Source organism: Triticum urartu, chromosome 3A (genome assembly GCF_056163025.1).
Source record: "Triticum urartu cultivar PI428250 chromosome 3A, HENAU_Tu73, whole genome shotgun sequence".
Lineage (NCBI taxonomy): Eukaryota > Viridiplantae > Streptophyta > Magnoliopsida > Poales > Poaceae > Triticum > Triticum urartu.
Window position 1 is genome coordinate 133,900,831 of NC_141875.1, and position 71,655 is coordinate 133,972,485.

Consider the following 71,655-nt stretch of genomic DNA (forward strand, 5'->3'; position numbering starts at 1 on the left):
TAGAAAATAATCTGGGCAATTATGATATGGAAGATTCTAGAACAAAGAAGAAGTGCTTGTGTTTTGAGGTTTGTGCATTGTGCTTAAGTTCAACCATGGAGTCTTCTAGATTGTACATGTGGCAAAATCTGGTGGAATGTAGATGATATCCAACAGCCAGTAGTGCTCGAATTTGCCATCTCTGCACCATTGGATTAGCTTCATCCAACGACCATCTTTCAAAGTTAAAGTTATCCGCACACTATATAAAAAATTATAAAATGTAATATATGGGTATAGATATAGATATGCGATGCGAAAGCCACCCATCATCTCCAATTAGAATAGTGTGTCCATGCACGGATACAATGTGGCCAAACGATGTCTGCCATCGGTATCTCAAATTCAAATCAGTCTGACCTTGTTCAATGTGTGTACAGTATAGCATGCTCGTTTCCAAACCACACCGCGCATATCTCAGTTATATTCATGCATGCATGGGTTTCAAACATCATGATCTCTTATTCAAATATTTGAATTCAAGTTTACATTGATTATGACCTCACCTAGTCTTTTACACCCACACAGTCGTCTTCTCTTTATAATTGTACCACTAACTTCCTCTCGTGCATGCATGCACACACACTACCACGCGGCATTATCCATCGCACACATGCAATCTTTTTCTTCAGGTCAGTCTCCCATGCATGCACACACACACCTCCCCCTCTTCATCATATCAGGCATTCTTTATCTCTCACGTGCATGTGCAACGATCGGTGTTCCTCTATGTGTGTGTATATATAGCTAGGTCTTTCCTGGTTTTCCACACAAACCGATCAATCTATTTATCTAGTGCTCACCTTCTTTCCCACATACACATCGATAAATCTATACCTCTCTATATAGGATTACATAGCTAATACACCCACATTAATTATATATCCAACGTCCCCCTCTCATCATCCATGCCTTCCGCTTTATCTCTCAGACGCGCGCACAGTGGCGAAGACAGGGGGTAGCAAGGGCCCAGCCCCCCTAACATCACTATATATTGAGGCTAATATGAATGTGATCATTAGATCAATTTCTAGTAAAACGGTTTAAGTTGATGAGTTGGCCCTCCTTGTAAAGGATTAGCAATGCTTGGCCCCCTAGCTCATTTTTTTCATGGCTCTGCCACTGCGTGCAATAGCGCACGTTCTCGCCCCCTCTCTTTAAATATCGATCTCGCACTTGTGCACTCCTTCATAGTCTCCCTCCACCTGCCCCTCGCACCATCTTCTAGCCCCCACCGAATTTTTTCACATGTACAATCTAGCAGACTCCATGGTTGAACTTAAGCATAATGCACAAACCTCAATACACAAGTGCTTCTCCATTGTTCTAGAATCTTCCGTATCATAACTGCCCCAACTTTTTTTCTAGTTGAATTGCCATTATTTGTCTTTATTTTATGCTTTACAACACACAGTTCCATGAATCATAAAATAGATTAAGGGCTTCTTTGATTCAAAGGAATTTTGGAGGATTCTAGTACTTAGGAATTTTTCCTATCTTATTTGTTTGTTTTGTAGGATTGTAAACCATAGGAATTTTTCCATAGGATTCATTTGCACTAGATTTCATAGCAAACTTTCCATCCACTCAAACCTCTTTGAAAGAATCCTACGTTTTTTCTATGCACAATCAAACACTCGTACAATCCTGTAGGATTCAAGACGACATTCCACTCTAATCCCATTTTTTTCCTATCCCCGCGTTTTGGAAATCCTATGAATCAAAGAGGCCCTAAATTTTTTATAAAAACTAATTGATTTTGAATGAGGTGAACTATAAGAATTAAACAAACGTCTACATCATGCACATATGACTCAAAGCTTACATGCTATAGTGTGGTATTTATTCATAATTTGGTTGCCAAATCTGATGTGTGCAATGCACGTGTACCTTACTAGTACTTCGAGTATGTGAAAAACACATAAATTAGAATTCCAATGGCACACTACACAGTGTCTCTCTTCAGTTCATGAAGCCACGTGGCACATGTGGAGGCCGAAAGGATCGAGAAGAGGTGTCTAGAGGGGCGTGAATAGACTCCTAACAAAGAAAAGTTGCAGTTTTTATTTTCTTCAAGTTAAGGTAGAGTTTTAGCACAAGTTTAAACATCCACAATACATTCAAGCAAGCATGGCAAGAGTATATGAGCAGCGGAAAGTAAAGCATGCAATTTGCAAGAAAGTAAAGGGATGGGATTGGAGTGTGCAAATGCAATTGGAGACACGGAGAATTTTTGCATTGTTCCGATAGGTGGTGCTATCATACATCCACGTTGATGGAGACTTCAACCCACGATGGGTAACGGTTGCGCGAGTCCACGGAGGGCTCCACCCACGAAGGGTCCACGAAGAAGCAACCTTGTCTATCCCACCATGGCCATCGCCCACGAAGGACTTGCCTCACTATGGTAGATCATCACGAAGTAGGCGATCTCCTTGCCCGTACAAACTCCTTGGTTCAACTCCACAATCTTGACGGAGGCTCCCAAGTGATACCTAAACAATCTAGGAGACACCACTCTCCAAAAGGTAATAAATGGCGTGTTGATGATGAAATCCTTGCTCTTGTGCTTCAAATGATAGTCTCCCCAACACTCAACTCTCTCTCACCGATTAGGATTTGGTGGAAAGAAGATTTGAGTGGAAAGCAACTTGGAGAAGGCTAGAGATCAAGATTCATATGGTTGGAATGGAATATCTTGGTCTCAACACATGAGTAGGTGGTTCTCTCTCAGAAAATGAATGTTGGAAGTGTAGGCATGTTCTGATGGCTCTCGCGTCAAATGAAGAGTGGGTGGAGGGGTATATATAGCCTCCACACAAAATCTAACCGTTACACACAAATCACTAAACTCGGTGGGACCGAATTAGAAAACTCGGTGGGACCGATTTAGTTCATAATGTGACCGTTAGGCATTTCGGTGGGACCGATATGATCAACTCAGTGGGAGCGATGTGCTAGGGTTAGGGTAAAACCTCATCTCGGTTTGACCGATTACACAAACTTGGTGGGACCGATTTTGGTAATAACCGAAACAGCGACTTGGTCAAGCAAACTCGGTGGGACCGATTGCATATCTCGGTGAGACCGAAATTATTGCAATAGGTAACAGAGAGTTTGCAAGCCCATCTCGGTGAGACCGAGATCCCATCGGTGAGACCGAAATGATTAGGGTTTCTGGCAGTGGCTATGTCAAGTGAACTCGATGGCGTCGGATGGAAAGTTTCGATGGGGACAAGTTTGACTTTTGGTTTGGGACATATGTGGACATGAGAAAGTGTTGGAGGGCTTTGGAGCATATCACTAAGCATTTTGAGAAAGCAACCCATTAAGCAACACCTCATCCCCTTTTAATAGTATTGGCTTTTCCTGTGGACTCAATGTGATCTTGGATCACTAAAAGTAAAATGCAGAGTCTTGAGCTTTTGAGCTTGAGCCAATTCTTTGTCCTTAGCATCTTGAAGGGGTTCCACATCCTCTTGTCCACGCCACTCCATCTGTCGAACTTATCTGAAATATACTAGATAAAAACATTAGTCCAACAAGAGATATGTTGACATTAATTACCAAAACCACCCATGGAGCACTTGTGCTTTCAATCTCCCCCTTTTTGGTAATTGATGACAACATACATCAAAGCTTTAGATAGAGATATAGAGAATAGCAGGTAAAGCTTTGGAAAGACATATAACATGCATAGGCTCCCCCTACATGTATGCAATCATGTCAATATGGAAAGTAAGAGCATGTGAATGCATAAACATGACAGAGCAAGCAATGTGTTACATGTGTCTTGGCTATATGCATCAGAGCAAATGATGTGAATATGTGAAGTGTAACTTCATGTTCATGATTCCTCCTTGCAAACAATATGTACATTTGCAAGAAATCTCCATGTGCATGAGTGTGATGCATATACTTACCTTGTGGTCTTGAGATGGCTTAGGAAGAGATGAACCTGAGTAAACAAGGTTAGATAACACAGGCACAACTACTAGACAGAGCAAACCAAAGAGTCACAAGAGTACCAAGACTAGGATGACATGTAGAGAATAAGTACTAGGTACTCCCATTGGATATAGAAATGTCCCCAAAGGTAAAGATATGCAATGAATTCAGGATTTCCTTCCCTTATATGTCTTTCTCCCTCTGAATCTTATATTTGATAATGGAAGAATATAGGGAACCGAAAATCAGAGCAAAACAAATCAGAGCACAGAAACATAAGACAAACATGTATTTCCCCTCTTAAAGACATGTGACTTCTCTCCTCTTGAACACCAAGCATGGGGACTTTGATGTGATTATCTCTCTCCCTGTTGAAGTACTCTCTCCCCCTTTTTAAGTGATTAAGCTTTGATGTGATCTCTCTCTCCCCCTTTGACATCAATTTCCATGAAGGGATCTTCTGGAGTATGAGTCAAAATAGGTTTGGTCCTTGAGTCACAGAGCAAAGCAGCATATAGAATATGATGCTGGTAGAGGACAAGAATCATCGAGTGGAGCTGGAACAAAAGTGCAGGAACAAGTGGCAAATTGTTTTCTCTGCAGTGAAATCGATGACACCGAGTTATATTTTTCGGTTGCACCGAAATGGTTTGGCTTGACCGAAAGAGACGAATCAGTATGACCGAGTTCAAGACAGAGAGAACATTTGTCACCTCGGCTCACTAGGCAAAAAGGATCTCACAAAGATTTGCAAGGAATTAACTAAAGGATTTGCAATGAATTGGATGCTGGGAATGCAGAACAAAAACAAAGAAAAAGGAAAGAAATCTAGAGAAGTTCATCTAGAATTGGTCGGCGACAGAGTCACCTATGTTAGAGTATATTGACTGGGGAGTCAAGTGAGAACACTTGATCGTAGGTCATACTCATCTTTTAAGCTCAAAATGGGGTTACCATTTTTCGTTTAAGCATTTGATGTATTCGCATCTTGTTGAGTTGCTTTGACCCATGACTTGGGGTAAAGCTTATCTACGATGAAATAACATACCTTGGGTGGTGGTGTTGAACTTGATCATGTAGTTGAACTTGTGTGGGATGCTCAAGGTTGATGTAGCTCATCAAAGATTTGGAGCACCACTTGTAGTTTGAGCTCATCTACCTACATGGGTTAGTCTTGCAAGGAAGAGCACTTGTGTATCCAATTTGACAATCATGAATTTGATACCAAATGAAATTTGATATATAGAAGTGGTCAAAGGATATGTTGAAAGGTTTCATGCTTCCTTGTCTTCAACCACCATATTGTAGAGACTTGGTGATGTAGAGATTGCTCAAGATGTGAGTGATTGGCAATCTCATAGATTTTGGTTCATCCAAGTATCTACAAGGGTTAGATGGCATGCAAGCGTGCAAATATATCCAAGACATATGATCATCATCATAAGAGAAACATCAAGGATTAGTCAAAGTCTCATGCCTTGCATGTATCCGAATGGAGTTTCTACTCCAAGTTTGAAGCATCAATGATGTTCAATTCACCTCTAAAACGGCAAAATACTTTCTCATCAAGCGGTTTGGTGAATATATCTGCCAATTGCTTATTGGCACGAACATGCTTAAGATCAATATCACCTTTAGCAACATGATCTCGAATGAAATGATGACGAACTTCAATATGCTTGGTTCAAGAATGTTGCACGGGATTATGAGCAATCTTAATAGCACTTTCATTATCACAAAGCAATGGAACATGTTTCACATAGATCCCATAATCTTTAAGAGTTTGGGTCATCCAAAGTAATTGAGCACAACATGAACCAGCGGCAATGTATTCCGCTTCAGCAGTGGATAAGGATACCGAGTTTTGTTTCTTGGAGGACCAAGACACAAGAGATCTACCAAGATATTGGCAGGTACCCGAAGTGGACTTTCTATCAACCTTGTGTCCGGCATAGTCCGAATCGGAGTAGCCAACAAGATCAAAAGAAGACCCCTTAGGATACCAAATGCCAAAATTTGGTGTATGTATTAGGTATCTAACTATCCTTTTCACAGCCTTAAGATGACATTCTTTGGGGGCGCTTGATATCGTGCACACATGCACACACTGAGCATGATATCAGGACGGGAGGCACATAGATATAATAATGAACCAATCATAGAGCAATAAACCTTTTGGTCAACCGGTTTGCCATCCTTGGTCAAGTCAAGATGTCCACTAGTAGGCATGGGAGTTTTCATACCTTTGCTTTCTTGCATGTTGAACTTTTTGAATAAGTCCTTGGTATACTTTGTTTGAGAAACAAAGGTGCCTTCCTTAGTTTGCTTGATTTGCAAACCAAGGAAGAACTTGATTTCACTCATAATTGACATCTCAAACTTCTCTGACATTAGCTTTCCAAACTTTTCACTAAAATGAGGGTTAGTTGAACCAAATATGATATCATCGACATAAATTTGGCACACAAATAATTCACCATTAACCCTTTTAGTAAAAAGAGTAGAATCAATCTTCCCAATCTCAAAGCCTTTTTCAATAAGGAACTTGGTCAAGCATTTATACCATGCTCTAGGAGCTTGTTTAAGACCATAAAGAGCTTTGTGAAGTTTGTAAACATGGTCGGTTTCTTAGGATTAACAAAGCCGGGAGGTTCTTTAACATAAACTTCCTCCTCAATTTCACCATTTAGGAAAGCACTTTTAATGTACATTTGGTACAAGGCGATATCATGGTGATTAGCATAGGCAAGTAAGATGCAGATGGACTCAAATCTAGCAACGGGGGCATATGTCTCACCGTAGTCCATACCTTCAACTTGAGTGTAGCCTTGGGCGACAAGACATGCTTTGTTGCGGACGACTTGACCATCTTCGTCTTGCTTGTTGCGAAACACCCATTTGGTACCGATGATGTTGTGGTTGTTGTCGGGCTTCTCGACCAATGTCCACACTTGGTTTCTCTCAAAGTTGTGTAGCTCTTCATGCATGACATTTATCCAATCCGGATCTTCTGATGCTTCTTCAACCTTCATAGGTTCAATGCTAGAGATGAATGAATAATGTTCACAAAAATTAGCCAAACGAGTTTTAGAGCGAGTGATTCTCCCGGTTTGAATATTGTTGAAGATTTATTCAATGGGATGGTCTCGTGAAACTCTTGCTCAAACTCGTGGGAGCTTTTGTTTGGGTCGGGGTGGAGCATCTTCTTCATCATCTCATTCTTCTTCTTGGACTTCTTCATTGTTGACGTTGTTGTTCTCTCGTCGTGGTGGAGAAGGAGGTTGATGAGGTTCATCTTGGTGTACTTCCTCGTTTTCTTCATCTTGGCGTGTCCCACTTGTGGATGCTTCCATGTCAACTCTTGGTTCACCTTGTCGTGAGATAGAAGCTTCTACTTGGACGGACGAGGTACTCTCCTTCACCTCCATTGGACGAATCTTGCCAATAGACAAGTCTTGGATTGCTTCCTAAGGATCTTTGTCTCCTACATCAATTGGCAATTGCTCTACTTGCGAGCTGTTAGATTCATCAAACTTCACATCTACCGTCTCTTCAACCTTTCGAGTGAAATTGTTGTAGACACGGTAAGTGTGTGAGTTTGAGCCATAACCGAGTAGGAAACCCTCATGAGATTTAGGAGTAAATTTAGAATGATGATGTTTATCGAGAATGTAACACTTTGAGCCAAACACCCGAAAGTATCCAACTTGGGGTTTGTTACCGGTGAGAAGCTCATATGCCGTCTTGCCGAGTAGTTTGTGAAGATACAAGCGATTTGTTGCATGGCAGGCTGTCTCAACCACTTCCGCCCAAAAGTGTTTTGGTGTCTTGTACTCATCAAGCATCATTCTTGCCATCTCAATAAGAGTTCGGTTCTTCCTCTCAACAACTCCATTTTGTTGAGGTGTGTACATAGCCGAGAACTCATGTGAAATCCCTTCTTCGTCAAGAAAGGTATCCACATTTGCGTTCTTGAACTCCGTTTCGTTGTCGCTGCGAACCTTCTTGATCTTCACTTCGAATTGATTTTGGGCCTTCCTAGCGAAGTTCTTGAAGATCTTTTGGACCTGTGATTTATCATCAAGAAAGAACACCCACGTAAATCTTGAAAAATCATCGACTATAACTAGACCAAATGAGTTTCCACCGAGACTTTTGTAGGCATTGGGACCAAAGAGATCCATATAAAGTAGCTCGAGCGGTCTTCTCGTGGTCATGATGTTTTTCACGGGATGACTTCTTCCGACTTGTTTTCCTGCTGGACAAGCACTGCACAATCTATCCTTGTCAAATATAATATCTTTCACTCCAAGGATGTGATCACCTTTAATAAGCTTATCAAGATTTCGCATGCTCACATGACCTAATCTTCTATGCCACAACCAACCTTTAGAAGATTTAGCAATTAAGCAAGTTCTAGGTTGAGCCTTTTTAGTGAAATCAACAATATATATATCACCTCTACGTATACCGGTAAAGAGCATTTTATGATTATCTCTATGAAACACTTGGCAATCTACTTCAGTAAATAGGACATTGAAACCAAAGTCAGCAAGTCTAGATACGGTAATTAAATTGTAGCCAAGAGATTCAACGAGCATAACATTTTGTATGGAGCTATCATGTGAGATGGCCACCTTACCAAGGCGAACCACCTTACCCTTTGAGTTATCACCAAAAGTGACGTACTTCCGAGGGCCGTCGTTTTCAGCAAGCTCACGAAACATATCCTTGTCTCCGGTCATGTGATCGATACACCCACTATCAAGGACCCATTCCTTTCCTCCAGCCATGTAGCTGCGAAGGTTTGCCATAAGACCAAAGTGTCTCATAGACTCGTCAAGATCAAGGTCACTATCATCATCCTCATCATAGTACCCATGTTCAGCATCGTCTTGTGATGGATCGATTCCTGGAGAGAGTAATTCATTAGATAAATAGTCATCACAATAGTCATCTTTATGAATTCTAATGGCTTCAGAGATGATATTGCTAATGATTCCAACATCTCATTTGGCACTCGTAAGATTAGTGAGCTCAAATAGACAATCACCAAATTTGGGATTATTGGAACTCATCTTACTCAAGGCAATAGACTTATGAAGGATCTCATATAAGTTTTCAAGGAATAGTTTGGAAATCGTTCCTCAAGAAATCTCCATATGGTGTAGGCACAATCAAGAGCAGGCAAGCTAGCAAGCAAGTTTCTAGGCAATCCTCTAGTGATTAAATTGAAAGTTCTAAGATTACGGATCATGTCGATAAACTCATCAAGGGTAGGATGCAAAGGATCATCATGAGGTGCACAAGGGCTAGTAATATACTTGTTCAAATGATATTCATTGAAAATATCAAGCATCTCAATTTCCCACTCATGAAAGAACTCTCCATCAAGTATATGCACTCTACGTCTAAGACTCCCCGACGTAGACTCATCCATCTTCCTCCAAAGGTGTTTAAACCAAAGCAATGGAGACCAATGCTCTGATACCAATTGAAAGGATCAAGAAGAGGTGTCTAGAGGGGGTGAATAGACTCCTAACAAAGAAAAGTTGCAGTTTTTATTTGGGCCAACTCCAGTTGTGCCCCTAACTCGAACCCACTACTCAGTTTTGCCCCTAATTTTTAGGCATGCTTAGTTTTGCCCCTCCACCGTTAGTGTCACATATAGAAATGCCCTTTTGCGTCTTTACCATCCGGTCAAAGGACTTTGACCATCCAGAAAAAATAGGAAAAAAATCAAAAAAATCTAAAATTTTGTGGGATCTAAGATAGTCATGTCCGCAAGGCGCGTGCAAATTTTGGTGTTGGTTGGACACTCCGAGGGCTCGTGGCAAAGGAAAACAAAAATAATTTATGCCCATGAATAGTAAATTTGAAAAAATAGAAACAAAATTCAAAAAATTTTAATCTTTTTATCTTCAAAGAGGCTTGAGTGCAGAAGGTGCTTGCAAGTTTTGGTGATCAAATGTTGTACGAGGTGATCTAGAGAAAAAAACAAAATAGTGCATTTTTTCAAAGTTTTTTTGAGCTAAATTTCGAGTTTTCTCTCCACGAGCTCCTACGATGTCCAAACACAACAAAAATATGCACACATCTTGCGCACCTGAGTATATTCAGTCCCACAAAATTCATATTTTTTGATTTATTTCTCTATTTTTTTTGAATTTACTGTTCACATATGTACAAAATTTATGTTTTCCTTTGCCACGAGCTCCCAGGATGTCCGAACGGCATGAAAATTTGTACACACCTTGCAGACATGAGTATCTTCGATCCCACAAAGTTTCAATTTTTTTGAATTTTTTTGCTATTTTTTTAGGACGGTCAAAGCCCTTTGACCGAACGGTAACGCCACAGAAAGTCATTTCTATACGTGAAACTAACGGCGGATGGGCAAAGTTGAGCATACCTAAAAAATAGGGGCAAAACTAAGTAGTGGGTTCGAGTTAAGGGCATAGATGTAAATGTCCCTTTTATTTTCTTCAAGTTAAGGTAGAGTTTTAGCACAAGTTTAAACATCCACAATACATTCAAGCAAGCATGGCAAGAGTATAAGAGTAGCGGAAAGTAAAGCATGCAATTTGCAAGAAAGTAAAGGGATGGGATTAGAGTGTGCAAACGCAATTGGAGACACGGAGATATTTGGCGTGGTTCCGACAGGTGGTGCTATCGTACATCCACGTTGATGGAGACTTCAAACCACGAAGGGTAACGGTTGCGCGAGTCCACGGAGGGCTCCACCCATGAAGGGTCCACGAAGAAGCAACCTTGTCTATCCCACCATGGCCATCGCCCACGAAGGACTTGCCTCACTAGGGTAGATCTTCACGAAGTAGGCGATCTCCTTGACCGTACAAACTCCTTGGTTCAACTCCACAATCTTGACGGAGGCTCCCAAGTGACACCTAACCAATCTAGGAGACACCACTCTCCAAAAGGTAATAAATGGTGTGTTGATGATGAACTCCTTGCTCTTGTGCTTCAAATGATAGTCTCCCCAACACTCAACTCTCTCACACAAATTTGGCTATGGTGGAAGGAGGATTTGAGTGGAAAGCAACCTAGGAAGGCTAGAAATCAAGGTTCAAATGGTAGGAATGGAATCTCATGATCTCAACACATGAGTAGGTGGTTCTTTCTTAGAAAATGAATGGTGGAAGTGTAGGCACGTTCTGATGGCTCTCTCCTATGAGAAGAAGGGGGTGGAAGGGTATATATAGCCTCCACACAAAATCTAGCCGTTACACACAAATCACTAAACTCGATGGGACCGAATTAGAAAACTCGGTGGGACCAATTTAGTTCATAATGTGACCGTTAGGCATTTCGGTGGGACCGATATGATCAACTCAGTGGGACCGATGTGCTAGGGTTAGGGTAAAACCTCATCTCGGTTTGACCGATTACACAAACTTGGTGGGACCGATTTTGGTAATAACCGAAACAGCGACTTGGTCAAGCAAACTCGGTGGGACCGATTGCATATCTCGGTGAGACCGAAATTATTGCAATAGGTAACAGAGAGTTTGCAAACCCATCTCGGTGAGACCGAGATCCCATCGGTGAGAACGAATCGATTAGGGTTTCTGGCAGCGGCTATGTCAAGTGAACTCGGTGGCGCCGGATGGGAAGTTTCGGTGGGGCCGAGTTTGAATTTTGGTTTGGGACATATGTGGATATGAGAAAGTGTTTGAGGGCTTTGGAGCATATCACTAAGAATTTTGAGCAAGCAACCCATTAAGCAACACCTCATCCCCTTTTAATAGTACTAGCTTTTCCTATGGACTCAATGTGACCTTGGATCACTAAAAGTAAAATGCAGAGTCTTGAGCTTTTGAGCTCGAGCCAATTCTTTGTCCTTAGCATCTTGAAGGGGTTCCACATCCTCTTGTCCACGCCACTCCATCTGTTGAACTTAACTGAAATATACTAGATAAAAACATTAGTCCAACAAGAGATATGTTGACATTAATTGTCAAAACCACCCAGGGAGCACTTGTGCTTTCAGAGGCGTTGTCGCGACCTCCTTGTGTGGATTGATCACAGTGATGTGCTGCTGGTTCCAAAAGAATGCACTCGTCCTCTCTCAGGCACACTGGCAGTACATGCACGAAGCGAAGATGTGCACGCACGCACTTATTCCCTCGCACGCACACGCGGGTACATGGCGGGACACATTTTTGTACGAGTATCCACCCCATGTGATAATTTGACTCGTGTAAAGTCCTTCACTTCATTGAGGGTCAATTAATACAGCGCATGCAAATTGAGTGGACGTGAGGGAGGAAGTAGTTTAGAAAGACATTACTACTCCACTGCGTGCATGCGAGTAGTTAAATCATGGGTTGCTACTTCCATTGGTCTCCTTCGTATTTTGTGCCAATTTTTGACCATATTTTTAAGTAGCATAATATTTATGCATGTCATAAAAAGTGGCACAATAAAATGGGGCCAATAAACCTGGATGTGGGCAACATGATCAATTTTTGCCAGGGCTACTGTTGGTGGCCTTTGTATTTAAATATGGACAGAGTGGAGTAGTCCTATCTTTATCTTAGCCTCGTAGGGCTCTCCCAGTGCCTAGGATCATCTCCCCGCCTCACCCACCGGATCCCGCCATGGATAATCCCTTAGATCCCAGAATCCCGCGGGCTACCCTCTCACTACGGCCCGCAGCACTGTCGCCTTTAAGCGAAACCCACATGTGCTTTAGAGGGGATCCATTGCTCTGGAATCACAGATCGGTGGCGCCGGAGGACATGCCAGGGTTGTGTTTCAGGTGATGGGCAGCAAGGGCAAATCAGATCGAGGAAGCGTCACGTCGATTGGAGAGAAGTTGGAAGAAGCTGCGCCTGGTGTAGCACAAGGTGGAGGCGCAAGTCGATCTTAGGGGAGAGATGCTGAGGGATGTCAGCATCTGGCAGTGTCGGTTGATTTCGAGCTAGGGCTCATGGCAGAGATCATATTCACGGAGTCAACTGCGGAGGAAAGAACGTGCATGCCTGCGGAATGGCATGAGCAGCCGGTGCAACTGTTCAAATGGGTGGTAGGAGAAGCCAAATCGCGGGACCAGCTGCGGTGGCGCCGCTGGGCATGCATCGTAGGCAAGGTGAGCTGCCCTCCTTCCCCGCCGGTGATGCAGTGACCTACTCGGTTGCTGCTGCAGTGAACTTGCGGTGCCATGGTGGTTTGCAACCGTGACAATCACTCCATCTATATGTATTGTATTCCTGTGAATACTTGGTCGTTTGGAAAAATATTGTAATCGATTTATCAATAGTTTTTGAATGCTTGGTCGTGACAATCACCCGAAGCCACAACCAGAAGTCTCCATCGCGTAATACTTACGGTCGTTCGCACCAATAGACGGTCGGTCAGACCTGCGACACGCATCGTCTTGGTCTGACATGTACGACTAGTTACATCATTGAATTGTGCGACCATACTTGACCAACAATACTTAAAATTTGTGTTCCAGAAAACTCATCGGGAGCCGTTTCGGGCCTCGAAACCAAAACCATCAATTAATCTTTAGCTTGCTCCCATCACATTCCAAAGTGTATAGTATAATTAAGTGCAAACCTACTCACACCTAGTACGTATCAAACCTGAACGTGTTCCCACTATGCAGGTTTTAGTACTAGTGCTAGTACTAGGTTATAAAAAGGGGAACTAGTACCTAGCCAAAAATCACTCTACATCTTCCTCCTCATAAGTCTTTCTTGTTTGTCTGTCCTTGCCATGGCCGGTGTGCAGAGCTCTAGGTCAAGAACTACTCGTAACAAGGGAGCGGCAACCAAGGCCGTGAAAAAAAAGAGGGCTCGCCGCCTAGAAGAGACCTCTAAAGATCTCTCATGGGCAGGCGAGGGCTCCTAGGAGCGCCCTAGCTACGGAGGCGAGTGCTCCCAGGAGTGCCCTAGCCGCAGAGGCGAGGGCTCCTAGGAGCGCCCTAGTCGCGGAGGCGAACATGCCGAGTTGGCGGTGCTGGAGTCGTTATCCCTCGACGACATGCCCGATCAGCTCAATAAGCAGGAGGAGTTCATCGACGGCTTGGTGGAGCTGCTGAAGGAGAGCCTCGACGACATGCCCGCTAAGCTTAATGAGCAGGGGGAGTTGACCGCCGGCTTGGTGATGCTGCTGAAGGAGTTTGGATGCATAAGCAGTATTCCCGCTTAGTACAAGTGGAGGCTAGCAAAAAGATTGAGACCAATGTTCTAATACCAATTGAAAGGATCGAGAAGATGGGTCTAGAGGGGGTGATTAGACCCTTAGCAAGTAAAAGTGACAGTTTTTAGTTTCTTCAAGTTAAGGTGGAGTTTTAGCACATGTTAAAGGGCATTCAATACATCTCAAGCAAGCATGAAAAGAGTATAGGCAACAGAAATAGTAAAGCATGCGACTTACAAGAATGTAAAGGGATGGGATTGGAGTGTGCAAACGCAATGGGGACACGGAGAATTTCTGGCGTGGTTCCGATAGGTGGTGTTATCGTACATCCACATTGATGGAGACTTCAACCCACGAAGGGTAATGGTTGTGCGAGTCCACGGAGGGCTCCACCCACGAAGGGTAATGGTTGCGCGAGTCCACGGAGGGCTCCACCCACGAAGGTTCCACGAAGAAGCAACCTCGTCTATCCCACCATCACCATCACACACAAAGGACTCGACTCACTCGTGTAGATCTTCATGAAGTAGGCGATCTTCTTACCCTTACAAACTTCTTGGTTCAACTCATGTCAGAGGCTCCCAAATGACACCTAACCAATCTAGGAGACACCACTCTCCAAAAGGTAATAGATGGTGTGTTGATGATTTACTCCTTGCTCTTGTGCTTAAAATGATAGTCTCCCCAACACTCAACTCTCTCACACAAATTTGGCTATGGTGGAAGGAGGATTTGAGTGGAAAGCAACCTAGGAAGGCTAGAAATCAAGGTTCAAATGGTAGGAATGGAATCTCATGATCTCAACACATGAGTAGGTGGTTCTTTCTTAGAAAATGAATGGTGGAAGTGTAGGCACGTTCTGATGGCTCTCTCCTATGAGAAGAAGGGGGTGGAAGGGTATATATAGCCTCCACACAAAATCTAACCGTTACGCACTTTTGGTCCATCTCAGTGGCACCGATCTCTACAAAAATATGAACATTAGGAATCTCGGTGGGACTGACGGGAACAACTCAGTGAGACCGATGTGCTAGGACTTAGGGCAAAGTTCAGCTCGGTGGCACCGATTGCATCATCTTGGTTGGACCGGAGTGAATGCAATGAGCAACAGAGAATTAGTCAAGCCAACTCGGTGGGACCGATTGCAACATCTCGGTGAGACCGAAGTGATTGCAACAAGTCACAGAGCACTGGCAAGGCCATCTCGGTGAGACTGAGATCCGTATAAGTGTGACCGAATGTTAGGGTTTTGGTTGTGGCTATGTAAAAATGAACTCGGTGGCTCCGGATGGGAAATATCGGAGGAGCTGAGTTTGGAAATAGGGTTTGGACATATTTGGATAGAGAAAGTGGTTGAGGGTTTTGGAGCAATGTCACTAAGCACTTTGAGCAAGTAGACCATTAAGCAATACCTCATCCCCTTTTAATAGTATTGGCTTTCCTATGGACTCAATGTGATCTTGGATCACTTAAACAAAAATGTAGAGTCTTGAGCGTTTGCCAATACTTGCCTTTAGCATTTGAAGGGGTTCCACATCCTCTTGTCCTTGCCACTCCACTGTTGAACTTATCTGAAATATACTAGATAAAACTATTAGTCCAACAAGAGATATGTTGGCATTAATTACCAAAATCACCCAGGGAGCACTTGTGCTTTCATCGTGAATTTATTTAGCAATGATTCCACTATTTTGGAAGAGGTTTCAATTGATTATGACAACAAAGTGGCTATCTATGATGATTATGGTGATGACTTGTATGCTATAAAAAGTAATGATAACCATGAAACTTTTCATCATGATTTTAATGGTCAATTGGGTTATGTCAATCAAGCATCACAAGATAGTTACGTCACATCCCTAGCTTCTGGTAATGCCTAGTGCTAGCATCTTGTTTGCATCATGTTTAAATTCAAAATGAATTTGAAATGGGGATTGAGTAAACCCTAGCACCATATTAATAAACTAGGTTCAACTAAAATAATTCTTAGTGAACCCAAAATGCCCTTCAGAATGTTTATGATTTATGGCACAAGGTCAAAACCTAAACCAAAAATGGTGCACATTTTTTCAGGACATAGATGGGCTTTGAATTAATCCAATAAGTATTTGAGTTGGGGCTATAAATTACTATAAAATATTTAACAACTCCAATAATTCTGAAACTTTATGTAGGGCTCTGATATTTTATAGAAATCATTTGCACTCTCATGCTTCACTTAAATCTTTTTGAGAGTCTTTTAAATAGGAAGTGGTAATTTGCACGAGTTGTAAGTCTAGTCTGAAAATGATAGTATACAAGAGGGATGTAATAAAAACTTTCATGTAGATCACTGAATATGAAATGTGTGATTTAATTATATCAATGTAATAATATGAAAGGGTATCGATTCATGATCATTAGTTAGTAAAGATATTGATATTAAAGCTTGTTATGTATTACTCATTTAAATGTTGGTCATGGCATGGTGGCAGGGCCGGCCCTGAGCAAGTGCAGCAGGTGCCACCGCACAGGACCCCCAAATTTTTGGGGCCCCAACCCAAGTACGCATATGGCTAGAGACTAATCTATAGGGCCCATTCCGTCAGAAAAAAAAACTGAAACAATCATCCCAGGAGGCTATGAGCGGGCAAGGAGCTAGCTTTACTGCAATATGTACGTGCATAGAAACTGAATTGAGGCCTTCCCCTCCCCTCATATTCTCCTCTCGCCTCCAAGTCCTCTTTCCTAGTTGCTCGTTACTCTTCCTCAATTACATGACGATGACACACCTTCCCCCTAATGTGATTCTTAGTCCTTCCGATGGAGCTAATACATGAGAAGATCATGATTTGTTAAGTGCGGGTTATGCTAGAACTTCTCACGAACTAGCTCTAGTTTGTCATCTTGCATGAGGCCCCCTAGCGTGTTAGGTCCGACCCTGCATGGTGGGGATGTTTGAGCATTTTTTATGTATGATTGAAATCCTTTGTGATGTTTGAATCGGGGGTGCGCGATGGTTAACTCCTACCAACCTCCTCCCTAGGGGCATGTGAGTAGTACTTTGCCTCAAGGGATAATAAAACTTAAACAATAAGTATATGAGTTCTTCATGACTAATGTGAGTTCATGGACTAAAACAACACTCCCACCTATCCATATATTGCTACCATGCATTGCCCTTTCTCACCTCGAGAGTCGCTGCAAACTTTTCTGATGCATCCAACCCCCGTGATATGATATGCTTTATCACACATAAGCCTCTTGTATCCTTCCTCAAACAACCACCATACATACCTATCATGGCATTTCCATAGCCATTCTGATATATATTGCCATGCAACTTCCATGGTTACTATCCACATGACAAGTGTGTTCATCATCGTATTGCTTGGCATGATCATATAGAGCTGACATGATATTTGTGGCAAAGCCACCGTTCATCATTATAATACATGTTATGCTAGATCATTGCACATCCTGGTACACTGCCAGAGGCATTCATATAGAGTCATATTGTTTCAGATTATCGAGTTGTAAGTAAATAAAAGTGTGATGATCATCATTATTAGAGCATTGTCCCAGTGCGGTATAGAATGATGGAGACGGATGATTCCTCCAAAAAGTGGGGATGAGGTTCATGATATTGTTCTTAAGAAATGAAAAAGAAAAGGAAAACTAAAAAATAAAATGAGAAAAAGAGAGAAGGGGCAATGCTACTATCCTTTTACCACACTTGTGCTTCAAAGTAGCACCATGTTCTTCATGTAGAGAGTCTCCATGATTTGTCACTTTCATATACTAGTGGAAATTTTACATTATAGAAATTGGCTTGTATATTCCGATGATGAGATTCCTCAAATGCCCGAGGTCTTCATGAGCAAGCAAGTTGGATGCACACCCACTTAGTTTCAGTAGCGAGCTTTCATACACTTATAGCTCTAGTGCATCCGTTCCATGGCAATCCCTACTCCACGCATTGATATCGATTGAAGGACCTCACCATTGACTATCGATCCACCAAGTTGATGCGAGACTCTCTTCACCTTTTGTCTTCCCTTATATCTCTATCAACCTGTTCTATTCCACCCTAGTGCTAAGTCCATGCCTCATGCTCATATATTGAGTGAAGTTGAAAGTGCTGATGCGAGAAAAAGCATGATACAATTGCCTGGTTTGACACGGGGGTGCTCATGATTTATATTCATGTGATGAAGGCGGAGTCACGCCATGCATACATAATTCAATGAGTAGGGATAACATTCGTTAAACATCGTATATTTTGATGAGTAATGATTATGTTCTAGTATTCATGGATATTTGATATCGATTAGTTCATCGTTTCTCAATATTCATACCGTAAAAGATTACATAATAGACATGCTAGGTAGCATTCAACATCAAATTTGTATTTTTATCATTTACCTACTCAAGGACGAGCAGGAATCAAGCTTGGGGATGCTAAAATGTCTGCAATATATCTATAATTTTTTATTGTTTCATGTTATTATATTATCAATCTTATATACTTTATATGCAATTTTATATCATTTTGGGGAACTAACCTATTAACCTAGTGCTAAGTGCCAATTGCTGTTTTATGCTTGTTTTTGGTTTTTAAAGAAAATCCTTACCAAACGAAGTCCAAACACGATGAAACTTTTTGATGATGTTTTCTGGAACATAACAGGCCCTGGAAGCTTCAAAGGGAGTCCAGAAGAGAAAAGAGGAGACAACAAGACAATAAAGCGCGCCCTGATTTCTTGTGGGCCCCTTGTGGCTCCGCCTGACCTAATTCCAATGCTATAAATTCTAATATTGGAAAAACCCCAGAAGCACCAACAGAACAACTTTTACACCACTGCAAGCTTCTATTCTTCTGCGATCCCATCTGGAGGCGTTCGTCGGTACTCTGCCGGAGGGGGAATCCATCACGGAGGGCTTCTACATCAACCTTGATGCACCTCCTATGATGTGTGAGTAGTTCCCACAGGACCTATGGGTCCATAGTGATTAGCTAGATGGCTCTCTCTCTTTGATCTCCAATCTCCTTGGAGTTCTATTTGATGTAATCTTCTTTTGTGGTGTGTTTGTTGGGATCCGATGAATTGTGGGTTTATGATCAGATTATTCATTGAAAGAATCGAATATTTTCTGAACATTATTATGTGTGACTATTATAGCTATGTAATGTTGTCTGATCTATGAGTTTTCTTTGGCCAAGTTGATGAGTAGATCTTCAGTGTTAGTGGTGCATAGTAGTAGGTTCAATCTTGCATGTCCTCACCTAGTGACAGAAGGGGTAGCGAGGTACATATTTGTATTGTTGATACCATGGGGAAAACGATGGGGTTTAATCATATTGCTTGGTTTTACTTGTCTACATTATGTCATCTTGCTTAAAGGTGTTACTCTGTTTGTCATGGACTTAATATCATAAATGCTCAATAGTGGTCGATTGGTGCAGTGATAGTAGTAGATGTAGGCAGGAGTCGGTCTACTTGTCACGGACGTAATGGCTATGTGCATGATCATGCCATGAATAACGTCATAACTATGTGATTTTTTATCAATTGCCCAACAGTAATTTGTTTACCCACCATATGCAATTTTTATGAGAGAGATGCCTCTAGTGAAAACTATGCCCCCGGGTCTATTTTATTCATATTACAAAAACCAAAAATACCTTGCTACAATTTATTTACTTTATTTTACTTTGCAATTTTTCTATCACCTACTATCAGATTTGATCCTTGCAATTAACGAGCACAAGGGGATTGACAACCCTCTTGCTCATGTTGGGTGCAAGTATTTGCTCTTATGTATGTAGGTACCGTCGACGGTTGTTTGCATGGATCTCCTATTGGTTCAATAACCTTGGTTCTCTACTAAGGGAAATACTATCCTCTACTATATTGCTTCACCCTTCCTCTTCGGGGAAAATCCCAACGTTGCTCACAAGTAGCATGGATACACAAATTACCATTGGGAAATTGATAGAATAGTGCATAGTTATGATGTTATTCATGGCATGATAAGTACATACACACTACATTCATAACAAGTAGACCGAAATGATACTACTATTACTCCACTTCGAGAGCGCTTTTATGCTTGCCTCTCTAGGTATTAAGTTCATGACAAACAGAGTAATGCATTAAGCAAGATGACATAATGTAGACAGAATAAAACCAATCAATATGATCAAACCCCGTCATTTTATCCTTAGTAGCAACAATACAATACATGCCTCGTTACCCCTCCTTTCATAGAGTGAGGACACCGCCAGATTTAAACTACCACAAAACACATCTCCCATCGAAGATAAATCAATTTAGTTGGCCAAACCAAATAGATAGATTGGAGAGAAATACAAAGCTATAACAATCACTCATAATAAAGTTCACAAATAACTCAGTAACTTTTAATGAACAATATGATCTGTCGACGTTCTGGGAACGGGGGTCCCCAGACTCGCCTGCCTGCGGCCCACGGCGTGGCTGAGCCAGCGGGCCGTACGACCCATCTTCACCAGCAAAGCACTCAAGACCCTTGCGAGGGGCCAAGCCTCGCGAGGTGGATGACGCAAGACCTCCTCCGGAATGGCCTAGCTAGGCAGGCTCACGAGGAGCGGAGATATCAAGTCGGGGCGATCCTCACGAGGCTTTCATGATGTGAGCCGTGACAATCGACACCAGGCGGGCGCCAGCGTGCACAATGTCCTTGTCTCCTCTTTGGTGCAAAGGGGGCAAGCGCGGCCGCGGAGTACCTAGGCATCATGAAAAGTTTGCCATTTCGGTGCAACAAGACCAAGACCAAGGACTGCAAGACGGAGGTCATCGTGGAGCCCGGAGCAGCGTCACCACCAGAACTTTGTGCAGGCGAAGACTACTTTTGTCAGGATAGCTTGTACTAGCTGCCCCCCTTCAAATTAGCCCGCCATTGTTGGCTCCCTTCCCACTCAATATTTGGGAAGAGCACCAGGGCCTCTATAAATAGGACTAGCCACCACAGTGGAGAGAGAGAATTGGATCTGGGTGGGGAGACACACAAGCTCACCGAGCCCAAGAACGCCTCAACCTCAGGAGGCCGTTCTTCCCTTGTATGGTTCATCACCTGCCTAAGAGGCAATCCACCACCACCACACTGGAGTAGGGTGTTACACCGCAATGGTGGCCCGAACCAGTATAAACCCTGTGTCCATCTGTGTTGTGAGTTCGTCGAGTTCATCCGTGAGATCCTAGCAAGCTAGAGCGTAGATCGGTTGGAGGGATAGACTTCGCGCGCACTCCAGTGTTCAAACCTTAAGGGTTTGTCGGGACCCCAACCCCGACATTTGGCGCGCTAGGTAGGGGTGCGCCAGAGCTTCTTCTCCGCCAATCAGCTCTCTGGCGTTCACCGGCTACGATGTCTGGCGACCCAAGAGCCGGGTCCGACCGCTGGGCAGCCTGGCCGGCCCGGACGGCGCCGCCTTCCCATGAAGATCTCGACCCCACACCCAGGCGGCGCGGGCGTCACCAAGCTCCGCCGGGCATGGACAGCGCAGCCAGGCATCATCCACCCTCACCCCGTGGCAAGTACGAGCCGCGGCGAGAGCAGCGAGTCACGCCGCTGCAACGGCGCCGCACTCACGGCAGGAGCAAGCGAACATGTGGGCGGCACTCACAGTGGCAAGGGAGCTGCTGCGATGCAGACTGATGGAGAGCGGCCGGGACACACTGCTCGACCAAGTTGCTGAGCTCCTGGACGCAGCGGCATCAGGAGCGCCACCCTTCAGCTATCGACTTCCTCCCCAGGCCAATGCAAGGTCGTGCAGCGAGCCTCACCACATCTGCGCGCCGTCGCTACGCCCGGGGGCTTCGCCAATGTTAGCACGGCCGGCGGTGTAGGGGGCTCCAATCCCCCCATGCCGCCCTCGAGAAGCACGAGCGCAAGCGTCACCCCCCATGGTCCCAGCCGGATGCCGTATTATCATCCCCAGGACACCGTCATGGGCGGAGCAACATGGAGTGTGGGGCACCACGGCGAGGTGTTCGGGGTAACGGCCCCGGAGGCCTACGTGCCCCGCATGATGGACCAAGGGTACCCACCAGAGGACGACATCGGCTCGTTCGTTGGAGAAGATTGGGGAGAGGGGCGCTAGGAGCCGAAGCCTTCCAAGAGCCAGCGGAGAACCACAGCGATCGCGCCGGCGACGGCAACTACAGGGTACCGTTAACCTCTCAGGAACAGGCTTATGCTAACCATGGGCTACAGATGAATCAGGTTGCAGCATCGATCGACGACCCCGACACGGCGGCACCCGTCTCAACAAGGGAGACACGCTGGGGGCCGCCGAGAGGGAGCCAGGAGCAAGGCCCCTCCCCAAGGCACGTGAAACCAGGGGACACCCGGAGGTAGGCCCTCTGCCGGGGTGGCTTCAACGACCCTTCCTCCAGCAGAGGACCCATGGCCGCCGAGGGAACCGCTGGCGTCCTCTTTCCCTCCTTTGCGTCGTCCTGGTCTCCGGCCGTCTCAAAGGAGGTCAAGAGTGGCGCAAGGCGGGCCCCTCGTCTGGCGATATGAAGCAAGGCCAGTACCCGTGAAGAAGGCCCGGTGCCTGTGAAGCTCGCCGCCCGTGACACTCTCACGTAATAATGAGTTGGGGTTGTACACACCCCGGAATCTCAGGAGTGCCGGCCTCAGGCCCTGGGGCTCCCTTCCACGCCTAGTGGACAACACTTAGCTCCGCGCTGGTGAGAAGACTTGAAGACCTGAAGACTAGACTAGGTGCCGAACGCGGCCTTTTGCTTTGGATCTCTCTTTTTGTGGCTTTGCTTTCTGATTCTGGACTTAAGTTGAAGCTGAATTTTTATCATTGCGCGCGGGAGGTGCCTTTTCTCGTTCGACTCGTTTCTCGCCTTTTGGATCTTGTTTGGTTTGGGACTCACGTCCGTCGCCTCTCCCTCGCAAACTTCTCGCGAACCGGACCGTGCAGAGCACACGGTAGCACCATGCCTGGTGCTCACCCTTCACGCCCCCCTTCAAACAGGGCGGCAGGCCCCGCAAGATTCTTTGGAACTCGTCGCCTCACGACCCAGCCCTAAGTAGACGCTGACTAAGGTAATCCACGTCTGGAAACTCACCCACAGCTTCACAAGCTCACGAGGACACATACCCACATCGCATAGGAAGGTAAAAACTGCGATTCGTTTACATGAGGGGCTCCCCCTCTCAAAATGCTCTCACAAGTTTTCCTAGGGCCACGCCCGAGTTTTGCGTGCAGAATAAGACAATAGGAGAATATGGGATCACCTAGAGATATCGCTCGCTGCGTCGCCCAGGGACGCGTCGCTCGCATCGTCAACGCCTTCGTCGGAATCATCGCCGCCGTCGGCAACGGCCTCATCGCCGTCGTTGACCATGTCACCTTCGTCTGCAACGACCACCACCCCATCGTCCTCCGAGGTGAAGGCCCTGACCAACGCGTCGACATGATCCTCTACCCAACGCGCCAAGTCGCCCCGAATGGCAATGGGCACAGGAGCAATGGCGGCATCAAAGTCGAAGTTGGGGTCGGCGTTCAGGAGGTGGCTGAAGACACGGGAGAAGGCGTGCTGAAGCAGGCCACGACCCCTCTCCTCTAAAGTTGCCGAGCTCTGGTAGATTGAGACTCCAGGCGCGTCACCACCTCGGTGAAGAAGGTCAGGTGGCTAGCGTAGTCACTCGAGTGAGGGGTCGGGGCATTCTTGTCGCAGATATAGCCCAGGGCGGTGTTGGCATTGTTCTGAAGATCTTGAAGCATGGGGCCATGCACGCGCTCCAGCATTCGGCGTTGGAGCACTTCTTCTTTGTTTTGCCGAGTGACGGCCTCGGCATCGTCAATTCGCCCCCGGAGGGAAAGCAGCTCGGCGCGGGCAGAGGCCAGGTCCGCCTGTGCCGTAACCAGGGCGGTGGTTGTGGCCTCAGCACGCCTCTCGGCCTCGTCCAACCTGGGCCTGAGGGCGGTGGCCCTGCCCGCGTCCTCCTGTCCGGCGAGCTCCAGCCTCAAGCCGTACCTGCCCTCCAGATCGGCGCGAACCACGGCTACCCGGCGATTGACCTCTTCTTCGACTACGGCCTCGCAGGCCCCGACGGCATCTTCAGCTTGAGCGACTTGACGCTCCCTCATCTCCAGCCGCTCGAGCTCGAGGCTGCGCTCCACGGCCTCCAGGGCCAGCGCCTCCTCACGCCGCCGAATCTCCTCTTCCTCCACAGGCGTCCCCCTCATCGACGCAAGGGCGGCCCCACGCGCCTCGACTTGCTTCTCAAGGGACGCGCTCCAGGCCTGGAGCTCCCACGCGCGCTCCTCCGCAGCCTCACGGCGGCGATCAGCCTCGCGAGCTTCCTCCAAAGCTCGCGCGCGGGCCTCATTGGCAATCTTGAGGGACGCCTCGGCCTTCGCGTTCTTGAGATCGCGATGATAACGGCCAAGATTGATGGCCACTCGCAGCTTGCGCCGCTCCTCCACCAACCGAAGACCTTCGGCCTCAAGACGCGAGTCGATGCCAGCAAGCTCTTCACCAAGGCGGTTCATCGCGCTCATCGCCTCCTGGAAGAGCTCGTGGCGGATCACGCTGCGCCCGCGCTCGAGCTCGAATGCTTGCCCCATCTCGTCCTCCACCTCGGGGGCTACGGGTGGAGCATCAAATGACGTGCCATCTCCCGGTTAGGGGCTGGGGGCTGGTGCGGCCTCCGGCGCCGGCTGACCCTCGCGAGGGGCCCGGACCGAACAAGGCCCGCAGCTTGAAGGAGGCTCTAGCACCGAGGCTAGCCATCCACCAACCGTGACCAAGGGAGGAGCCCTTGGCACGCCCGCTGCACTCCAAGCAAGGCCGCGTAGGAAGGACGGCGAAGGCACAAGCTCGGGGCGCCCTGACGACGGACCAGCTCCCAAGGCTGACCCCACGCCACGGGCAGCGTCCGAGCCTGAAGCACTGGAGCTTGGCAGGTACGATGGGATGAGAGGGGAGCTGCTTCTCTGAAGGTTTCACGGCCTTAGCAAAAGGGAACCTAAGGAGGCAATCGTCAGTAAGGGAAGGCGGCACATAGAAGATCACCGAGGAGAGGTACTTACTCGTTGATGGCGATGTACTTCCGTCGCTTCAACGACACGAAGATGTTGCTGCCGCTGGGAGATCCCTTCCTCTTGCGGAGCTCCTGGAAGTCCACGCAAAGCTGACCGAAGCGCTGGACGTGACGGCCGGTGCGCGGCAGAGCTGAAGAAGAACCAAGAGGAAAGGCTTCAGGGGAGCCCGGCTGCGGCGAACAACACGACTCTCTCTCGCCGCGACCTCCCGAGGCTCCTGGAGCCTCGGCCTCGGGAGCCGCATGACGCATATCTTCAGCGGCTGGCGCCTCAGGAGGGGCGTCGTAAACTCCCGAGGACGACGCTCCTGGGTCACTACTCGGCACGTGCTCCTCAGCACCTGAGCAGCCGGCCCCCGTCGCAGCTCGCTCCCCCGCACCATCACCTGGGGCGAGCTCGTCACCGGCGACGAAGAACGGGACCATGATGACGGGATTCTCGCGGGGTCCCTCCAAGCCAGTTAGGCGCAGCCCCCACTCATCAAAGGAAGGCATGGTCTCGACGAAGGTAACCTTGTTCTCGCTGCGGTACATCATGTAGCTCTTCCTGGGCATCTCGTCCAGCAGAGGGACACCGGCTAGCACTGTGAGCATAGTTTGCCGCGCAGCAAGAGGAAGCCCCTCCTCCTGAAACCTCATGTTGTCCCGACTGCTGAGCAAGTCCCACATCGGGCGAGAATGACGCTGAAGCGGGGCAACTCGACACCTGACGAACTCCCTCACCACCATGGGCGCAGTCACACCAAGGTCCTTCAACCAACGCAGCCTGGCCCAGACGGGGGCAAGGTAGGGGCCCGTGAGCCTCTGGTGACCCCAGCCGGAGTTTGGAATGGCAGGCCCCACTGGAGCTTGGAGCAGAGGGTTGAGCACGCCAGCATCAACAAACACCCATCGCACGCGAAATTCGCTCGCGGATGAAGGAAGCTCAAAGTCGATCCCCATGCCTACCGTCGCTGCCACGTCCTGAAAGCCCACACACCCTGAGCTCTGCCGGGCACCGATGAGATGCAGCGAGAAGAAGTGGCGGAGGAGCGCCACGGAGGGGGTGATGCCCACCATGGCCTCGCACACGAAGGTGAAAACGGCAAGAAGGGTCACAGATTGAGGGTCGAGATGAATCATATGGATCTGATAGTGCTCGAGCACCGCGTTGAAGAAGGCGGAGAAGGTAGGAAGCAAGCCAGCCCAGAGGGCGTCAATGAAGATTGGGATCTTGGGACTGCCCGAGCCATGCTACAGCGAGACGCAGGCCAGGCCGGCGTCTCTCCCCACTCGTTAAAGCTGGAGGCGAGCATAGGGCGAACCTTGCCCATGGCCTCGTCGTTGAGCACCCGAGGCCGGCTGAGCGCCGGCTCGAAGGATGGGGGGACAGTTGGCGAGGACAGAGGTTTCTTCCCCTTGTCGACTTGCTTCGGCGCCATGATGGTGAAGCGGGCGGAGCGCTGGTCGGATTGAGGAGGCGGAGCAAGGTGATGAAGAAGCAGGGAGGTTAGAAGATTGGAAGAGCCAGGCGCGGCGAGGGAAGAATAACTATGCAAGAAGCGGAGACGCCCACGTCCAATCAACCGCCACGCGTCAACCGAGGCTACGGTCTTTTGGGGCCCGCGGCGCTTCGAGATTGACCCTTGGCTTCGCCGCGAAGCCAACCCCGCGCGTACCTTGGGCCTGTGGGCTACTGTCGGCGTTCTGGGAATGGGGGTCCCCAGACCCGCCTGCCTGTGGCCCACGGCGTGGCTGAGCCAGCAGGCTGTACGACCCATCTTCACCAGCAAAGCAGTGAAGACCCTCGCGAGGGGCCAAGCCTCGTGAGGCGGACGATGCAAGACCTCCTCCGGAATGGCCTAGCTGGGCAGGCTCACGAGGAGCGGAGATATCAAGGCGGGGCGAACCTCACGAGCTTTCGTGACGTGAGTCGTGACGATCGACACCAGGCGGGCGCCAGGCAGGCGCCAACGTGCACATCATCCTTGTTTCCTCTTTGCTGCAAAGGGGGCAAGCGCAGCCGCGGAGTACTGAGGCATCAGGCAAAGGTTGCCATTTCGGTGCAACAAGACCAAGACCAAGGAATGCAAGATGGAGGTCATCGTGGAGCCCGGAGCAGCGTCACCACCAGAACTCTGTGCAGGCGAAGACTACTTTTGTCAGGATAACTTGTACTAGCTGTCCCCCTTCAAATTAACTCGCCATTGTTGGCTCCCTTCCCGCTCGATATTTGGGAAGAGGACCAGGGCCTCTATAAATAGGACTAGCCACCATAGTGGAGAGAGAGAATCGGATCTGGGCGGGGAGATACACAAGCTCACCGAGCCCAAGAACGCCTCAACCTCAGGAGGCCGTTCTTCCCTTGTATGGTTCATCATCTGCCCAAGAGGCAATCCACCACCACCACACTGGAGTAGGGTGTTACACCGCAACGGTGGCTCGAACCAGTATAAACCCTGTGTCCATCTGTGTTGTGAGTTCGTCGAGTTCGTCCGCGAGATCCTAGCAAGTTAGAGCGTAGATCGGTTGGAGGGATAGACTTCGCGCGCACCCCAGTGTTCGAACCTTAAGGGTTTGCCGGGACCCCAACCCCGACATGATCATAAACCCACAATTCATCAGATCCCAACAAACGCACTGCAAAAAGATTACATCAAATCGATCTCTGAAAAGAACATTGTATTAAAGATCAGAGAGAGAGACAGACAGAGAGAGAGAGAGAAGAGCCATCTAGCTACTGCTATGGACCCATAGATCCTGTGGGGAACTACTCACACATCATCGCAGGTGCAACAAGGTTGATGTAGAAGCCCTTCGTGATCGATTTCCCCTCTGACAGAGTATCGGCAGAGGCCTCCAGATGGGATCGCGGAAGAATAGAGGCTTGCGGCGGCTGAATAATTGTTTTGGGTCTCGCTTTGGGGGTTTTTGCAATATTTGAGAATTTATAGCGCTGGAATTAGGTCAGACAGAGCCACGATGGGCCCACAAGACATCAAGGCGTGCTTACCCCCTAGGCGCGCCCTGTTGTCTTGTCGTCTCCTCGGCTGGCTTCTGGTCCTTCCCCGAAGCTTCTAGGGTCCCTCCTGGTCCAAAAAAAAGCATCACTTTTTTTCATGTTTGGACTCTGTTTGGTAGGGATTTTCTGTAAAACCAAAAATAGGCAGAACACAACAACTCACACTAGGTACTCGGTTAATAGTTAGTTCCCAAAAATGATATAACATTGCATATAAAGCATACAAGATCGATAATATAATAATATAAAACAATCAAAAATTATAGATAAGTCAGAGATGTATCAGTGGCCGTCTCCAAAGCCGCTTTCTCCTTGCCCATGGCGCGCATTGCGAGTCGCCGAGTTGATCTTCCGGGCGGCCGCCACCATTGGATCCTCCCTCTCCGTTTTCGGTAACAATACAAATGGATCCATGTGGCGGCGGGCGGTGAAAAGGGCTGGAATGTGGGTAGATGATGGTGACGGTCAAATGGAAAAGGTGGGAATGTGCGGGCTTTGGCGCGAAACAATGCGGGTATGGCCAATGCGCGAGCTTCGGAAAGGGTTTTGGGCGGGCCAGGATCGTCGGAGTCCTACGTGATGGAGATCCGGACTCACGCAAACATCCCCTATCCGTATCCAATTTGCGGAAATTTATATAACCAGATGCGTAGCTGGACATTTACGGCACCACGATGGATAGGAAAAAACATTCGGACATATCGATTTACATGGTTTGCACGCGTTTTAGATTCAGTTTTGCTAAAGCAGTGTCATAAGTATTACACGTCTAAATTCTCTGTGATTGATCTTACATAAAAAATCATGTGAGTATTTTTTATGCTCGATTTAGATGTGCAATAAAGCACTTGTACATTTGGATTACTCAGTTCGAGCTCCATAGCACACGGGGACGAGACGGGCCAGCCCATCTCGTGGTGTCTTTTTTCCTCTCTTATTATAGATCCACTAGTAGAGTGCCCGTGCGTTGCCACGGGCTCTTGAAATAGTTTATCAGAGTTACATGTTAAAATGCACACATACAAACAATATAACACAAACTGAAGTCCATTATTGCAATGTAACAAGCTGAGTGATGTTACAACTTAACATCTATTACAAAAAAATAATATCTAGATGATGCGCTTAAGAAATTCTTTCACAATATCAGGAAAGTTTCCTCTAGCTTCATTCCCGCGATGTTTTAGCAAGTATAATAAAAATTGCTTCCTCAATTCATACCCATGCTGCAGAAAAAATAAATGTAGTTAGTATGAAAAAATCACAGAGAAGGTCTTAAAACATGTAACCCACAATACTCACCGCGCAAACTGGCTTGACCAATTCTTTACCATTCCACCAGAGCATAAAATGAAAAACAAAATAGCCAGACACATTCCTGGAAAACTTTCAATTAATATTATAAATAATATAATGATACGAAAAGTAAATATTCTTATTATGAATTCATTACCCGTCTATACTCGTTGGAACACCGGCCGGAAACAAACGATGCCATTTAGATATATCAGAATTCCACCCAGGCAGCTTTATTTCGAGTGCTTCTTTGAAATCTCTTGAAAAACTTTTTAATTTCAGTGAATGCCTCAAGTTTTTATCCTCTGACAATTGTGATGATTGAATAGGATCCATAATATGTAGACGACGTGCCTCTTTGTCGATGATGTACAGGATGTATCGGCCGATGGATGCATAGGGAAGATAAATCTACAAGTAGAGCTATTAGAAACAAAAACAAACCATGATAACAATGGTCAAAGTATTTTATTTACCTTATTGCAAGATGAGATGTCGGTCTCCATCCCAGGCCAGCTATCAAATAATGTTGCCAACGTCTGGATAGTTTCCTTCTCACAAAACTTCTGACCTCGTGTTGAATCTAGCAGCATGGACTAAGTAGAAAAAAAAATATTGTTTCAACACGTTGATACTAATGGCACCTAGAATGAAGAGTTATGGTAACTTACACAAAATCGTAGATCTATGTAGTGTATAGGAGGGTCTGTGAACAATACTCCCTCGTCACATGCCAGCATAAGCACGGCGGTGTTGAAGCAATCATTGTCCATGGGCTGCTCCATGTTAAGTATGCATTGAAGTTTCTTAAAATTTAAGCTCATTGGATCGGGTGTGGAGCTCCGGACCCACACCTTCCTGTAATTTGTATGGTAAGAAGAACAATAATATACATTCGCATATTAAATATTGATACATGATACTTACTCCAAACATCCAGCATCATTGATCGACATGATGTAGCTACAGAGGCCGGCAAGTATTTCGCGTTGGTCCGTGGGAATGATAGTGATTGGGGCGAGACGTTTCTCTTCGACAACGTTAGATGGATTATCCAGGATCTCAAGATCAGAATTAGCATGGAGCAGACAAGTTTCTTCGCTAAGAGGTTGATAGTACACGGGACATCCTTTTAACTTACATGGAGCATACAAGTTTGCAGGCGTTTTAGATTCAGTTTTGCTAAAGCAATGTCATAAGTATTACACGTCTAAATTCTCTGTGATTGATCTTACATAAAAAATCATGTGAGTATTTTTTATGCTCATTTAGATGTGCAATAAAGCACTTGTACGTTTGGATTACTCAGTTCGAGCTCCATAGCACACGGGGACGAGACGGGCCAGTCCATCTCGTGGTGTCTTTTTTCCTCTCTTATTATAGACCCATATCGTGGTATCTCGCGTTGCGTACCCGCAGCCCACGGCATCCCCGCCTTCCCCAAGCGTAGACATCTCGCACGCTCTTCTCCCCCACTGCAGCACGGCTCCGCTCGCGACGCGGCGGCGGCCGAGCCTCCCGACCAGGAGACGATAAATCGGGGAGAAGAGAGGAGAAATACCCCAAGCTAAATCGCTCCACGAAGCTCAGGTTAGCAGCCCCCCCGTCCCCTTCCGCGATCTACACAAGCAAGCTTGAAGAACTCGGATCTCGCTTTATTCCTCAAGTAGATTATTCCTCGCAAGTCGGAGCGATTATTTCGCCGATCCGCAGTGAAAAGAAATTAGCATAACCCTTTTGAAGTAGTAGAAACTCGAACTGTTCTGGGAGTTTGGGTTGGTCCGAGGGAACAAATGGTAAAGAAATCAAAGGAATCGACTTTGTTTCCATTTCTGCCGCTGATACTCTGGCTGATGAATTGCCAGAGCAGCCATACATACGACCATCAGACCTGAGAGCGTTACCGGAGTCTCATTTCTTGGATTGGGCTGGATTCAAGAAGTATAGTAGTAGTAGCTTGTCAAATGCCCAAATGTTGTACTACCTTCGGGGTTATTAGCCCCACCTCGTATTTTGTGTCAAATTTTGATTGTAAATTTAGTTAATAAAATATAAGTTTTATGTAGTAAAAATAATATCATTCGTAACTTATTCCGAATACGAATTTAGTGATATAAATTTTATAATATTCAACTTAAATTTTGCTAGTTAAATCCATGGTCAAAATTTGGCACAAAATACGAAAGGGACTTGTAAACCCGGACGGAGGTAGTACAACACTGTTATGCCCCTACCCCGGGTCACTGTCATCTTTAGTGACAATGTCAGTGCGGTCTACATGTCGATGAACCCGGTTCAGGAACGGTTGCTATGCTGAACCGGGTTCGGACCATGCTTAAGTTGTTGCAAAAGATGACAACGGCCCCGGGGTAGGTGGTGATGCAGTTCTGAGATGAGTTGATGAAGCCAGTTGGCTTCGGCAATGGCGTCGACGACGGCTAGGTTCTTGGCTTCAGCTCTCGGTCAAGAACCACTTCGTCCGCGATTGCGTTGCCCTTGGACACATTCGTGCGCTTCACATGCCTTCCTCCTGACAGTTCACCAACATATTTACCAATGGATGGCTGCCCCCCTTGTTCTCGGACTTTCGGTCCAGCCTCAACATCTGAAAATCTTCCATTGTGTCTATGGGGGAGTGTTAGGATATTCTGTTATCCCTTCCCATATTTAGCTCCTGCGTAATTAGCGACATCAGGCCATTATGGAGAAAAATTGTAACTGGAATTAATTCCCTGTACGTCTTGTGCAATCACTCTATATATGAGATAACATGAAAGTCATGATTGTGGCATGTATATATTCTCAAACTTTCAGGCACTAGTGACTTCGCTGATGGGTATACAAAACATTTTTTCCGCATTGGCTATGCGGCGATGTTAATGAATGAAGATGCAACACTGAATTGGTTGTGTTGCACTGTATACACATAGTTACATAAACACTGAGATGTCCTGGTTCCAACAGTTCAATTGACTCGGTCGTCTTTTGCTTTTTGAGCTTCTACTTGCAATACACCCAGTTCCTAGTTACCCAGATTACTCAGTCACATCATAAGCAGCAGACCTTAGTAATTCATACCTTTAATTCCCCTGCAGATATAAACTTGAAGTCGCCTCCAGCCTCCTGCTTCGCCATAAAGTATTGTTCCTTCTCTCAGTTGCACCATCTATAACTTAATCTTTCCTATGATTACAAACGTTGGTGTGCTGCATTTCTGTTTTGTGATCATTTGCTATATACTGCTTCAGTGCGGGAGAAGGATGCCTGCTGGGAGTACGGCGACAAGCTGGACGGGAACAGGGTCCGGTGCAGATTCTGCCAGAAGGTTATCAATGGCGGAATAAGCAGGTTCAAGTTTCATCTGTCTCAAATTCCGAGCAAAGGCGTCAATCCTTGCGTCAGGGTGACGGATGATGTCAGGGAAAAGGTGATCGCTCTCATAGAAGCCAAGGAATCACACAGGGAGCTCGAGCTTCTCAAGAGGAAACGTGTTGCTGAACTGTCGGTGCTTCCAAAAAGAACACGGGAACTTCCATCTCAGCCTTCCTCCCCAGGGCTGGCTACTTCGCCTGCTATTATTCCTGCATTCGAGCCGAGTCAGCTCCTTGGCCTGGAAATGTCTGCTCCAGTACTTAGACTATCTGGTGCTGCCACCAAGCCCCGTCCGGCTTCAGGATTGGAAGTGGAGCGGTGCATTGCTGAATTCTTTTTTGAGAATAAGTTGGATTATAGTATTGCAGACTCCATTTCATATAGGCATATGATGGACACACTTGTTGGGCAGGAATTCCAAGGGCCATCAGCTGATGTTTTGAGAACAAAATGGGTTCAAAAGCTCAAGTCAGAGGTTTTGCAGAGAACACAAGAGATAAAAAAGGATTGGGTGACTACAGGCTGTACTATATTAGCCGATTCGTGGACTGACAACAAATTGAAAGCCCTGATCAACTTCTCTGTCTCTTCTCCACTAGGGACATTCTTCCTCAAAACAGTAGATGCTTCTCCACACATAAAAAATCACAGAGGGATGTATGAGCTCTTTGATGAAGTGATTCAGGAAGTTGGTCCAGATAATGTTGTTCAGATTATTAGTGATAGGAACATAAACTACGGCAATATTGATAAACTCATCATGCAGAACTACAACACCATTTTCTGGTCTCCCTGCACTTCGTTTTGTGTAAACTCAATGTTGGATGACTTTTCCAAGATTGATTGGGTTAACCAATGCATATGTCAAGCACAAACAATCACACGATTTGTCTACAACAACAACTGGGTTCTTGATCTTATGAGGAGGTGTATGGCAGGGCAGGAGCTTGTTTGCTCAGGGATTACAAAATCTGTTTCAGATTTCCTCACTCTGCAGTCACTGTTGAAGCACAGATCAAAGCTGAAGCAAATGTTTCACAGCTCTGAGTATGTATCTTCTCCATATGCAAATAGATCTCTAAGTATTTCCTGTGTTGAGATCCTCAGTGACGATGAGTTTTGGCGAGCAGTCGAAGAGATAGCGGCTGTTTCAGAACCTCTACTGAGGGTCATGAGGGATGTCTCAGGAGGCAAGGCTGCCATTGGTTATATATACGAGTCTATGACAAAGGTGATGGATTCTATTAGAACATACTACATAATGGATGAAGGCAAATGCAAGACATTTCTGGATATTGTGGAGCAGAAATGGCTGGTGGAGCTGCATTCGCCTCTTCATTCAGCAGCTGCTTTTCTGAACCCAAGCATCCAGTATAATCCAGAAGTCAAATTTTTCACTACTATCAAGGAGGAGTTCTACCATGTCCTGGATAAAGTGCTTACAGTCCCAGACCAAAGGCAGGGTATCACTTCGGAACTGCATGCTTTCCGCAAGGCACAAGGAATGTTCGCCTCTAACATTGCTAAAGAGGCCCGCAACAACACCTCCCCAGGTTTCTCCCTTTTGCACTGAAATTTTGTACTTTAAATATTTCCTGAGTGCTTCTGTGTTTTGAGCCCCTCTAAGCACTACTCCCTCCGTTCCAAATTACTCGTCGTGGTTTTTAGTTCAAACTAAAAACCACGACGAGTAATTTGGAACGGAGGGAGTAGATATATTGAGACTTATTTGTCGCACTCCATAATCGTAGTTTCAGTTTAGTGATATTTGTTGAAGTTGCGTGCAAAGTCATCTTATCTATCTTCCATGCACAATCACGACGCTCTGTTCCATTTCCCTTAATCTGGATTTATTCCAATGACCTTTTTGCTTCTCAGGGATGTGGTGGGAACAATATGGCGATTCAGCGCCAGCATTACAACACTGTGCCGTCAGAATAGTGAGCCAGGTCTGCAGCACCCTGACCTTCCAAAGGGACTGGACCATCATCCTCCAGAGCCACTCCGAGAAGCGCAACAAGTTGAACAAGGAGGCGCTGGCCGACCAAGCCTATGTGCACTACAATCTCACGCTCCACTCCGACTCCAAAACGACGGCGAAGAAGAAAGGGGAGGGCGATCCGATCGCGTTGGACGACATCGACATGACCTCGCCGTGGGTGGAGGATTCGGACGGTCCGAGCTTGACCCAGTGGCTCGACAGGTTCCCGTCGGCCCTGGATGGTGGGGACTTGAACACCAGGCAGTTTGGTGGATCCATCTTTGGCACCAACGATCTTTTCGGCTTATGACAGACAGTTGTCGGATCCTGCTGTTCAAGTGCTCACTGTATTTTTTTGATAGTTGAAGGGGCAGTGTTCGCTGCATGTGTTCTGATCTTTATTTGGTTGGCCTTTAGTGGACTACGTAGATTGTAGATTCATGTCAAGGTGAATCGTACCTGTAACTTGTTGCTCATGTTTAGGCTTTAACAGAAGAAACTGGAGTAGAGTAGGGGCCATGATAGTGAAATTTTTGGTGTCCATTTCATTTTCCCGTGACTACGAATGATGTTCTGCCGACAATTCTGTGAAACCTGAGAATCAGAGCATATACCATGGAACTGGAATTCTGACAAAAATATCATAGGGAAGATATTTTGTGAACAATTACGGCGTGCATTCATGAAAACAAAATTCACAAGATACCACGGAAAGGCGGTAGGTTGAACCAACCACGCAGGTGAGGCCACTGGTCTTTGTCGACGTGCACTATCCGCTCATCAATGTCTCGAGAAATAATTCCAAGTCGGATGACGACGATGGCGTGATAGATCATATCCGACTACGTCTTGATCTTATCCTCTCCCGACAATAAAGAAGACAACTAAATCAGTTGTTTGTTAGAGAAAAAAAAAACATCGCCATCTCTGCCTCTCAATAAAAATGGCATAAAGGCAAGGCAAGGCAAGGCAAGCAGATCGCACTGAAGGCAGTAGTGCAGCAGACCAGTTCTACACTTCCAACGCAGAAACAAAATCCTCCAGGTTCATCTACAGCATAGGGAGCGAGGAGATGGAGGGGAGCAGCAGCCGGACGCCGGAGATAACCATCGTCCCGGCGCCTAGGCCGGCGGCGGGCGGTGGCGGTGGCGGTGGCGCCGTCGAGGCGGTGAAGGCGGCGAGCAAGGAGCCCATCAGCCCGGGCTCGCCTTCCCCGGCCAGCAGGGAGCGCCCCGGCGCCGTCTCCCTGCCCGGGTGGAAGCTCGACTCCCTCTGCAAGGAGTCCAGCTCGCCGCCGGCCATGATGGCGCGCTTCCCCTATTTCTGAAGCCACGCGGGCATCTTTGCCATCCTTTGCTAGTACTGTAGTATTTTCCGTCTGGTATATGTAAGTTTGCAGCGGCAGTTTTGTTGCTCGTTCCTTCCGGCGATGTCATGTAGAACTCGTATCGTGGTTGTAATCGTTCTCGCAAGAGTTCTGGCGTGCCTTTCTGGTTGCTTTGAACTTGATCATGCACGTGTATATTTTGGTCTCGGAGTTTGTGTATGATCATGTGAACTTTAATCCTCCAAATAATGTATAGATATAACAATAAAAACGTGAATACTGTTTTTTTAGAGAAAAGGCATACACTTGACTTGATGAAGAAGGTCAACATGTAGAATTCACCCGTACATCCAACAGTCTTAACACCGGACCACACATTAGTTACCAAGTTTAGACACCGAACATGCAGCAAAAACACAATGAGATGCCCTGCACAAAAGAAGCATCCAAGAGAAAGCCATAACTAGACCCTAGGTCGGAGAAGCTAGATCCTGCTGAGAAAGAGAGAACGCCATGGCACGAACGCGCCAGGTCAGCAGCTCCGTATCCTCTAGGTCACCCTCCTTGGTCACTGATTTCCATTGCTGTAGAAAGAATAATGATTTGAAGTTTTGAACAGACAGTAAACTTGTTTCCAGTAGTCCATAAGACCCAACATGTAGTAAAAAAATCGAACCAAAATAAACGCCTAATTTACTCCCTAATTTGCCTCAACAAAGACCTAGTCAGCAATCGGTGCTCATTGAAAGAAGTGGGCTCCCATGTCACATACGACCAAACGCAACACCAGAACATGATGGCTAAGTCACATTGAGGAGTCCGCCGGAGCATCACACAAAACACAAAGATCAAAATCAGGGCCATTACACTTACGAATTTGGCCCACCGCTAACAGACGAGCACAAATAGCTTGCCACATGAAGGTTTTAATTTTGAGAGGAACTCTAGGACGCCACACATTTCTGAACTTGGTAGTAGCAGAACCCTCTATCAATCTGGAATAAAGAGATTTAACTATAAAACAACTAGAAGCAGTATGAGGCTGGATCACCGAATCTGCCGACTCTGAGAGCGTGGGAGAGATGGTAGCAAGACAGTGCCAGTTCTCCAACTCTTCAGGAGAGAGCACACGTTGAAGACCCATATCCCAATTATTAAGGAAAAGTTTTGAGATGAAATTATTAGAATAGTAAGAAAACAGAACAGAGAAAGAAGAGCATAAAGATGAGCCACCATGCCACTAATCAAGCCAAAAACGAAGACTCACCATTGCCGACAACAAATGTGGAGGATGGATAGGGAAAGAGGTCTTTTAAGAGATTTGGCCCGGGCCCCTGCCATTAAGTCTGATGTAACGAACACATTCAAGCGTCTCATATCTATCCTACATATGAGCTAGGTCTTGGGGGTGTCAGTCAGTCTAGACGTTTGGATTGAGTATGTCAGATTTGATTAGGTGACAATTTTTTGTCCAGACACTGGCCAGTCATTGTTTGGGATGGACAGAAGCTCCTTTGTATATGCTTTAAGGGTATCTCCAATGGTAACCCGCAAATTTCCTCCCGCGTCCGTCCGCGGAAGGGAGAACCAGTCCGTGAACATGGATGCGGGAGGACGCCATTCAACCGTAGCCGCATACATCCGACCTGCCTCATTTTTTTTAACTCCGCACGATCAAATAGCCTCGTACAAAGGGTAAAGACATTCAAATAGCTGCATGCAACAATAGTTCAAATTAAAAAAATCAAATATTATATCCCAACATTGTTTTCCCCTTTAAGCGTGCCCACTGATGTTCAATCAGATCTTCCTTCAGCTGCTCGTGAGTTGGTCGATGCCGAATTTGTTGATGCATTTGAATAAACTCTTCAAATGTGGTCGGATTCTTGTCTGGAAGTTGGATAGGATCACCGATGTTCTGAAATTCTAGAGCTGCGGCAGCATCGTCACCCTCATCTTTGACGATCATGTTGTGCATGATCACACAACATGTCATCACCTCCCACAAGGTCTCTGGATCCCATTGTTTAGCAAGTCCACAAACAATTGTAAAAACATGCCTACAGAGAACTCCAAATGCCCTCTCGACATTCTTTCTAGCTGCTTCTTATCTTTGGGCAAAGTGAGCCCTTTTTTTACCAATTGGCTTAGAGATGGTGCTGACAAAGATAGTCCACGGAGGATAGATACCGCAAACCAGATAGTAACCCATGTTGTACTCATGTCCATTGACACTATAGTGGCAAGGAGGAGCTTTTCCTTTAGCCAACCTCGCAAACAACGGTGATAATTGCAGCACATTGATGTCATTGTGAGACGTGGGCATGCCAAAGAAAGCATGCCAAATCCAAAGATCCTATGATGCAACTGCTTCAAGAATGATGGTGGACTTCTTAATATGACCCTGATATTGCCCTTGTAAAGCCTTCGGGCAGTTTCTTACATTTCCAGTGCACGCAGTCAAGAGATCCAAGCAAACCTGGCCATCCTCTTGCTTCCGAGATTGCTAAGATCCTCTCAGTGTCTGCTACAGTTGGTTCTCTCACTGAGACTCTCACGTACTGAGGTCCGAACACCTCGACCATGGCAGTTACAAACCTAACAATGGCATCTCCGCATGTGCTCTCAGACATCCGTATGTACTCGTCCCATGGATCAGCGGTTGTGCCATATGCAAGCATCCGAAGTGTGGACGTGCACTTCTGGTAACCAGAGAATCCAATCGTTCCACGACATCCTTCTTTAGGATGAAGCAGTCATCATAAGACCAGACGCCATGATACAAACGATCGAAAACAGTCTTAGGCATCCGAAAAACGCTGGCGAAAATGGTCAGCGACGAGTGCATCTGGGGCAAAGTAGTCGGCTATCAGTGTCAAATGGTCGCGCGCCCTGTTGCGGTCGAGCATTCGATGACCCTTGATCGAGCCCTTGAAATTGAGAACATGTTCCTCCACATGCCCCGTGTCTTCAAGGACCTCCTGCATCATCGCCGTCTCATCGGAGTACTCTCGTCGGACGACTCAACACACTGCTCATATATGTACCCCAAACCGAAATCCATTGCTAGAAAGAAGAAGAGAAAATTGTTTTTAGCTCCGGCGATTCATCGAACACTTGTCGGGCATGATGAATATACCAGTAGCGGATGGTACCTGGCGGGGCGGTCGAAGGATAGGGGTTGAACGAGGACGGAGGAGAAGCGAGGTGGAGCCCCGCTGGAGCGCTGGAGGTGACGGAGACATGGAGTTTCGGCAGGGGTGTGACGTGATGGCTGGGGTGGTGGAGCGGCGTCGAAGGCAAGAGATAAAGAAGGAAAAGAAAAAATGAGAAGGATGGAGGCGCAGGGTCCGGGAAGGATTTTGGGTGGACCGAGGATGTCGGGGTCCTACGTGTCTAGTGTCCACACTCCTGCAAATCTTCTCGCGATGGCTTTCGTGATCTGTAAATGGCAAATAAATGGCGTCCACAATTCCGTTTAGTTAGTTTTTCTGAGTTTGATGGTTCATTTTCCTCAAGCAAACAAACAACTTTTTTGAACTATCATATCATAAGTGAATGATGGACTTTAAACGGGATTAAACAGGACACGGTTGACATCCCTATGCCTTGGAGATGCCCTAATGTGTGGTCTGACACGAACACATGCGTGCGTGTAAAACCTCTCCTCCAAGAAATTAGATCTTTTGCCCCACTTTACTTCTCCATAAGATCATTTGCCCTCTGAGAGGCTACCGGGTGAGGCCCAGGGCCACTGTCATTGAGACAATCACAAGGCAAATCATCCAACCCCTTGTAAAGTGGGGCAAATCGCCCGAGCGGCCACGTCTTCCGTATAAACAACTGAAAACGAATCACCCCCACGTCAAAGAAGGAAAACGAATCACCTCTCCACGACGCCACCCGCATCGACAACTCAAAACCCGTCTCCTCACTGTCACCGACCCCGGCGATCACCGGCGAACAAGGGATCAGTGTACTTTCTCTCTCCAAACGCGAAGATGGACGAAGTTAATGTTGCGCAGCAGCTGAAGCAGATGACGGACTTCATCCGCTTGGAAGCCGTCGAGAAGGCATTCGAGATCGTGGCCGCCGCCGCCGAGGTAACGCTGGTTTCCTCTTATATTGCGCATCTTTTTCTACTCCATAGTTTCGGATCTCGGCTGCAATCGGCGAGATCGGCGTCGCGGAGGGTTGGATCTGTTGCATCGCTGCTGGGGTCGCGCACTGGAGCGTACCGGGGCGTGGATCGGGCAGTGGCGTCATCGTAGGAGTCTGTGTTGGTGGTCCATGGCTTACCGGAGTGCTTGCTGGAGTTGCGGTTTCGGTCGTGTTCTCTATGGATTCTCCCTGGCGTAATGCTGGACCGTTGGACATCTATGCTAGTAGTAATGTTTGTAATCGTAATCTGGGGCACTGCGTTTTCTGCTGATACAATGCAAATTCAGAAAAGTGAAAAGCTAGAACTTCAGATATATGTCCCCGTGAATTACTCTGTCTCCTTCATTGAGTTGTCCGTCCTTCTGGATAATTAGGATATTTTTAGTGTTGTCATGATTTGTGTGATGCCTTTTTGAAACTTTGAACTGATGAATGATCTCAGGAATTCCAAATCGAGAAACTACAACTGGTGGAAGCTGAAAAGAAGAAGATCAGGCAGGACTATGAAAAGAAAGAGAAACAAGTTGATATCAAGAAGAAAATGTAAAAGTTCTCATTCCCGACTGTGCTGTTTATTTTATTTTATTTTACAAATTACGCACTGGCAAATACTTGCTCCTCATAAGTCATTGATATAGAACTTTTCTCCTTTTTGGCACATGACCTGCTCATGTGGATATAAAGAAATCAGAACAGAGGAATAACTCTCTGAAGTTGATTGTGTGTTACCTTATGCAGTGAATACTCAATGCAGCTCAATGCTTCCCGAATTGAAGTTCTTCAAGCTCAAGATGATTTAGTGAAGTCTATGATTGATTCAGCGCGTAAAGAGCTACTGTACCAAAGCCGAGACCATGAATCTTACAAGAAACTTCTCAGGATACTTATTGTTCAGGTTAGCAGAGTGGAATTTGCATCGTTTTCTGTAACGTAAATATGAAGCATGAATTTTGTTGCAGCTATTGCAAGTAATAGCTCATTTGAACCAGCACACATCTCTATATGGGTTGTGAATGCATCCCCTGTTAGGAATGTACAAATGGCTGCCCTCAAGATGAGACACACGGAATTTCAGTAACTAACCGGTTCCCTTAGTGCTGCATCTACCATTTTCAAGCACTGTTGGTGATAACAAAAGCATAATCCAAGCCAAGTCGAATTTGGGGAAAAAAATCGATGCTGAAGCACAGGCACGTTGAGAAATGTAAAAGAGTGAATTCTTTCTTGACCCCCCCCCCCCCCCCCCCCCAAAGATATCAATGAAAACTGTCTAAATTGACCTCAAAATTCAAATCGTTTTTATTTTATTTTAGGCAGCCAAAATCCCAGCACTTGATGTGATTTTTTTAAAAAAAGGGAAATTTCAGTAACTGCTATTTGTGTTCTCCCTGAAGAGTAACATTTGTACTTGCTATAATGGATTTCTAATCATAACACTCTAGTGTGTTTTCAACTTTTTGATGTGTTAGTTTTCAAAATTTATATATATTCTTTGATTTTATGAACTTTATAACATATAAGTAGATGATAGTTGCATGCAAAGTAGTTGCTGTTGCTCAGGAATCATTAGAATTATCTATCCATAAGTAGAGTGACTTAGACCTGCCTTTTTTTAATAGCCTCTATTTCCATGATTATTAATTTTTGAGTACTTTCCATGATTTTTTCATAATTTGAAAATTGAATGATATAGACCGAACCCCGTGGCGAGATCGGATCCGTTGTTGCGGCCCGACCTTTCACGACACTCCACCTTCAGTAACAGCAACCTCTCGCCCGCGCACGCGATGTACACGAAGTAGAGGGTTTGAACCTTGCGGCCCAGCATGAGAAAACCAATCTCGACGAAGGTACTCACGCGCAAAACAATTTCCACGAAGAGAAATCGCAACACAGAGGTTTTCTAAAGATCCCTCCAAAACTTGATACGGGTGTCTACCCTGAAAAACACATCGTGTCTATTTCATATAAAAATAACCTCATGCACTTGTCACGTGTATCACCCGAGCAATAACGTTTTGATGTACAACTAGCTAGGCCGGCCACACCAGGTCCACATAACTGGCACACACGATCATCCTTTCCTTGATGAAATATGGATGTATTTTCAACAACTTTTCTATGACTTAACTCTTTTACTGGTTCAACTTGCATAGCACTATCATCTGTTGGTATGTGTGGCGATATCGTGTCCGTATCATCCTCCCTCCCTTGAAGTGAAACCGTCCGCGGTTTCATGTTAATTTTTAACACGACCTCCTTCTCCGGAATTTGTTGCTCTCTAATGATTGCACTATCTAGCATCGGTTTTAGCATATGCTTCCTTCCACCATGCATGAATGTGTACGTGTTCGATCTTCCGGCATGCGCCGCGTCACGATCAAACTGCCACGGTCTCCCTAATAGCAACTGACAAGCGTTCATTGGCAAGACATCACAATCCACCTTATCAATATAATCTCCAACAACAAATGGCACACGCACCTTATGTGTAATTTTTAATTTCCCGGAGTTGTATAACCACTCCACGTGGTGCCGTTGTGGGTGCCGCCACATGGACAAACCCAAGGCATGCACGAGATCTTTGCTAACGGCATTAGTAAAACTGCCACCATCAATTATCATCTTACATGCACGACCCTTGATCATGCACTGCGTTTTAAAAACACTCCAACGCAGCCCTTTAGCATCACCATCCCCTTGCACCTTCTCCACCAAGAGATTTAGCCCCTTCATCGGTGCATCAACTTCTTTATTTATTTCTTCTTGCTCTTCTCTTCTTTTTCGCAAACGATCTTTCCAATCAGCAGCGAACACATCCGCTGGCATGGGAATAAAACAAATTTGTTTGCCCTTCTGTGATAAAGAATAACTATTTTTCTTGACATCCCGAACAGCCCCAACACGCTTGCACCATGGGTCCCCAAGTAGCAGATGGCACGACACCATGGACACAGGACAAACATGAAAAAAATTCCGCACAACAATATTTTCCCAGATCAAAAATTAGCAAAATCTGATGCGTAATTTTGATTCCACCTTTGAACCACTTCAGCGTGTACGGTCTTTCAAGAGGCGCCATCTTCAGCCCCAATTTTTCCACCACCTCGATGCTCACCATATTGACTGTGGTACTCTCATCGATTGTCAGATTGGCACGTCGTCCGTTCACGACGCAACGAGTGTGAAAAAGAGTGACCTCGCCAATGCCTTCCTCCTCCATCAATATGTTCCTGCTCAACATGTTGATGCTTGACTCCGCAGATGATATTACAAACTGAGTCGTCGTGACTAACCTTTGCTCTGATACCACCTGATATAAACCGAACCCCGTGGCGAGATCCGATCCGTTGTTGCGGCCCGACCTTTCACGACACTCCACCTTCAGTAACAGCAACCTCTCGCCCGCGCACGCGATGTACACGAAGTAGAGGGTTTGAACCTTGCGGCCCAGCACGAGAAAACCAATCTCGATGAAGGTACTCACGCGCAAAACAATTTCCACGAAGAGAAATCGCAACACAGAGGTTTTCTAAAGATCCCTCCAAAACTTGATACGGGTGTCTACCCTGAAAAACACATCGTGTCTATTTCATATAAAATAACCTCATGCACTTGTCACGTGTATCACCCGAGCAATAACGTTTTGATGTACAACTAGCTAGGCCGGCCACACCAGGTCCACATAACTGGCGCACACGATCATCCTTTCCTCGATGAAATATGGATGTATTTTCAACAACTTTTCTATGACTTAACTCTTTTACTGGTTCAACTTGCATAGCACTATCATCTGTTGGTATGTGTGGCGATATCGTGTCCGTATCATTGAACATAAATGATGCTTGAGTATTATCTAACGTATAAAGTCACCTGACCAGAGCTTGCTGCGTCTGAAAGAGTCGGCGGTTATTCTCCGCTGCAGGAAGGAGGATCTTGAGCTTGTTGAATCAGTCTTGGAGTCTGCGAGGAATGAGTATGCGGAAAAAGCAAATGTATATCCGCCTGAAATCATGGTAGACCGCCATGTCTATCTGCCGCCTGCTCCCAGTCATTACAAGGAACATGACCTTTCCTGGTAATACTTGCAATCTTCTGTGGATTGGGAATTTGGCATTTGATGATATCTACTAGCAACTGTTCACAAATGTTCTCCCATATTCATCATTTCAATATTATATCCAAAGTTCCATCAGCGCTTCCTTCCTGAGTGTGCATTGGGAATTTGGCATTTGAATTATTTGTCAAATTGTTGACTTGTGTTATGTTAGGACCTGTTGTAAGGTGGCTTATTTTTTCGTGATATTCTGTATTTGCTATGCATTTGGTTATTGAAGGCAACATTCTTAAATGCAAAGGGTGCATGCTGTATGGTAACTGCATAAGTAACTAGAAGAAGGGTGTCTTCTTTCTCAATGTTTTTTTTGCATGTTCATGTGAATTCTTGAAAAAGTGTCTCGCATTGCATGGATTATAATACGATATTAGGAAGGAATCTTTCCATACAGCTGCTATGTGCAACAGTAGCAACATGCACATGCCTGTTTGTCAGTGACATGATAACCAAATTGTCGTTAAATATTTCCCTCAAGCTATTTGTTTGGCCCCCGCTATTTGATGGGGAGGCAGATTGGTTTACTCAGTAAGCAAGCAAGAAGGGAAGAACAAGTTATTCTCATCTCTCCCATGAAGAAGCTGTTGCCGCCATGCCGGCATTCTTCTTTGTGTTCCCTCTTTTCTTTTGCTAAAGGGTATTTGCATTGTCTCGTGTTGCAATCCTGCATGTTCTCTAAGTGATATTGCTATTTTTTATACTAGTCCATTTAAGCGATCCTTATTCCTGAGTAAATCTTCTTCTGGATTTGTTGCTATTACCAGCTGAAACTAAATCATGCTCATTGAATAATAAATTGTGGATCTGAGTGTCTAAAGCTTACTCTTGTACCTCTTTTTAGCTCTGGTGGAGTTGTAATGGCTTCTCAAGATGGAAAAATTGTCTTTGAGAACACGTTGGATGCTAGACTAGAAGTGGTTTTCAGAAAGAAGCTACCAGAGGTATGTATTGTGATCCTGTTTGATGTCCCCTGCATGGTTGACATTTATACATTCTAATGTACACAATGGGAAATAATGCAAATAAGTTTAGCATTTTAGTGTATTTGATGTGCCTGTGGTTGGTAGTAAAGCCTTTTTTTTGTGGGGATAGTAAAACTATCTTGTTGGTGAACGTATGCAACTTACAGCTTCCATGTTCCATCCCTGCAATTATCCAACACAAATATAACTTTGATCCTTTACTGTATGCTGTTTCCTGAAAGAAAGAAAGGCTCTTGTTGGGTCCATTGTCATGTTCCCCACTTGATCATGGTCGTCTGCCTTTAAATTCTGTTGAGCATATTATATGACTGCGTAATTAGCGATATGTCTTCTCTCCTTGCTATCACGGTCTGTTAACGTTTGTGTGGCACATGCACCTTTATCAGATCCGTCAAAGCCTTATTGCGCAGGTAGCTGCATGAACAATTTTTTTAACGGAATGCTGCACAGTTGCTGCTCGGCACCTCTTGATGATGATCTTTGAGAAATCATTTTTGTGGTTCACCAGTAATTTACACAGGCTCACTCTTTTGGTCAGGGGGAAAAGCCCTTTGTCACCGATGACGCGAGACTTAATTGCGCCAGGCAAGCATAATAAGATGAACTACAGCATTGGGCGATTTCTCTTAATAAGGCATTGATGTGTGTAGTGATGCCATTTACGTGTACACGTAATTTGTTACCTTGATGAAATTGGCCTCTTTGATTTTCATATATCTGATTTAAAAAAGTGTTGACTAACACATCGCACAGATAGCACCAGTAGGGGATGTCATCGTTGCCAGGGGTGTACCCTTACGTGCCCTCTTTCATTCAGTCAAACGAAGTAGTACATTTCTAAAAGCGATATATTTTTTAAAATTTATTTAAAAAAACTTAGTTTATTTCATTGAACTAGAGAGAGTTCGAAGGTATCCTAAGTATCACCACTTTGCATCCCTAATCATGGTGAAGATGTAGCAACCCATTTGAAATTATGAATAGGGTAAAGCCTTTTGGGTTCAATAATCAGGGGAACAGTAGACAGAACACCTAAAATATGGAACGTCTGTTTCCCCATAATAGGTTATTTGATTCGAATGTTCTCTTTTGGATAATTGAAAACCTTAGAATTTTTTCCCTATATATTTTGATTCATAGGATTGAATCCTTTAGGGATTCTTTGAATCTAAGAAATTTTATAAGAATTTTGAAGTATTAGAATCCTTTTTTTTTGCGGGAGAAGTATTAGAATCCTTAGAAATTTGTGTATGTTGATCCTTTGGTTGTGTAGGATTAAATCTATAAGAATTTTCCTAAGGAATCATTTGTACGACATTTCATAGGAAATCTAGCATCTACTCAAACCTTTTGAAAAAATTCCTTATTTTTTTGTGATACAGTTAAACAAACTAAAATCGTGTAGGATTTGAATGGGCATGATATTCCTATTCCCGCACTTTTACAAACTAAAATCGTGTAGGATTTTACGAATCAAACATATATAATGTTTGTTTCCTTCATTGTCAAAATATTTCCCCACCATTTGAGGAACATCGGACAACACACACATCGATCACCTTCTCTTCCCAACAGTGGTCCCTCGCAGCACCTCCCTTCCCCGTGCACTACCACCATGCCTACCTTGTTAATAGTGGTGGTTGATCCTAGTGTGAATGGCAACGAAGAGAAAGATACGAACTCGTTGAGGGGAGAGAAGAGGGAGGGCGACAAGGATAGGAAAAAGTGAGACACGGAAGGAACATGGAACATAAAATTGTTATGTACGAATTCAGTTCTAAAAATAAAAAAAACACTCAATGCTACATACCGAATCCATCAAAGGAGAAAGGTACAACAGAGGTCCGATCTATAATGCCACCATGTCCACATGACCATCCATGCCCTCGTTCGCTCCTCTCAATTGCCACCTTCCTTCCCTCCCCCTTCCTCCCCCTTTGTTGCTCCTACCAAGTTGTGCCGCTTTGTCTCCTCTTTTTCCTGCCACCACGTCGCTAGATATGTCTCGTCACTATCGCCAACGCCCCCATTAGGTATCCCACTAAGTCCAGGGGGTGTTTGCCCCTCGACGGCGATAAGGGATCCACTATCAGATTACCTAGCCAACCCAATTTTTTGAAAACCCTCCTGAAAACATATCCCATGCAACCCGAGATTATAAATACTCAAATCATATTTTGAAACACAATTCTAATATAATATATGTTCGCCATGTTGCAAAATCTTAGATTAAAATTCAACCTACATCTAGAGAAACAAAATGGTCAATTCATATTTTGAATAGTAGTTATCCAATGTTAGACCACAAATCTGGCCCGTAAACATAGTCAATGTTTTTTTGCGAGGAACATAGTCAATGTTGGATTTGTTGTTTTTATTTCTCAGGCAATTGTTTCATATCTAGATTCAAATTTCATGGTATCCTAGATGTATATTATGTCTAGTATGTCTTTAAATTATTTTCAAATATTTTGATAACATGTAAAGTAATTTTTTGGTAACCATAATCAGCGAGCGTTCATTGGGAGGGCTGACAGTTGCGAATGTTTTCATGAAAAATTCAGTTGTCGCGAGGATGGCAAAGATGGCAAATATAGTTCGCAAGCATGACAATTTTCTAATGAAAAATAGGACTGCAATGGAGTTGCCATGCTCGCTAACCAAAATTGTCTCGTTCGGCTTATGGACACCTAGTAGCAGAAATCAAGTCAATGGTGAATGAAAGGGAGTTTGTTCCACATAAAATTAGTAGAGCTCAAAACAGGGTAGCAGATTGTATGGCAAACTATAGCCGTACCGAGTCATGTACTACGGTGTGGATGTGCAGATCTCCTCCATGTTGTGAGGACTTATTGCCTTTCAATTGTACCTGTGAGTTTGGAATAAGACTCCCATATGATTTCGCAAAAAAAAACATTCACAAATATAGCTGGCCAAATGGGCCGTGCCAACCAGGCCGCGCCATGGGCGAGGCATGACACGGGCTAAACGGGCCAGGCCCGGCATGCGGCACGGGCCGCCATGGGCGAGGCATGACACGAGCTAAATGGGCCAGGCCCGGCACGCTGCACGCCCTGAGCCATGCTTGGGATGCTAGGCTGAGCACACGGGCCAGCACGACACGGCCTTTTTATATTTTTTATATATCTCTATATGACCCAACAGGTAAAATAGGCAAAAAACGCCCAGTGTGCCAAATAGCAGGCAGACTAGTGGGTCTGGCATGCCGGTGGGCCGGCCCGATTAGCAGCTGGGCCGGGTCGGCCCGTTTGGCCAGCTATGTTCACAAATACCATTCTTTCCCGGACAAACGTTCGCTGGTCACCGGTGAAAGGGTTGCACCATAAACTACGGGTGCACCGCCTACGTTCGCGGGGAACCTGCTACCTTCTTCGCCGGCTCGCTCAACTTTCCCGCCAAAATTTTAGAATCCCTCTCCACCAGGCCCACACTAGAAAAAGAAAGAAAATCTGAAGCCCTCACACAGATCTACTGCTCCAACCAAATTCCCCAACCCTCCCCCTCCGCCGCCGGCCCCCACCCATGACGGCCATCGCCGGCGAGCCCCACCGCGTAGTCCTCCTCGTCGACCTCAACCCCCTCCTCCCCTCTCCAAACCCTAGCGCCCCCACTGCCCAGTCCGCCTCCTCCTCCTCCTACATCGCCGCCGTCCTCCCAACCGCGGCCTCCCTCCTCGCCGCCTCCCCCTCGCCCGCCTCGCTCTCCGCCGTGCGCCTCATCTTCTCCTCCCTCTCCCCGATCCTCTCCTCCTCCCTCCTCCCCAAGCACCTCCCCTCCGCCCCTACCCCGCTTTCCTTCCACCTCCCCACGGCCACCCTCGCCTCCCTCGCCCCGCTCCGCCGCCTCGCCCTCCCGGCCTCGCCGCACCCCCGCGTCACTGCCTCCTCCTCCATCGCCAAGTCGCTCCTCCAGCTCGAGCACGACTACTCCTGGGACGCCGAGTCCCAACACGGCCGCCGCCGCCGCGTCTTCGACCGGCCGCCCAATTTGGCGGTTCTCTTCACGTCCGTCTCTGATTTCGAGGAATTCGGGGAGAACGCCAGCCCTGAGAAGAGGTTTCGTGGGGTTTTCGAGCCGGTGAGGGACCGGCTTCAGTCCAGGGGCATACAGGTGTGCTGGGTTGCCGTTGGTTCCACCGGCGAGGGGATACGGAGGGCGGTGACAGACCTAGGGTGGAGGTTTACGACAGCAGATGCAGTCACGTTGGGGTCGGCGGTTGCCCCGCCAGGGCTTGTCTGGGGAGGTGTTGGATTTGGGTGTGGGGGAGGTGGACGGCGAGGTGAGGTAGTGTTGGAGATCGCCGATGTGAAAGGGAAGCCACTGGTCTGCAAGGGCTGCGAGGTTGAGATTGTTAGCTACACGCCGTCGCAGGTGGGTAGCCACGGTGTGTCCAGGATACATGTGAAGGCGGTGTGTGAGGTGGGGAATTGGGAGCAGTTAATGGGCAGAGATGGCGAGGTTGCTCTGGTACGTGGGTTGCCACAGGATAGGAGCAAGGGTGACGGTGAAGGAGCTGTGGACAGGGAATTTTTCCCTCATCGGCTTCTTGAGTTGGTTCTTGCTGATGAGAGCAATTGCCTTCGGGCTGGAATGCCTATTTGGCAGCTCATTCTGGTTTTCCTTCATAGGAAAAACTATTGTGCAATGGTTTCGATTTCTGATGGAGACGAGAAGTCTGTAGATGGCCTTCTCGTACCTTTCTCGATGAACTGTGCATTACTGCATGTCGACAGGAATGGCACTGGTTTAGAACAGGTGGTTGCGAAGAGTCCTGAAACATTGGATAGTTCCATGCCTGATCCACCAAAGGAGCTGAGTGTGAGGAAGAAGAGAATCAGGCTGGTCAGTAAGCTACTTGAGGCAGCCAGTTGGAGCACCTTCTGTGATGTGCTCCTCAAACATGCTGATGGCAGCATGCCAGTGGTGGAGTTGGAAGACCTGTATTTCAGCAGGTATGGCACTGCATCCAAAAAGTTGCGGTTTCTGAAATGTTGGCTGAAGCAAGTGAAATTGTCATCTCTTGGTACTTCATCGAGCCTTCATACAGGCGAGACACGTTCTTCCTCAAAGGATGAAGGAGAAGCAAAACTTCAATTCTCAGAGGAGGACGGGGCTCCTCATGTCTGTTCGGTGGATGAAGCAGATTGTAACAAAATTGACAAACCAGTGGATGAAGCAGATTGCAACAAAGTGGAGCAACAAGTGGACGAGGAGACTTCAGCATTCTCTTCAATGGAAGATTTAGAAGCATTTCTTGGGAGCATCCCTCAGAAGATTGAGCAAGGTCTTTGTTCTGAAGATGCTGATTTGGGAAATCTAGCTGAACGCTTGGTTGGCTTGTCTGTCGATGCGCTGATGATTAAGAATGGAAAGATTACAGTGAGATATTTTGAACACAGGGAAGTAGATGATGCTTCTGATGCAAAAGTTATCTCCGAAGCTTCCATTATTCTGTTGAGGAAACCCAAAGAGCTTCTGTTGAAGTACAAAGACAACAATTCAGCATCTGCTGGATCAGAACAAACCTCAAAATACAACGCAAATTACAAAATCCGAGAGTATCCTTTTTAGTCCTCAGTTTTTTTTTTCTTCCAGCCCTGCAATTATTTAGTCCTCAGTGAGATAGTAACATGTAGGCAATACTAAGTTTTTTTTTTGGTCTTGTACGCCTTAACAAGCATGTATCAGGCATGAACTGCAGATCTTACTTAGGTTGGAAATAATCAGGTCCAAACTTGGCCCAGACTTCGAGGAAGGTTCAAAACAGAAGATGATAAAAGAGATCTGCTCTCTTTTGCAGTTTATTGATATAAACCTCCAAGGGGATTCATTTCAGTCTGACAGTATCGTTAAGTTTGCTGAGAAGACCATCAAGTCCAGGTATGTCTGTGTTTTGAATGCATTGTAACCATTACAGGCTTTATTTGTTGAGCTATTGGCTCTGTTGATGCTTGTGAATGTTTAGCATTGGTCTGTGTTTTGAATGCATTATAACCATTACAGGGCTTTATTTGTTGAGCTATTAGCTCTGTTGATGCTTGTGAACGTTTAGCGTTGAAGCATAAGTAGTTTTGTAAGGTACAGTGATGACTGCACTTCTTGCTACCTGAGCCAACAGAACCATGCTAGGTTACTTAAAGAAAATTGTACAAGCAACATACCCACAAATTGATTTTTTTTTGAATAAAAAGGTAGAGCAATTTCTACCTTATGCATTCAAAACGGGCAAAGTACCCGAATGACCAAAGTCATTTACATGAAGGTGATGTTAACACGGCACAACGTGTGCAGCAGGCCATCACCAGACCTATGTCAGGATACAGCGTGCAGGATGAAAAAGGAAGAGCCAACGCTATTCTTGCTAAACTAGAAACAAAAGCATCTGCCCAAGCTACAAGGTTCTGTCGAGCGTGCTCTGAAGCACGCAGGCTCCATAGCATGATCAATTCAGTAACCTCGTTGTAGACATGTCTCTCCTGCCAAAAGGCTCCATCAAAGACTTGAGCATTCCTGGCATTCCAAAGGGTGACCGCGCATGCCGCGAAGAGAATATGCCACAACTTGCCGTGCAGAGTCCGCGGCTGTTCTGAACAGAAAAAAGCTTCAGCTCCTGTAGAGGATGTGGATAGCTCCTGCAGACCGAACTTGGACCATAGAGCTTGTGCTAGTTTGCATCTGAGCAAATGTGGCTCATTGTCTCTGCAGCTGGGCATAGACCACATCCATTATGGGATACAACTCTATCCCAATGCTTTCTTAGCATATTATCCCTAGTGTTATGTCTGTCCTGGAGTGCAATCCACAGAAAGATACGGTGTTTGTTTGGTATGATCCTGTCCCAGATGTAGCGAGCTGGCGTATAGTTCTTTCCCCTAAAGGTGAGCAGCTTGTAGAAGTATGCAGTACTAATCTCTTATCTTCCAAAAGAGGCATTCTGGTGTCTGGCGTACCTTCTTGAGGATGTGCGTTGCTCAAGACTTCATTTAGGACTTCCAGCTCCTGTGCTGCCATGGAAGAGAGGTTTGGGTGTAGCTGAATGTTCCATTGCCCATCTCTGAACTGGGAGGCGACTGTGCAGAACTTGGACGTAGAGAAGGTGAAAAGTGTCGGGAAGGATGTCATTAGCCTACCGCAGTCGAGCCAGAGGTCATACCAGAAGGCAATTCCATGTCCATTCCCTAACTTGCATTTGGTAGCCTCCATAACCAACTGTACGGTGGACCTGAAGCCTCTCCAGATAGCGGTATCCCGGCTGTGAGGAGACCAAGAGATTTCCTTCTGGCAGTATCTACGTGCAAACCAATTATAACACGGGGCTTCCTCCTGTTGTAAAGCCTTTGCCATGAACTTGCATACCAGAGCCTTGTTGTGTGCTGCAAGATCTCGTACTCCCAGACCTCCATTCTCCTTCGGTAGCATGACCACTTCCCATGCGACAAGACATTGTCCTCCCTTGGCCTGGTTCTTTCCTTGCCATAAGAAACCCCTCAAAATTTGTTCAACCTTCTCCAGCGACTGTTTTGGCCATAGAAAACAGCCCATGAAGTAACTAGGGATCGCTGCCAAGACTGCATTAATCAAGGTGAGGCGACCCCCCCAAGACAGGAAAGTGGCAAGCCAACCAGACAAACGCTTGTCAACTTTGTGTATCACAGGCATCAACAGACCATGTGTTATCTTGTTGAGAGAAAGGGGCAGTCCCAGATATGTGCAAGGGAAGGCTGTGACCTGACACTGCAGAGCGTCGGTAATATCCTTGCAAGTTTGTTGGTCTAAACATATTGGAACAAAAGTGCTCTTATGATAATTGATCCTTAACCCAGTGAATTCACTAAAAGCCTTTAGAATCCATTTGATAATCCCTGCTTGCTGGACATCCCCTTGCAGTAAAATCAACGTGTCATCCGCGTACTGTAGGATAGGAAAAGGGCCGTCGGCTCCAAGTGGGTGTTTAAGGCTCCCCGCCTGGTGTTCCCTTTTGCATAACTGTTGCAAAACGTCTGCAACTAGTATGAAAAGATAAGGCGATAGAGCATCTCCTTGTCTTAACCCACTCCTTGACAAAATCCTCTCCCCTAGAGTTCCATTAATTAGTATCCTGGAAGAGCTAGTTGATAGTATATCATCCATCCATCTGATCCATCTGCTCCCAAAGCCTCTGGCTGCAAGAATGTGCTTCAGAGCATCCCAGCAGACGCTATCAAATTGATCATGCATTTGGTTAGAAAAACCAGTATCACATCATTGTAAATAAACATAATACCTTTCATAAAAAATATATGCATGCTCGGTACTGCTTCCGTTGCCAGATGAAAACCTTATGCTTCAATACAATCTTTGGTTTGATCACTTGTATCGCTACATATTGACGGAAATCTTAACTTGAGATACTTATCTCTTCTACTATTGCCAAACTGCAGGCTACAACTAATTTTACTGCTAGGGATTTGCTGTGTGCTATTATAACCTATAACTGCTCTCATGCTTCAGTTCCAATCATGTGAAAAGAATTGTGAGATAGGAGCATCACAAAGAAATGGTGCTCATTCCCCTAAAAAAATAAGTGGCGCTCATTTTCCTTGATCCTTTGAGGAGCATGAAAGCATTGCTGACATTGTAGAGCACATTGTTGTAACTCCTAATGACAATTGAAATGAGATGATATTTTGTGTTGAATCTTGAATGGTCATAAATATGAGTATATTACACATGTGTTGTGTTAGCCTTTATTTGTTCTCATTGTTGAGTCATGTATCTGTGTTGCTTATAAGCTTATTCCTTAAGGAGAAACTGAAAGTTAAAGCTGAAGAAGATGACAGAAATATATATAATGGTAATTTTATATGCTGAATTTAGAAATACTATCCTGCCGAACAGCACTACATATTAGGATCTCTTGGAGCCATTTCGTAACAAAAGTGAACTCTGGATTCCTGTCCAATTTTTGACTGCTCAATAACTTACAGGGAGTTCAAATTAATAATTTGACTGCTCAATAACTTACATCTATGATGAGACAAAGGTTTAAATGTATAATTTGACTGCTCAATAACTTACAGGGAGTTTAAATTTATAATCAGACTGCTGAAAATTTTGTAGGTACATGGACTCTCTGGAGGATGTGATCAAGAAGATATACACGGAGATGGAGTTTGATCTGTTCGACGAAGATGACTTGCCATGTTCAGACTCTCTACCCAGCAGCAGCAACCAGGATGACGGCAAGGGCAACAAGAGCCGGAGCAGCCAGAGGAACTGCGCCAGCAACTCGACCGCTCCCACGCTTCACACGAGGAGCAGACACCATGACAGGCACGAGGAGCAGCTGGCGCGAGCGAGTGAGCGACGGAACAGGGAGCGCAGGCTCTCCTCCTTCACCAGCTGGGTGCCGGACTTGCGCCGCGTGTGGGCGCTCAAGCACCCCGGGAAGGAGCCTCCCCTGGTGGCGGCGGTGCCTCGGTCCAGGCAGCACTCGAAGCGGAGGAAGTGGCGCGCGGCGTGCACCGACATGGTCTGCGAGACGCCCATGATGGCCTCGAAGAAGCAGCAGCCGGAGCAGGCCGGGTCGGGGTCTGACGAGATGATGTCGATCGGGTCCGTGTCAAAGACCTTGTTCGACGACGACACGGAGGTGAGCAGCTCCAGCAGCGTGTGAACGAAAGTGTACTCGAACGAGCATATTGGTCGCGCGGTTGCACAGTTGCGATTTTCTTCAGAAGCTTGGAGATCTCTGAGCTCCAGGGAAGGCATTTCTCATCAGTATGGAAGTGTCCTGATTGTTGTGGTGGGCCGGGCTGATTACTCATTCATTCCGTTGTTGAACTTCGGCATCTGTTTCAGCTGTATGTCCTCACCCCTCAAAAAAAAAAACTGTATGTCCTGTCTTCTTCTACGGTGATGACACTTCTTTTTGGCTGAGTTAGCGGGACATAGCGGGCGCGACTATATGTTTTTTTAGTCTAAACACACATTTATTAATCAGTAAACATATGGATACAATGAACGTCTGGAGGGGTGAGGAGCCAAATATGGCGACCAAAATCCAGTCCAAAAGTATGTTTAGCGAGGCTATGTGTCTCGGAGTTTATAGTCCTTCGTTTGAAGATAAAGGAACACTCGTTGAATCATTCTGCCGTGTTGATGATCTCCTTCACTGTGCTCGCATGACTGCCTCATGTGTCCCCGTGAATGTCATTGACTACCGTTTGGCAATCCAAAGCAATCAATTCATGCGATAATGCCAGGTCCGTAGATAGGGCTAGAGCCTCCCTACAGGCGAGAGCCTCAAGGCATGCTGGATTGGTTATGCCAGCCATCCTTATTGCAGAAGCTCTCAAGGTGTGACTAGAAAACGGATGCGCTAATGCGCAACGGCTTTCGCACTAGTTGCTTAATCCATTGCTTGTTTGGTTCACGTCAGCAGCATATTTTTATGCTGATCTTAGCAAAAAAGGATTGAGCTATTTTCGAGCGACCTTTGGTGTACCCGTACATTTTTTCATTTGTTTTTTTTTGTTTCTTACATTTGTTCATATTTTCGAAAACTTTCTAAAACCGTAAATTCCAGCACTTCAAAATACTTGAAAAAAACTATGAATTTGAAAATTGTTAAATGCCGTGTAAAGAAATTGTTAGCTTAATTTTAAAATATGTAGATACATTAAAATAATGTCCACGTGTGTCAAAAAATGTATAACATGAATTCAGAAAAATGTTTGAAGACATTTATCTGAAAAAAGTGGCTCATGTATTAAAAATGTTGACATGTATAATTTTTTTCATATGTATACAAAAATGTATAGTATGTATAAAGAATGTAGACATCATAACACATATTTGAAGAAAATATTAATCATGTACATGCAAAATGTTAAATGTGTAAAAGAAAAATGTTTCTTATGTATACAAAAAACATACAATTTGTACAAAAAAGTAGACATCAAAATATATATCTAAAAAATTTTAAACATGGATTTGAAAAATGTTTAAAGTGTATATTTTTTTCTTATGTATACAAAAGATGTGCAATCTGTATTTTAAAATGATAAACATGTATAGAAAATGTTCATGTTGTGTACGGAAAATGTACAACGAACATAAAAAATTATACTTCAAAAACATATATATATATATACACACACATATATATATATATATATATTTAAAGTCCTGTATACAAAAATATTTTTTATGTATACAGAAAATGTACATTGTGCGTGAAAAAAGTTTATTTCCATTAAACAAATGTTCACCGTGTATTTGAGAAAGTGTTGACAATGTATTCCAAAGTGTTCAAAATATATATTTAAAAAACTTTACATCGTGCATTTAAAAAATGTTTAACGTGTATCAACAAAGCATTTCACGTGTACACTAAAAATGTACATTGTGTATTGGAAAAATAGACATGTGTTGGACAAAAAAGTAACCAATGAAAAATGACAAAGAAACAAAGAGAAACGAAAAAAGCAACGAAAACAAAAAAAAAAAGAAAAAGAAAAAAAGAAAAAGAAAAAGAAAAAGAAAACCAGTGAAAACCAATGAAAAAGAATGGAAACAAGAAAGAGACAAAGAAATCCAAAAAGGGAATTAAAAACGAAGGAAGAAAGAAAGTAAGGAAGAAACCAGTGAAAACTAAGAAGAAACAAAGGATTCAAATAAATCATAGGAAAAAGGAAGAAAACCCCATTGAAAGCCGAGAAAGAAACTAAGAAACCGATGAAAAAACAAAGAAAGTAAAAAACCCGAAGAAAACCATGAATAAATAAAGAAAGCAAAAAAAGAAGAAAATCGAACCAAACCGGCTCATGATTAATTGAGCGAACGAGTGTGAGCGAGCGAAAAAACACCAAAACGAGTCGGCCCATTAACGACAGGGAAAGAAAAACTTTTAGGTGAGATGAGAGCTATACTCGCTATAATACTCACTATAAGTGAGATATAGCTCTCACAGGAGATTGTCACGGCTAGGCCACCTCTCCAGCCACCTTGTACAACTAGGCTAGGAGGTGGGCGGCACACTAGGCCATGGAACAGAAGGTAGGGCAATGTGCCTGGTTCCTGGCGGTGCCACAGGCGACACAGTGGCCTCAGTCGTGCCGGCTTCGGACCGCCCAATCTCCGCCTGACCCCGTGTCCTCACCTGCATCGGGGCCAGGGCCTCTGATCTCCACCTTGCCAACAGCAGACCGATCCGGAACTTGCGGCTTAGGGTTTATTGCCTTCGTGGCCTCAAGATTGCTAACCGGAGGCATGACACTTGCAAACCATAAGAATGAAAAGATTCACACTATACGGTGGCGAAAATCCCTAAGGACTCAATGAACAAGGACCTAAAGATGTTGTACCTAACGATCTCCAAAGAGGCAACCTCCGGCAGCGTACTCTATCTGCCAACCCCGCCCTAGTAGACCGAACTTAGGGGCTTCAATAGCCGCAATCCTCAACGTTGAGGACGCCACCACGTTGTCCTCGTCGATGACACAGGTGGGCCTAAAATAACAAAGTCCGAAATCAACAAATAAAGCAAATCAACTACCACATACTATGGTCAAGTAAATGATGAAGGGATTACCGGTCGGGCGCAAAAGTGTTGTGCTTCCTTGGAGGCCTCACCACCCAGATCGGCAGGACCAACATCGGGGGTGCGTCAGCCTCCTCAAGAGCTCTTCGTATCTTTGGGGAGCCCTCGGTGGCCGAGCCTCGATGGTGGAAGTCCTGTCGCCATGGCCCCTCTTCATACCTTGCACGGGCAAAGCCGACTGCGCCTCCTCCTCACCAGCGAGGTCTGCCTCCTCCCCGAAGGGCTCATCATCATCCTCGTCATCTTTGTCCTCGTCCTCCTTGCTGTCGTCATTGTCATGTTCCTCCTCAGGGGGCATGACAACCATCCCCTTCTTGGGAGGAGCACTAGCAGATCTGTGATGGGAATGGAAAAGTGGGGAAATGCCTCTCTCTCTAGGATTCCTGCTGGCAAACCCAAGTGACAGCCTCGGTGAATCGACACATGTCCCATTTCGTCTGTGGTTTCTAATTACGCGAAATATGGGCGCAGAGATCCATGCCTTATCATCACGACGATGTGATCAAAGCAGGACCAACAACTGGCCGTTTCCCTACCTTTACGACAGTGGTGACATAATGTGATGAGGCAAGAGGCAGCGCTGCCTTGGTTCTTATGGCTAGCGGTGGACGATGCGAGGTCGTGAAGACGTAGGTTGCGAAGACATGAAGGCACAGGACGCAAAACCATCAAGATGTAAGCTGGGAAGCCATAAACCCTACTGCGAAGACACATGCCTAGAAGCTGTGATGCCTCGACCCTACGAGGCTAGGAGCTGTAGGATGCAATATTATAAGCCACATAGTCAAAAACTATAGGCCGCGAAGCCTTAAGACCACGATACCCTGAGATCAGAAGCTCCAAGGCCTCGAAGATACACTCTTGAGGCCACGCGGTTGATGGCCCCGAAGATTCTTGAAGCCAGGCTACCTAAGACCAGACTGCACCTATCACCAATATGAAAGGGGCATGCTTGGATTTCGTTCTCGAAGAAGTAAGACTCCAAAAATTTAGACAAGCTCGTGGGCTACTGACAGTACAGTTCATCGGGGTTGGCCCATTGATCGAGAAACCCGACACGAGGCCAATCTGTAAGTGCATCTACTGCCCCTTGGTGATTTTGGTGTATTGAAGACTTATAGGTTAAGGGACTAATGCGTTTGTGAGTGTACACAAGTCTATAAGTCTATGAGGAGTTTGATATTTACAGAGAAAGTCGACCCCTAAAAATGAAGTTCTTCGACTGAAGACTTTGGATTTCTGAAGACTTTTTGAAGACTTTGAAAGTGAAGAAATTGGTGTGACCGTGAAGACTTGGTATTCATTCGAGGAACATGAAGCGTGAAGACTTTTGTTTTCGTAGTTTCATTTTCTCTTTCTTGAGTCATAGGAAACACCTTACTATTAAAGGGGGTCGAGGAAATACTAAGGAAAACTTTCCAAGTGATGCTCAACTCAAAATCCTACACCTACCAATCCCTTCGAGTGAAGCCATTGGAAATCTCATGAAGTTCAGTCAATTTCTTCAGTGACAGAGACGAAGCTCTTCTGGTCTCTGAGGAATTTTTCCTAACTGAGGAGTTAGGAATTCGCCAGTGCGGATTGCCTACAAGTGAGGAACATGATAGCCCTAAGGAATTTGATAGTCAAATTTCCGACCGTTGCTGTGCTACGCGCCAGCTGTCCCAAAATATCTTCCCACCTAAAGGTCATATCATTGAAGGTCATTTATGTCTTATCATGTCGGGCTGCTCCCTAGGCTATAAATAGCCGCCCCCTACAACCACTAGCTGGTTGGCTGCTCCGAGAGAAACCGACACTTGTCATTTGAGAGCATCCCATCCTCCAAGGACTTTGAGCGAAAATCATCAAGTGAGGAAAACCCAAACCCAAATACCTACAAACCCAAAGTGATTGAGCATGACTGAAGAGATTGATCCCGCGTGGATCCAACGCCTGTTACCTTTGAAGACTGTGCATCTTCCAAACGGTTAGGCGTCATGGTCTAGAGCATCCAAGAGGAAATTGTGGATCGCTGAGTGACCGAGTCTGTGAAGGTTTGGAAGTCACCTAAAGACTTACCACAAGTGATTAGGCGAGGTCTGTGTGACCTTAGATCAAGGGGAATACGGTGAGGACTAAGTGTCCTGAACTGCGTGTTCAAGACTGTGTGTCCTCAGGTTTGAATACCTAGCCGCCCTAACCAGACGTACAACTGTCACAACAGTTGGAACTGGTCTACCAAATCATTGTCTTCACCAAGCCTACTGGTTCTATTTCCTCAACCCTTCCATTTCCTCATTGCTGTGTTGTGTGCTTGTTCATATCTGTTTGAAGACTTTGACTGAAGACTTTCTCAATTTCCTCAGTTCAATTTCTTTAGTCTGTTTGTCTTCATCCTGTTTTATCCCGTGTTTACGCTTTCTGTACTCTGTGCTTGTTTTCATTTCATCATGAAGACCATGCTTATGTTCTGTTATGTTTACATCTGCGTACTTATTCCACTGCAAGTAGTTCTTCTCTTAGGAATTTCCTCACCCTGAAATTCCTCAGTGAATAATTCTTAAAAATCGCCTATTCACCCCCCTCTAGTCGACTTAACACACTTTCAATTGGTACTAGAGCAAGATACTCCCTTGTTCTGTGTGATTTTGGTTTAACCGCCTGGAGTTTTAGTTATGTCGACCACAGGAATGAAGACTGTGACATGCCCCATCTTTAATGGCCATGACTATCCCAAGTGGAAGGCCATGATGAAGAAGCGTCTCATGGCGATGAACAACGAACTCTGGACCGTCATCGAGATTGGCCTTACTGACCTATGCAAGATGGCGGAGGCTGATGACATTCGCAAGTACACACTTCTCAACCTCACGGTGAAGGACATCATCTGCTTCGGTTTGTCACAAAATTAGTTCAGGAACGTTATGCATCTCAGCCATGCGAAGCTCATCTGGGACCGACTCTCTGAGGTCTATGAAAGTCATCGATCTCATCATGAACCCTGGTTCGAGGACTTCATGGAATCATGCAAGGCTATGAATTTCAATCCAGAATCATCATCCTCTGCACCATGCCTTATGGCAAAAGGTGCCAAGGTAACTGAATGCTACTTATCTGAGTCTAGTGATGATGAATCTAGTGATGAATTTGGACCCAGTTATGTCAAATTTGCTTCCCTTGCCACTAAACAACAAAGAGCTTTGGAAAAAGTTCAAAACATGCTAGATGAGAGCGATGATATGTCGGGTGAAGAAATGGATCATTCTAAAGCTTTGGCTGAAAGTCTTCAGGGACTTCAGTCCAAGTTTGACAATCTTCAAGGTCATCATAACACTCTCTTATGTGATCATGGGAAGCTTTCTTATGAATTTATTCAAAGAAAGCAAGATCTGGAGCAGTTAAGAGTGAGTTATGAAGATCTTCAGAAGGAGCGTGATTGATTACTTGCTCAACAAATCAGCGCTACCCAGGAAGAATTTATTCCTCCATGTTTGAAGTGCATTGAACGTGAATCTGCTAATTCTTCACCTGAATGCTCAAATGCTTCCATTGCTGAAAATTCTTCAACTATCTCTGCTATCACTAATTCCTCATCTGAGGACATTGCCAGTATCACTGATGATGCAGGGCTGAAGGAGTTGTATATGACAGGCATGTACAAAAGCCTCAAAGGGCATCAGACTCTTTGTGATGCGGTTAAAAGGCAGATCCTCAATAGGAACCCTAGGAAAGAGGGTATTGCCTTTGAGAGAAAACTCAATGCTGATGGGACCTACTGGAAACCCGAGCAGTATCCCAAAACCTCATGGGTTGCTGCAAAGGGACTTTCAGTGGATCCATCTAATTTATCTGGCTTTACATGTGAATCTTCATATTCCTCTGATGAGTCATTTGACTCCAACTATAAACTGTTCAAAAATCAGAATGGTGAAGTATTTTCTAGATATGTTGGCACTAACTGCAGGAATGGTTCTCCTATAAAGAAAATCTGGGTTCCCAAAAAGTGCCTTGAAAGTCTTCAGGTGAATGTCATCATGACACCACCTGTGAAGAATAGGAACCCCAGATCAAATTCTTCACATGGACCAAATTCTTCATATGGATCCAAGTCCTCATACGGACCAAATTCCTCACATGGATCAAATTCCTCAAAAGGATCAAAGTACTCATATGAACATCATCGTGCTAACCCTTCTGTTTCGCAGGGAAGATCTAAGGATTATGGATATGTGCATTATTCGTAAAATCATTATGTTCATAAATCTTCGAAGAATTTCTCTGCTTACTCTTATGCTTACCCTAACCCCTGTTATGTGAAACGAAGTGGATTGGCATCTATGCCACCTTTCTATTATGTAGCTCGCAGAATGATGAACTCTTTGCCACCCCTTCAGATGTGGGTGGTGAAGAAAAAGAACTGATCTCTTATGCAGGGTCAGTTCTCCAGACGAACTTAAACGTCTGAAGAATTTACTAGAGATCTGAATATGCTTGAAAGGACGCAAGCTAATCATGAAGAAATGAATTCTCATTTCTCTCGTCCTCTACTGCTTTATCTGTTCTATTGCTTGATGAAATTGATCTGATGAAATTGATATCATATTCTTCACTGATGAAGTATATGAGTTCATAAGCTGCACTAATTCATCTGCAGGATGATCAACCCAAAGCCACTGAGTGGATCCTTGATAGTGGATGTACAAATCACATGACTGGTGACAAGAATCTATTGATGGACGCTCCCTTATCTCCATCGCATCTGAAGCATATCACCTACGCTGACAAAGGCAAAAGCAAGGTATTGGGTCTAGGTAAGATTGCAATCTCAAAGGATCGACACATGGACAAAGTCATGCTTGTCGAGTCCTTAGGGTTCAACCTCATGTATGTCTCAATGCTTTGTGATCTTGATATGGTTGTTGTCTTTGGCAAGTATCGTTGTGTTGTGATCATGGAAGCTGACAATTCCAAAGTCTTCGAAGGCTTTAGGAGAGGAGATTTGTATATTGTTGATTTCTCTACAGGACCACAACCTTCTACATGTCTACTTGTAAAAGCTTCAGAAGGCTGGCTATGGCATCGACGACTTGGTCATGCTGGGATGAGGAACTTGCACACGCTCGCGAAGAAGAAGAAGCATGTCATTGGCATCGAGGGTGTCAAATTCCTCAAGGAACATTTGTGTGGAGCTTGTGAAGCCGGGAAGATGACCAAGGCCAAGCATCCCTCAAAGACCATCATGAATACCACTCGTCCATTTGAATTGCTTCACATGGATCTCTTTGGCCCTACTCACTATGCCACATTTACTAATGCTGCATCTTTATATGACTTTGTCATTGTTGATGATTATTCTCGATATACATGGGTGCATATCATCACTTACAAAACTGAAGTGCAGGAAGCCTTCAAACGATTTTCCTCGAGGGCTTCAACCAACTTTGGTGTGAAGATCAAGCACATCAGAAGTGACAATGGAATGAGTTCAAGAACACTGGTCTTGATGACTATCTTGATGAACTTGGTATCACTCATGAGTTATCTGCTCCATATACTCCTCAGCAGAATGGCGTCGTGGAGCGCAAGAACAGGACTCTTGTTGAGATGGCTTGCACTATTCTGGATGAGTACAAGACACCTACTCGCTTCTGGCCTGAGGCAATTGATACTGCTTGCCACATCATCAATAGGGTATATCTTCACAAATTCTTTAAGAAGACTGCATATGAACTCCTCACTGACAAGAAACCCAATGTGAGTTATTTCAAAGTCTTCGGTGCTAAATGCTGGATTAGAGATCCTCATCCTAGTTCTAAATTTGCACCGAAAGCACATGAAGGTTTTATGCTTGGTTATGGTAAGGACTCGCACACCTACAGAGTCTTCAACACCTATCACCACAAGGTTGTTGAAACTGTAGATGTGTGGTTCGATGAAACTAATGGCTCGCAAAGAGAGCACCTACCTTCTGTGACAGATGAAATACCTCCTGAGGAATCCATCAACTTCAAGGCTACTGAGGATGTCATTCCTACCGAAGAATCTGCTGAAGAAGTTGTTCCAGAACGTAAAGAACGTCATGCTGATGCACCTGAAGAAAATGGTGCTAAAGAAAATGCTGATCAAATTCCTCAACGACAACCAGCTCATTCTTGCATTGCAAATGAAGTGCAGATTGAGAAAATCATCAACGACATAAATATTCCAGGTCCTCTCACACGCTCAAGAGCTTCACATTTATCCAACTTTTGTGGGCACTTTGCTTTCGTCTCTATCACAGAGCCCACTAAGGTAGATGAAGCATTTCTGGAGCCTGAGTGGCTTCAAGCTATGCAAGAGGAATTACATCAATTTGAGCTCAACAACGTCTGGGAACTAGTCAAACGTCCAGATCCTCGCAAGCACAATATCATTGGCACAAAGTGGATCTACCGCAACAAGCAAGATGAAAATGGCCTTGTGGTGAGGAATAAGGCACTACTTGTAGCTCAAGGCTACACACATGTTGAAGGAATTGATTTTGATGAAACTTTTGCACCTGTTGCTAGACTTGAGGCTATTCGCATATTACTTGCTTATGCTAACCATCATGATATCATATTACATCAAATGGATGTGAAAAGTGCATTCCTCAATGGTAAGCTTGAGGAAGAAGTATATGTTGCTCAACCCCCAGGTTTTGAAGATCCAAAGCATCCTGACAAAGTCTTCAGACTCAATAAGGCCCTCTATGGCCTCAAGCAGGCCCCTCGGGCGTGGTATGATACTTTGAAGGAATTCCTCATGAAGAAAGGCTTCAAACCCGGTTCACTTGACCCAACTCTTTTCACTAAATCTTATGATGGTGAATTGTTTGTGTGCCAAATATATGTTGATGATATCATTTTCGGCTGTACTCACCAATGTTACAGTGATGAATTTTCTTATATGATGAGTGAAGAATATCAAATGTCTATGATGGGAGAACTGAAATTCTTCTTAGCTCTCCAGATTCGTCAACAGCGCAATGGCATATTCGTATCTCAGGAGAAATACCTCAAGGATGTACTAAGGAAATTCGGCATGCAAGATTGCAAAGGAGTCAAAATCCCTATGCCCACAAATGGCCATCTATGCACTGGTGAAAACGGTATTGACTTCAATCAAAAGGTATACCGCTCCATGATTGGTTCTTTATTGTATTTATGTGCATCTAGGCCAGATATTATGCTCAGTGTTTGCATGTGTGCCCGATTTCAAGCTACACCGAAGGAATCACACCATAAGGCTGTGAAGCATATTCTTCGATATCTAGCTCACAACACCAACACTTGGATTATGGTATCCCAAGGGCTCGGCTTTCGATCTCATTGGATATTTAGACTCTGACTATGCTGGTGATCGTGTGGACGGCAAGTCAACATCAGGCACATGCCATTTCCTCGGACGATCCTTGGCCTGTTGGTCCTCAAAGAAATATAACTGCGTATCACTGTCTACCGCTGAAGCTGAGTACATTGCTGCTAGTTCTTGCTGTGCTCAATTGCTATGGATGAAGCAAACCCTCAAGGATTACGACATCAACATGAAGAATGTGCCTCTCTACTGTGACAATGAGAGTGCCATCAAGATTGCTCATAACCCAGTTCAGCACTCGAAGACAAAGCACATTCAAATTCGTCATCATTTTCTTCATGATCATGTGTTGAAGGGCGACGTCACTATTGAGCATGTGAAGACTGAAGAACAGCTAGCCGATATCTTCAAAAAGCCCTTGGATGAGAAGAGATTTAGCAAGTTGAGGTGTGAGCTAAATATCTTAGAATCTTCGAATGTCCTTTGAAAAGGACACACATCCTAACACTTATGCAAAATTGATGACTTAGATATGCAACACATGAAATAACATATTTCTTCAATCAATGAAGACTAACCCTCTAAGTGTGAAGAAATTAACGAAGAATTTGATTCTAAGAACCCTACGACAATTGTACGCGGTGTCTGAAATCATCGTTCTTATACGGTGGGTCACGCCACCACCAAAAGTTGAAAAATCTTCAATTTGAGTTTTTGAAATTCCTCAGTTGTTCATTTTCTTCAACTTTGCAATGTCTTCACCCTTTCCGTGGTTGTTCTTCATTGGCAATATAGATATATATGAGTTTATGTCCTCTACATCATTCACTTATTGCTATTTCTTCAAGTTGCTTGTTCTGCTAAGTGAATGTGATCGGACCCTTCCCCCTCTATGCTAAACTCAACCCAGTCTATTCACAAATTCTTCATGTGCGTTCTATTTGAAACTCGTTCAAAATCCTCACTGTGTCCTTGTCAACTAAAGAATTTGCGAACGAAACTTTGAACTTATCTTATCTGAATTTTCGGCTTTTGCCGTTCAAACCGTTCCACTTTCCACGATATATTATTCTATTCACCCATGATCGCACACGATCGTCACCTCTCTGTATGTGGGTGACACATGCCACGCGAATGAGAAGGGTCAGGGGCACGTTCGTCCAATTTCCTCGGGCGAGCAGTTTTTCACTTCGGCTATAAATAACCCCCTCCCTTCCTCACTTCGTTTTTACTCCGCTCGACCTCACTCCCTCGCTCGAGCTCTCAAACCCTAGTGCTTCCGCTACTTTCATCGTTGCCGGTGAGGAAGAGCTTCACTGCCTCGACCTCGTCGTCGTCGTATTCGCGCCGGCTGCGGATTTCTTCACTCCGCCGCCGCCGTAGCTGTCTTCCTCAGCCAAGTTAGGACGTGGAAGATTTGAACTAAAGAGCTTCTAAATATATCCTTCACAGTTCATCATGTTCTTCGTCAAGGGTAATTAAAAGTTACTTTTACTGCCCTTGTTGATTCTGATGTTTTCTTCAAATCTTCAAAAGGTGTTTATTCCTCAAATATTCACACACTAAACACCTCACATATCATCTGCTCTTGATATGTTTCTCTAAGCAACATTTCTCTTTAAGATTCCTCAATTGTGTGGATTTTAAAATCTGTACAACTCTGGAACCTAAGTCAAAGAACGCTTAGTGAAATTCCTCAAGACTCACCCGGTCAAATTCCTCAAACTTGTTATTTTTGCAAAAACTTCTGAGAACGCATATGACCTCTCCAAATTCTTCGTACCTATACTCTGTTCACAGGTACACATGTCTGCTGCTGAATCTCTAGGTTCTCATCAACTTAACTCATTTGCAGCGTTCCTCAAAGAAAAACTGCATGCCTCTTCAGAGAATTCAACTGTTCAAAATCCTCAGTTGAAGAAAATGGCTGACGGAAAGAAACCTCAGAAGGGAGGAAAGAAACTGAAAGTCAACACAGCTTTTGAGATCCCTGATGACATTTACAAGGATTATTGCACTCCTGATGAGGCCACACATGGAAAGGAGGACAAAAATCAGCATAAGGTGCGCATACAAAGGATAGAGAGGAGATGGGCACGAGAATGGAGAGAATACAGATATGTCACTCCAAAATATATGAAGAAATTTGCTCTTCACCCTCCTTGCCCAAGACCTCCATTGGCACCTGGCCAAGAAGCTGATCCCACTAGCCTCAAGCGCGGTGAGGACTATCCTGATGAATGGGCAAAGCGTCAAGCTAAGTTGGCCAGAGTAGCAAAAGAGGCAATGAGGAAATTCAATGAAGACTCTGCCGCTGCTGCTGCCACTACCGAGGCCTCTTCTAGCAAGCCGAAGAAGGCCATGCCTAAGAAGCCTGCACACAAGCCCAGTGCCCCTTCTTCAATGCCCTCACGGACAACTTCTGCTAAGCCCTCACGGCCATTTCCTCAAGCCGCCCCAGTTCCTCAAGTTGAAAAATCCTTAGCTCCTCCGTCAAAGTCCTCAGCACCTGCGCATCTCGCCTCATGCCAAAGGACAACAGGCATCTCTATTGCCTCAGGAGCCTCTGCAAGTTCATCATCTCGTCTGCATTCTTCAACTGGCCCCACTTTGCTGAAGACCAAGGCCACTGCTGGACGAGGCACTAGACCAAGTCCTCAAAAGAAGCAGGTTGCCTTTTAGGTCCCGTCCTCTGAGGACGAAGCTGATGATGAAGAACTTGAAGAAGTCACCAAAGACAGATAGCACAGGGCCGCTAGAGCCAAAGGTAGTAACGTGCCATTGATACTGGATCCAAAGTTGATCCTCGACTTCATCGACTTGTGGCACAAGGACCCCAACACACCTCTGCCTGAGATGAACCTCACTCCTGGTCAAAGTCATGTGTTGACTGCCTTCATTGACGAAGAGAAATGGAAGTTTGAGAAGGCCAGGTAGCTGAAGAAGGCGCAATACAAGAAAGAGCGCTACCTGAAGAAAAATGTTGTCAATATGACATCCGATGAATTTCTGTCTATTCAAGCTAAGATCAAAGGACTCAGTGATGAATTCAACGTCTACCGCACAGATTGGCTTGGAGCCAAAGTCAGATTTGTGAAGTTAGCTGAAAAATTCACTACCAATATTGCAGCTCCAACGCAATAAGAAATTCCTCAGGCTAAAGCATCTGCTCAGCCTACTGAAGAAAATGCCAACACCACTGATGACAATTAGGCTGCTGAAGAAAATGCTACTACCAAGGCTGATGACTACATTCCAGCCGCTGATGAGACTTCCAGGGCAACCACTAGTGTTGTGCCTGAAGAAACCGTCAGGACAGCTGAAGCTTTAACCGCTGTGCCTGAAGAAACTGATCATGCCAGGGCAACTGCATCAGTTGTGCCTGAAGAAACGGAACCAATTTCCTCTGCTCCTCCTGCACCTACACCAAGTCCAATTCTTTCTTCTGCATCAAAAGCGAAGAAGACCAAGGCTGCGGAGCGTGCAGCTGTGAAGAAACGGAAAGCATCAACTTCATCAGAATCTTCAGCTACGAAGAAGATGAAGAAATTGACCAGCTCGTTTGAAAATCCGATTGATGCTGTTCCAGTCTCAAGCATGCCATCGAAGGATCTCGTTCCTTTTGATGAAGAATACATGAACCCCGGTTGTCTCATCGCCCATGCCTCAGTTTACTGCTGAAGAGGCCGGCGTTGAAGAAATGAATGGAGAAGATGAGGATGTGGACATTGGGTGCACAACGCCAATGATGAATGATGACCATTGGGAAAGCCAGCACCCCAATTCTCCTTTGTTCACTCCTCTGCAACAAATTCCTCAGTCCCCAGTGATTACTAAAGTTCAAATGGGATCTAATGAACCACACCCCACTTTGTTTATCCCTGAAGAGATTCCAACCACCAGTGCTGATGAAATTGCTGCTGAAGAATTGAATACCTAGGTTGCCACTGAAGAAGAAACTGAAATTCCTCAGCCTGCGGATCCTGAGATTGCGATTCCTGAGGTTGTGATGCAATTGAATGACACTCCTCATCCCAAGACAAAGGATCCTTTCTCAAAGAAGCAAAAATTCAAGGCTGCTGACTTCTTCCACGAGCATGTATTCTTCACGGACTACAACCCCATGACTCTGCTCGTTTTAGAAGGAAGTGTTTCTGGACTGCTAGCCAAGCAAACTTCTATTCTTCGCTGCTTTTCAACAAAGACAAAGTCTTCGACCACGAGCATATTCCTCACGTGGACATGGAATCACTGCCTTGCTTCACGCTAGTCCTCAGTGTTCTTCATGACGCCGGACTGCTCAACTTTTGCACTAACATTGTTGATTGGAATGAAGAGCTAATTCTTCAGTTCTATGCCACGCTGCACATCACAGGAGAAGCTGAAGATGTGAAATCTTGGGTATTGGACTGGATGACAGAGAATACACACTTCAAAGCACCGGCCTCTGAATTGCTTCATGCCCTGCCTGTCAGTCCTCCCCTTGAAGGCGCTATATACCATGAACCTGAACTTACCGCTCACTACATGCAAGTGTTGATGAAGCCGCTGAAACCCGGTCAAGCCCCAAGGACCAAGTTCCTCGTGAAGGAATTGCTGTTTGTGCCTACAACTATCTATCACATTCTGACAAAGACATTGAGTCCTATTAAAGGCCACGACTCGAATGACGAAGAAGTTGTTGGCACCATGAAGAATCTGCTATTCAATATCATTCATGGCATTCCTATCAACTATCATGATTTATTCATGAGGACTTTGGCGAATGTTGCACTCTCTCCATTTGAGTTGAAGCCTTATGCTCCTTGGATTTTGAGATTCCTCAGAACAAGGTCTTCACTCAACTATAAGGCTGATTTTTAGAATCACGTAAGTTACCTGCCCCCAATAGAAGTCCTCAAGCAGACATTTTCCTCATCTGATGAAAAGGGCAAGACTACTGCAATTATTGGTGAAGGCATTCGTCCATTGGATGGTCTGCTCCGAAAAGCTGCATCCTACTCCACCAATGATGACTATGCCACTCATGACTCTGCCGCAAATTCTTCAAAGCAAAATCCTCAAGGCACAGCTCCAAGGGTGATGACTGATCGTGAGCTTCTCCTCAGTCTTCACCAAAAGGTCGATCGCAACCACAAATGGGTTAAGCATCATTTTGGTTCTATTCTTCACAACATGACTGCTACACACAATGCAGTGAAGAAAAACCAGTTCTACCTCCATGAAGTGTTCGGTCGCACCTGGGCTGTTTTGTCACATCTGTATGGTGAAGATGATCTGAAGCAAATGGGTTTCAAGCAGGACTTTGACTAGTCTCAGCCACCGGCGAAGAAATACAAGAAGACCAAAGTTCCTTCCTTCGTAGCTAGCTCATATTCTTCATCACGCGCGACTGATGAACATGAAGACTTGGATGACACTGCGGCAGGCCCTACCTCAACAACCGACCCCAACAATGCTGGCACTCCTTCATCGAATCCATGATGATATTCTTCCAGGGCGTTAGTCCTCATTTTTTGTCTCTTTTGGTCATTTGATGACAAAGGGGGAGAAATTTGAGTTAGTCTTCAAGCGGGTCTACTTATATGGGCATTTTTTCCCTAAGTTTCAACTCTCGTTCTTTTGAAGACTTTGCTGGACTGAGTTGTAAACTTAAAACCCGATGGTGGTCTGATACTTTTGCTGTGTTCTTCTGCATGCCTATTCCTCATATATGTTAATGCACGCATGCTGAATTACATCAGTCACCATATTTCATCATGCATTTCAAATTCTTCATATTATATGTTAAATGTGTGTATGAATTACAAGATATAGGGGGAGATATCCATGATTCTACTCTTCAAGTGTGCATTGCTTCAAAAGCAAATTCCTCACTATGCTCATCTTCAGGGGGAGTTCTTCTATATCTTGCAATCAAATTCCTCAATATCAGTATTTACACTTCATATGTGTCAGATTTCGGGTTCCGGCAAAACCCTTGAGGTTCAAACACTGGGGTGCACACAAAGATCTCTCCCCCTCTCTAGCTCGCATGCTCTATGATCACGAGGCCTAGCTCAATGAACCCAAAGAACACGAGACACAAGATTTATACTGGTTCGGGCCACCGTTGTGGTGTAATACCCTACTCCAGTGTGGTGTGGTGGATTGCCTCTTGGGCTGAGGATGAACAGTTACAAGGGAAGAACAACCTCACGAGGAGAGGTGTTCTTGTGCTTAGTGAACTTGAGTGGTTGGGGATGATATGGATCCGA

The 71,655-nt window shown here is 45.3% G+C and overlaps 4 protein-coding genes across 7 annotated transcripts; all 4 read left to right on the plus strand.

The window, feature by feature from the left end:
* Nucleotides 1–30,935: 30,935 nt before the first annotated feature.
* Nucleotides 30,936–35,454, plus strand: LOC125543283 (hAT transposon superfamily). 2 transcript variants are annotated; one of them, XM_048706586.2, is made up of 4 exons: nt 30,936–31,129; nt 32,635–32,677; nt 32,788–34,464; nt 34,790–35,454. In XM_048706586.2, coding segments are annotated over exons 2-4 (2,091 nt in total). In that variant the 5' UTR covers nt 30,936–31,129; nt 32,635–32,676; the 3' UTR covers nt 35,203–35,454. The 2 variants fall into 2 exon arrangements, with proteins under 2 accessions (XP_048562543.2, XP_087402739.1); XM_087546613.1 differs by lacking the exon at nt 32,635–32,677.
* Nucleotides 35,455–35,843: 389 nt separating this feature from the next.
* Nucleotides 35,844–36,425, plus strand: LOC125543284 (uncharacterized). Its single transcript, XM_048706587.1, has one exon. It carries the CDS (start codon nt 35,965–35,967, stop codon nt 36,217–36,219), a length of 255 nt encoding a protein of 84 aa, XP_048562544.1. The 5' UTR covers nt 35,844–35,964; the 3' UTR covers nt 36,220–36,425.
* A 3,640-nt stretch (nt 36,426–40,065) lies between these two features.
* Nucleotides 40,066–48,207, plus strand: LOC125543286 (V-type proton ATPase subunit E). 3 transcript variants are annotated; one of them, XM_048706591.2, is made up of 6 exons: nt 40,066–40,322; nt 40,823–40,923; nt 41,119–41,275; nt 44,262–44,458; nt 45,336–45,435; nt 48,042–48,207. In XM_048706591.2, the coding sequence occupies exons 1-6, from the start codon at nt 40,221–40,223 to the stop codon at nt 48,072–48,074; spliced, it is 690 nt and encodes a 229-aa protein (XP_048562548.2). In that variant the 5' UTR covers nt 40,066–40,220; the 3' UTR covers nt 48,075–48,207. The 3 variants fall into 3 exon arrangements, with proteins under 3 accessions (XP_048562548.2, XP_048562547.2, XP_048562546.2); XM_048706590.2 differs by lacking the exon at nt 48,042–48,207 and adding an exon at nt 45,864–46,005; XM_048706589.2 differs by lacking the exon at nt 48,042–48,207 and adding an exon at nt 46,016–46,218 and having other exon boundaries at nt 40,067–40,322.
* A 193-nt stretch (nt 48,208–48,400) lies between these two features.
* Nucleotides 48,401–55,443, plus strand: LOC125543285 (uncharacterized). The gene is made up of 3 exons (XM_048706588.2): nt 48,401–51,056; nt 51,187–51,378; nt 54,598–55,443. The coding sequence occupies exons 1-3, from the start codon at nt 49,021–49,023 to the stop codon at nt 55,151–55,153; spliced, it is 2,784 nt and encodes a 927-aa protein (XP_048562545.2). The 5' UTR covers nt 48,401–49,020; the 3' UTR covers nt 55,154–55,443.
* The last annotated feature ends 16,212 nt before the right edge of the window (nt 55,444–71,655 follow it).

Bases quoted from the DNA above. Each gene is read 5' to 3' on its own strand.
- LOC125543283 (XM_048706586.2), top strand. The intron at 34,465-34,789 runs GTTTCTCCCTTT...TTTGCTTCTCAG, and splicing joins CCGCAACAACACCTCCCCAG to GGATGTGGTGGGAACAATAT.
- LOC125543284 (XM_048706587.1), top strand. From the start codon at position 35,965: ATGGAGGGGAGCAGCAGCCGGACGCCGGAGATAACCATCGTCCCGGCG.
- LOC125543286 (XM_048706589.2), top strand. From the start codon at position 40,221: ATGGACGAAGTTAATGTTGCGCAGCAGCTGAAGCAGATGACGGACTTC. The intron at 40,323-40,822 runs GTAACGCTGGTT...GAATGATCTCAG, and splicing joins TCGTGGCCGCCGCCGCCGAG to GAATTCCAAATCGAGAAACT. The intron at 44,459-45,335 runs GTAATACTTGCA...ACCTCTTTTTAG, and splicing joins AAGGAACATGACCTTTCCTG to CTCTGGTGGAGTTGTAATGG.
- LOC125543285 (XM_048706588.2), top strand. From the start codon at position 49,021: ATGACGGCCATCGCCGGCGAGCCCCACCGCGTAGTCCTCCTCGTCGAC. The intron at 51,057-51,186 runs GTATCCTTTTTA...AGCATGTATCAG, and splicing joins GCAAATTACAAAATCCGAGA to GCATGAACTGCAGATCTTAC. The intron at 51,379-54,597 runs GTATGTCTGTGT...AAAATTTTGTAG, and splicing joins GAGAAGACCATCAAGTCCAG to GTACATGGACTCTCTGGAGG.